At 43.6% G+C, this 72,089-nt stretch overlaps 1 protein-coding gene, 3 long non-coding RNA genes and 2 pseudogenes across 4 annotated transcripts; 1 reads left to right on the top strand and 5 right to left on the bottom strand.

Moving 5' to 3' along the window:
* Window positions 1-15,426: 15,426 nt before the first annotated feature.
* LOC123108389 (uncharacterized) lies at window positions 15,427-16,428 on the bottom strand. The gene is made up of 3 exons (XR_006451891.1): window positions 16,298-16,428; window positions 15,963-16,136; window positions 15,427-15,866 (listed from the first exon to the last, which is right to left on the bottom strand). It is a non-coding gene; the product is annotated as an uncharacterized lncRNA (long non-coding RNA).
* Window positions 16,429-25,257: 8,829 nt separating this feature from the next.
* Window positions 25,258-25,824, bottom strand: LOC123108386 (uncharacterized). Its single transcript, XR_006451890.1, has 2 exons — window positions 25,754-25,824; window positions 25,258-25,381 (listed from the first exon to the last, which is right to left on the bottom strand). It is a non-coding gene; the product is annotated as an uncharacterized lncRNA (long non-coding RNA).
* A 2,898-nt stretch (window positions 25,825-28,722) lies between these two features.
* Window positions 28,723-29,537, bottom strand: LOC123105962 (uncharacterized). The gene is made up of 3 exons (XR_006451118.1): window positions 29,478-29,537; window positions 28,890-28,970; window positions 28,723-28,737 (listed from the first exon to the last, which is right to left on the bottom strand). It is a non-coding gene; the product is annotated as an uncharacterized lncRNA (long non-coding RNA).
* A 289-nt stretch (window positions 29,538-29,826) lies between these two features.
* Window positions 29,827-32,700, bottom strand: LOC123101793 (uncharacterized; annotated as a pseudogene).
* A 12,654-nt stretch (window positions 32,701-45,354) lies between these two features.
* Window positions 45,355-45,840, bottom strand: LOC123108385 (uncharacterized). Its single transcript, XM_044530186.1, has one exon. The coding sequence runs from the start codon at window positions 45,790-45,792 to the stop codon at window positions 45,355-45,357; it is 438 nt and encodes a 145-aa protein (XP_044386121.1). The 5' UTR covers window positions 45,793-45,840.
* Window positions 45,841-48,479: 2,639 nt separating this feature from the next.
* LOC123108384 (GDSL esterase/lipase At5g55050-like) lies at window positions 48,480-55,575 on the top strand (annotated as a pseudogene).
* Window positions 55,576-72,089: the final 16,514 nt, after the last annotated feature.

Raw genomic sequence — 72,089 nt, 5'->3', positions numbered from 1 at the left:
CTCAATTGGTGCGATCATGTCGCCCAGCTGTGGGATCGCCGGCGCCACCACCGGTGCATGGTCATTGTCAGGCACCACCACCATCGCGAGGCCACCTTCAGGCACGGCCATCGCTAGGTCATCCTCAGCCACCCCCATCTCTTGCCTATGGTCAGCCACCACCATCTCTTTCCCATGGTCAGCCACCACCATCTCTTGCCCTTGGTCAGCCACCACCAGCGCTAGGTCATCCTTAGCCTGATGCCCATCGTCATCCTGCAGCTCCTCATCCCCACTCTACTCCTCTTCTCCCGCACTCCAGTCCGGATCATCCTTCTTGTTGTCTATGCTGCTGCCAGAATCGCTGCTGCTTTCGCTACAGCCAGAATCGCTGCTGCTTTCGCTACAGCCATAGTCGCTGCTGCTTTGGCTGTAGCCATTGTTGCTGCTGCTGCTCCCATTACCTGTCCAAATGCAACAATGACCGTTAACAATCGATGTGAGACAAAGCCAAATGTAGAGGAATAAGAAGAGGCAGAACGTACCGGCATCATAATCTTCAGCGTAGCGCATGCGACACATAGTCGCGTTGAACACCTTCACGATGAGCATGGTGGCGTCGTCGTCATACCTGAAGAGAAGGAAGTACCCCCAGCCGTAGGTCGTAGGCATGGTAGAACTTATCCCACCCACGAGACAAGTACATGTGGCCCTCCTTGATCGGCAACTCAACATCCCACAGCCTGCGAAACCCGCTGCCGGCCTGTCGCAGCTTCACATTATTTGGCGGATCTTCACTCATCAGCATGTTCATAAAACTGTCAGGCAGCCTCTGCAGTTTGAGACAATGAGTGATGTAGCAAACAACATATATCATAATGAGATGGGTGAAGGGGAGATCTCTCGTTTTATATACCTGCGTCATGGATGATACTGAAGTCCCAAGTATGATAGTGAAGAACTCGGAAGCATCCAACTCGTACTGCGGTGTCACAGAGCGGCGGTGGCTGCTTCCCGCCATCTCTGATAAGCAGCAGAAGAGACCAATTAGTACCCTTACAACAGATTATAAAACATATGGAGTACCCGGATTTGCCGGAACGGAAGTTAATCGACATTCCGGCAAACTCAAGGGCCTCTCGGGGTACATGCAAAATCATTATCCCCGCGTAATGAAGTCGCCAATGGGTCATTTCAGAAGATCACAACTATAAACAAAACTGACTTGTTGTTAATGAACAGTGGCTAAAGATATATATAAAACTCCATTGCAAATGTGCCATGTCAATAAAACAACTCATGGAAGTAAACTACTAGCAGGCTCAAAAGTCAAGTAAACTGAAGATTATGACAGCTTGCAAACACAGGACCATGTCATTATCATGGCAGTCCACTATATATTTTTATGACAAAATACATCATTATCAGGGCACATTAATAGCAAGGTGAGACTAGGCACTGATGCAGCAGACTAAGTAGACTATGAAATATGCAATGTTAGAAGTAAAATGAGTCAATCATCACATCATCCTACTGTGACTACTGAAATAACACAACCATCAACCGGAAAAATCTGGTAACATGAAAACATACTTGCAACAATCAGTGCATGCTTTCAGTTTGGTCACTGAATGTAGTCTGTTTTGTTCACTAAACACAACTACCCCAAAATAAACAAATACACTACAAGCCTATTGTTGACAATTCTTCAGATCAAACAACCCCATTATTTGGTTTTGATGGCTTGGACAATGGTAAGTTGCTAGAATATGACTATAAACTGGTAATGTTGTGCCTTGGATATATTATACTAAACTAGTAATGGAATAAAGATGCTTAAAACAAAACTTTTGCCTAACTATTTGGTCTGAAAGTGTTTCCTTCTGGTAGCCACTTCACAACTGCACATTACAAACAGTGACCAATACCATATTAAATTCTCACTATTGACAATTTGGATTCAATCACCTTCATTTGATCAAAGATGTTCAGCAACACTACAGTTGTCATAACTAAACAAGAAAAAGAACAGAAGCCTCACACTGTCCTCAAATTAGCAAGCATATTGTTAAGACAATTTTTCAAACCAAACAACCTCAAAAAAATTGATCTGGAAAGAACAGCGGAGGCTGTTCCGAATGAATTATTATATGAAAAAAACTAGGCACAGTGATTCAGAAGAAAGAAAAGCTCAGCTGATAATTTGCAGAGTGACAATATTAATGTTCTGTGTTGTGAGGACCAGCAGGAATCAAGAGGAATTTGTTCGATTAATCCACACTAATTATGCATCAGTCAATAATACTAAACTGTACAGAGAGAAGTAATTAGACTTGTAAGCCGTTGCTAGCGAGTACAAGCATGCAGGAGAGAAATTATAACATGCCTCCATGGCCCTAGGGTTTGCAGGGGAGGGGGTGGAGGAGAAGGGAGGAATCACCTGGGGAGGGGATGGAGGAATGGAGGAAGACGCCGGCGTTGAAGCTCCGGCAGCGGCTGGGCGTTGAAGCTCCGGTGACACGCGGCGGGCTCCTCCACTCGCCTGTCTCTGCGTCTCGGCTTGGGTGGGAGGACGTCGAGGGCGCGGGCGCGGGCGGAGGGGGGACGGCGAGGGAGGCGGCGCTCGGCTCGGCGTCGCGTGGCCTGGCTGAGCTGAGGTAGAGGCGGTCGTCGTCTCCTCCTCCTCCTCCTCGTCCTCCTCCTGGTCGGGGCGGCGACGGCAGGGGACGGAGGAGGCGTGGGGACGCGGGGGCGGGGGTCGGGGCGGCGGCGGCAGGGGACGGAGGGGGCGTGGGGGCGCGGGGGTGGGGGTCGGGGCGGCGGCGGCAGGGGACGGAGGGACGGAGGGGGCGGAGGGGGCGTGCAGGCGCGGCGGCGGCGTACGATTGGGGCGGAGGGGGCGTACTGAGTAGGGAGGAAGGGAGGGAGGGGAATAGGTGGAGTGGGGGAAGCGTACTAATGGCGCACCGAGCGGCGGTGCGCCATTAGAAAGTTTTTTTGCCAAAAAGTAAAAAAAAATTACTGGCGCACTCTGTCGCCAGTGCGCCATTAGTAGTTCTAACTATTAATGGCGCACTTTGCACGGATGCGCCATTAGAATGTTTGAAAAAATGAAAAAAAAATTGTTTTACTAGTGGCGCACCTTCTGCCTGATGCGCCATTAGTGTATTCCACACTAATGGCGTATCTCCACCAGGTGCGCCATTAGTATATAGTAGTGGCGCACCACTTCTCTGGTGCGCCATTAGTGTCAATCCTATCTTTAGCCCTTTTCCTAGTAGTGTGTTTACAACTCTCGTTTTGATACATTTGGTTCTTTGAGTCATAACACTTAAACTCGATGGTCGTCTGCTGCTTATTTGCTACTTTGTGATGCGATGATAAATTTCGCATGTGCGACGATAAATTCCGCACTTAGATCATTTTGCAGACGTCCATTTTTCATTATGCATGTCATTATCTTCACATACCTTCACATGCATAATGAATTGTCATCATAAGTTAAAGAGGATCTCCACAAGTACAACCTGCCATGAGCATTTGCATTCCAAAAGCAAATTACTCATATGCACATCTTCAGGGGGAGCCCTTACAACTTATGAAGACAATTTCTTATCCTTTACAATTTCATATATTATATTCCCCGTTGAAAACTTCAGCTACTTTGTCATCAATCACCAAAAAGGGGGAGATTGTAAGTGCATCTAGTGCCACCCCTAGTTGGTTTTGGAGTATTGACGACAAACCTAGTTGAGGGACTAATGTGTTTGTGAGAATTGCAGGATAACACAGGTAGAAGTCCCTTATTGATTCGTTTTTCCTACCAGAGATGACCCCTAAAAATATATGAAGACATTGAAGTCAAAGGTGGTATGTGAAGATATTCACATTAAAGACTATGACAAGAGAAGACATCGCATGAAGCCTATGGAGCTCGAAGACTTAGATCTTCCGTAGTTCTTTTTCTTCTTTGTTGAGTCATATGAACCACCATACTATTAAGTGGGATCCAAAAGAACCAGTCGGAATGACTAAAGTGATGCTTAACCAAAACCTATGTCTTCGAGTGAAGACTATGAGAGCGAATCTTGTCCAGAGTCGGACAAGTCAGCTTTGCTTGTAGCCCAAGTAAAGTTGCCGTGTGTGTTTGAAATCTGACCATTGGAACACATGTCAGTTCCTTAGTGACCCAGGGTCATTTCAGACAAATCAGGTTGGGTTGCCTAGTGGCTATAAAAAGTCCACCCCCTACAACCATAAACGGTTGGCTGCTCAGAGTTAGAGTACGGCTTTTGTCGTTTGAGAGCAACCCACCTTGAAGCCTTTGAGAGAGAATTCCTTGCGAGGATAAAGCCCTAACCACCCAGAGCCAAAGAGTGTTAGGCATCACTTAAGTCTTCCTGTCTGTGTGATCTGAAGACTTATTACACTTGAGGACTGTGAATCCTCTAGCCGATTAGGCGTCGCGTTCTGAGCATCCAAGAGTCATTGTGGATCGCCGGTGAACGAAGTCTGTGAAGGTTTGGGAGTCTATCCTGAAGACTTACCAGGGTGATTGGGCGAGGTCAGTGTGACCTTAGCTCAAGGGGAATACGGTGAGGACTGGGTGTCCTAAGCTGCGTGTTCAGGACTGGGTGTCCGGGACTGTGTGTCCTCAGGTTTAAATACCTAGCCGCCCTAACCAGACGTACAGTTGTCACAGCAACTAGAACTGGTCTAACAAATCATTGTCTTCAACGAGTCACCGGTTTCATTCTTCCCTTCCCTTTACTTACTGTTGGTCCTTGTGAAGTCATTGTATGATTGCACTATCTTTTGTCTTCACTGAGTGACTGCTTGTTCTGATTGGCTTCATAATATCTTCCTACCCGATCCTTACTACCTAGCTGCTATAGGTCATTGTGCTTTCACTTCATTGAATACTTGACTATGGTTTGCCTAGTGTAGTCTACCTTCCGCTGCATGGTAATAGGTCTATTTCTATCGTTTGTCTTCGAAACTTCCACGTTTTGAAGACTTTCATAAAAATCGCCTATTCACCCCCCTCTAGTCGATATAACGCACTTTCAAGGAGGCCACCCATGATGTCCGCGAGCTGCAGCTCCCATGGCACCAGGAGCTCGAACCCCTGCCTCAAGCCCTCCTCCTCATCGTCCTTCGTCGCCTGGAGTCGCCGGGAGCCCGCACCAAGTTCGCCGTCGCCGCTCCTCTGCTTCCGCTGCATCGAGCAGTAGCAGTTCGGGCAGAGGACGCCGCCTCTGCCCCGACCCCGCCTGGACTCCCCTCCTGCCGGCCTCCAACGCCGTCCGCGCCTCCTCTGCCTCGAATTTTGTCGTCTCCGCCGCTCGTCCATGCCCAGTGCCCCGCCACTTCAAGTCCCCGCGCCGCCTTCCCGTGCCTCGTCAGGATCGCCGTGTCCAGCCCGTCCTGGTCGCGCTCGCGGCGGCACGACAACGCGCCTAGGTCTTCTCGCCAGCGTTGAACGCGACGGAACGGGCGGGGGACAGAGCGGAGGAGGCTGGCCGCGGCGAGCACGTCGGCGGTGGCTGGCTGCCGCTCCCGCTTCACCCATCTCCACGATGTGCTGTGTTCAGTGGAAAAAGAGGAGAGAGGAGAAAGAGAAAGAGGGGAGAGTGGCCGACAAGGAAAAGAATAGTGTCGGTGCCTCCCAGCAGCCCCCCAGGTTCCTGGGTCTCGCCCGCGATCGCCGGCTGTGTTTTTGACTAAATCTGGCGCAAAACGAGATCTTGGGAGTCCGACTGGCTCATTTTTTTAGCGCCGGGGTGAAGAAAGTGGTCCTGGGGGGCTCGGCGGGGGACGGGTGGAGATGCTCTTAGTTTTTGTATCTCTATTAATATTTTGTCGGTCGGTCATATTTAATTGGTTTTGCTAAAACTCATTCAGCTGAGAAATTGTTTGGTCTCATTCACTTTGTCTGCCGTCAGATCTAATCAAGTGAGGAGTCGACCGGGGAGCGAGTTTGTGAGGAGTGGTGAACGCGGTGCTAGGGTAATAGAGACACCCGAAGATCATCATAAGATGGAGCCGCATCGAAGAGGAGCTGATGAGGAGAGTAGTTCTTGTGTTTGTGCATCTTTTTTGTCCAAGAGAATGAAATTTTGCCCGACCGATGTTAATATTTGGTACTTGGCACGCTGCATACGTAGCGGAAATATGTACCGTAAGATGACACAGCGGTCGAGCCAAGGTTTGGCTCACGCATAATATTTTTGCAAGATTCTCAAGAAAAATCCTAAATCATGAACTTCGATATGAATGCATTGCGGCCGTCTCATTACTTATTATGCAAGTTATCTTTGTATGTCTCATTATATCTAGTTTCTATTTATGATTATGCATGATGACCGATGTAATTATGTGGCTTGCTATTAGCCTATTCAGGTTGAAGCAACAGAGCAGGGCAAGGACTAACTGAACTCCCTTCCGAAAATGTATTTAACACATTTTTCTTGAAGAGATATAAAATCCATGGCGCAGTCACATGACAAGTCACAGTATCAATAACCAGAGAAATACCAGTAAAATAATAATGACCAGAGCAATTTTTCAGGTACGGTTGATCGTGACTTACCTCTATATATTACACTTCATATTAATGGTCCCACATCCTGTAAATTGTAATTGTTCCACCTCAAGGCGCTCATAACCAACACCTAAACTGAAGATGAGCTATCAATCAAACAGACAACCTATGTAACAAGTGATGTATGATGCGTGCCCGAGGACATTTAGCACGACATGATGGTGCTTATGAGAGCGTGAGAGAGATCACTAGAAGAACGAAACCAATAGCCGGAACCCGGAGAAAGAAGACGCAAGCTTGCAACAACCATGTAAAGAACGCCAGAGTGACTGAAAGTGTGAACTGACTGCAGTCCAGCCGCGAGTATTCCACGCAGAAGTTCATATCCTTCATGAATAAAATCGTCACGCTGGCAAAGGCACAGAATCCCGAGAACATGAAAATCGTCATGGCCTGCAATGCGTTCACAATCGATGTGATCAGTCACATGCCATTGGTCAACCAAAAGGTAATGCAAAGCATATCAGTTGTTAACATTTTTTGCTCAAATGGACAATTCGTCACCAATGTTCGATCGAGCACCCGTAACAGAAAGTCTATATATTTAAGGCTGTCTTATTCTCATACAGGGAGGCAAAACAAGAGCTTAGCCAATATAGAAGCATGAGTTGCAGTTTTCCTCAATTTCATTTTTCGTAAGAACTAATTAATGTTGATAAAAAAAACTGGGTTCTGTTGTTTCATTGCATGCCTTCAGAGAATTCAGGCGTAGCTGCATGAACAATAGAAGTGACAAAGTGCACGACTCACGCAATCAACTTGATACATCATTGGCGCATGTGAGTAGGTATTGAATGAAGACACGAGGCTTGTTGTGAGTTTCGCATGATAGACTGGTCCGACTGGATTGTTAGCTCTGAAAGTTTTAGGGATAGATCAATTGTTAGGTTTGCCGAACGTGCTGGTTTCTGAACTTGTGTAACTTCTAAAGGACAATGCTTCTTACACATGTGGTTTGAACCATCTCTAACTCATCCCGTAACAGGTGCACATGTCTTGACGGCAACACGGCATTTCGCAGGACAATCACATATCTTGTACCGAAGCACCCTCCCAGTGGCGGAGCTTGAGCATAATCCAAGAGGGGGCCATTTGCTGAAGTGAGTTCTCGCGCTGCTCTCTGCCTGCCTCCCTGTGCGCGCGGCCGCCTTTCCCAATTCTCTCAGGTGTGTTTTCGATATATTGCTTGTTCTTGTTGCATCGGTGTTTATTAAACTGCTCCAAAGTCGGTGCATGCAGCTCAATGGAAGCTGGGGCGGACGCATCCCTCGAGCAGCAGAGGAAGCTTCTTCAAACACGACTACGTCAGTTCTCTGCTGCCGCCCGCGGCTTGACAACCGGCGCCGTAGTCAGCCTCCTTCTCGTGGCTTCTGGAACACCCAACACACGCCGGCTCTTCCTCACCGCACTCGCTGCAGTCATCAACGGCGTGATACAGGTGCTCCTGGGTGTGATAGTAGGGACGAAACGTGTCGAATCATCCATAAACCGCGGCCTCTCATTCCTACTAGAGAAGTAGAGATGGTGATATTCCTCAGTGTCGGCTGCATCATTGTCGGCGTAGCCGTGCTGCCCGCCATTGGCGGCACGGTGGCCGTGCTTGTTGTTGGTTCTCTCCTGATGGGTCTCATCACCACGGGGGCCACGGCCGCGGAAGGTGATGCAACTGCAGGGGTTGCAGTGAGGGTGATGATAGGAATCATGGGCCAGGGGCGAATCCACGTAGAAGGGTGTGGGGGCGAATGCCCCCACTCGTTTTTTTGGCCCACTTATACCCAGCCTAGGATATAGAGCCTTGCCCCCGCTCAGCCCAGGATATTTGCCCCCGCTCACATTTTTATTATTCTGTCATCTAAAGCCCATCTGCCCATGCGTGAGAAAGGCAGCAGCAGAGCAGCCCATCTAGAGAGAATACAGCTAGCCGCTAAAGAAAAAACTTCTCAAATCGCTAGAAACGTACGTGTTCGTGACTTCGTGTGTCCCCTGGCGGCTGCCGTGGCTCCTGACTAATCTGCATCTCGCGCGACTGCCGCCGTGACGACTTGAAGCCGCCGACGCCTGACGCCCAACACGCCGCCCCTCCGATGAACAGCCTCTATCTGCACCGCACACGCCGGCCGGCCGGCCAGGCCGCCGTGCCTAAGGGAAAAAAAGACGCCCGCCACTCATCAAGCCCTAGGTTCAGTTGTCATATTTTCCTTTCTAATTTCTATATTATTAGTCTATTCTGATTCCATGTTTAGAACGTACAAATTGGTAATTGGGTTGACTGAATCTAGCTTCATATAACAACTTCGTATGAATAAGTTTGAGCACGTGGGAGTAGAACAAAATCTCTGGAATGTTCTAATATTCTGCCTTCATGTACGTCTACTGATTTAACATTCAACTACTTCACATTGACAGGAAAGCTAGTTGAGATTTTCTTTGCAAAATCCACAACTGGAAGTATGCTTAAAATAGTCGATCTGAACAAGCTTACTTGGGATCCATCTAAAAGGAAGAGACTTACATGTTTTAATAGCAATCAAAATGAGGAGATTAGCAGAAAGCTTTATCAATCTTGTCCGTCCAACTTTATGCCCTGGTGGATTGGTAAGAGTAAGCGGTATTTCAATCCTAAATGGCATGATCTGCATCGTAATTTGCTAGACTACATCGAGGTAGAGGCCGAGGCATATTGCTCGTGTTGCTATTTGTTAAACTCTTCCATGCGAAAAGTGTCGTGGAATGAAACGGGAATGTGTTCAAGCTTATATTTTTATCTGTCAATGTTTACATTCACTCTATATTTAAACATGATTTTTGTTCTCAGCTTGAAGGCAAGAAATTAGGAGGTGCCAGCTAAAAGGAACGACATATTCATATTTATCAAGTTATTGTGCCTCAAGTGGTTAGTTCACTTTTATCTTGGCAATGAACTTGTCATAGTCATGTGTGATGACATTATCTTGTAAGGAACTATATGATTTTGCTTCTTACACACTATATGTATGATTTGTGTGGTTGGTTTTATAAATGATCTAGCCATTAGTTACGTATACATGTTTGTAGAAAAAATAAATTATATACCTCTTTGCCCCCTCTCATTTTTTATCCTGACTCCACCCCTGATCATGGCATCTGCCGTTGCCGAGTACATGGTGTTTAGCACTCTTGTAGCGTGAAGAGATTCATGTACTCCTACTAGTATGAGTTTGTGTGGTTATTGTTGAGTTGTGACTATATCTGCAAGTGGGTGTGACTATATCTTGTAGCGTGCGTCCATATATGTAAGGGCCTGTTTGGATCGCAGAAATAATATAAATGCAGGCGAGAATGTTTGTCCGGTGTTGATTACTGCGACACATGCCAGATTATGGGCACTCGACTCGCAGCTAGGCAGAGAACAATCTGTATATAAATACACTTATGGTCATTGTATTTGAAGCGAAAGCACATTACGGTCATTGAACTTTGAAATACACTCATTATGGTCACTGTATACGCGAAGCGGTGATTATATGGTCACCGACTCGCCGTATAGCATCGTATTGAAATCTGTTGACCAGTCAAATGGTCTAGCTCTGTTGACCAGTCAAAGACTGATGTGGCTAATATTGTAGTGGGCCCTGTCTGTCAGTGGGTCAAAGAAATAAACTGGAAACAAACAAAACAGTACGTGGAGAGCTGTGAAAGGCAGCGGATTCGAACCTGATCCCTCGAGCATTCGTGCACCAGGCGCGCGCGTGGTAGCCTGTGCACCCGTCGAAACGGTTTATTTTCGCTTAAGCGCTCACCTATCCAAAACAATAAGGTGTGCATCAAAGGGGTCTGCTCGAGCGTGCCACGTGGGCGGAGGCGTACTGTGTAATGCAGCCAATGACGTGAGGGGCGCACTGTATATCCAAGAAAGAAAAGAAAAACAAAACGCAATCTCCTCGAGCACTTGTTCTCCGTTTCCACCCACAGCGTGTTTGGTTCAGGGGAATTAGAGATGGGGAATGGGAGTTGAGGGGTAAGGAAATTAAAAATCCACTGTTTGATTAGAGAGAATGGGAGTTTAAGTGGGAAGGGGACTGGGAGTTGGGGAAGCCAATTCCCACCGATTTCTTTCCAGGGGGTACCCTGTTAATTCGTGAGGAGAGTTTTATCCCACGTCAATTCCCATCATATGCCAAACAAGGGAATGGGAGTAAAAATCTACTTCCCATGCCTAATCCCTTCATAAACACCCTTGTGCAAACTCCCATACCCTTGCCCAAGTGTTTACCAAACAGGCTGCCAGCGCCTCCTCCAGTTAGGGTTGCCGCCGCCGCCCTCCCCCGTGCTCGTGCCCTCCATCTCCCGCCCCGATCTCCATCTCCTCCACCTGCGGCCTGCGCTCCATCCTTCCCTCCTTGTTGGCGCTCAACTTGGCGAACGTGAACCGCCGCAAACCGCAGCAGAGGGAGACGTGGAGAGGACATCAGGCCGAGGTGAGTTCCCAATCATCTCTCTGTATTTCTTGATGCGCGGAACCGGCCCCTCCTCTGCTTTATATTCTTCGCTTCTCATCGTTGTCAAGGTGCGCTTCGTGGTCTGCTCATGCATATCCATGGATGTTTCTGTGTTGATTTTCAATTCCTGTCTGTGTCAGTTTGTTCACGCTCATGAGGTGTTTGATCTTATGTCTCCTCGCTGTGGTACGTTCAATTTTCTTTTCTTATTTTAGAAATCGCGATGATCGGTTCATCGTCAGATTTGGTTCGCTGTTTCATCTGCTCAGTGGGTTGTCTCTGTCTTTAGGTACGATTTGCAGCGGTTTTTGTTGCCACTTCAGTTTATTGTGCTTTTTCTTGTATGCGGTCCCAAGCAAGATTGTTCGGTTGGTTCTTCTTTTTCTTCTTACAGATTTTGAGCAAGATTGTTATATGTGGCAGTATGAAGATGAATTTGAAATAAATTCTGCTGTGCTGTGCACTTTAAAACGAGATGAACTTAACTGAAGTTGTTAGTGCCATTTAAAATACAGTGATCTACAAAGTTGGGCCGTATGGCTTCCGAGCTGCGCCAAGCGATGGAAGAGCTTATGCATCCCTCGCCGCCGCAGCCAACGCAGACAAGCCCTTCGGAGCCGCTGCTGGCTGAGCTAGTGCCCGCGCAAGCCAAGTCTCCCACGGGCCTGGCTACGATTCCGGCATCGAGCAAGGCGATCCGGTTTCCCCTCTTGCTGGGCAATGGCAGCTTCGGCACTAGGTGCCTGGTGAAGGCCAACCATTTCATCACCCAGCTGCCGGACAAGGAACTTCCACCACTACGATGTGTGTTTCTTGTTCTTCTATTTTCTCCATAATTAATCAGCAACGCGGGGCTAGCTTCTACTAAAAATAGGTGTTCACAGTCACATAATTTTTCATAGATTCACTACAAAACTGTAAGTTTTGAACTTATGCTCGCTCATACAAATCTGTGCAAGTATGCATGCATGTCCTCTGGATTAACTATTATAAGCTAGCAGCTGACATGCGTGTACATGCATGTTGTTATCAGCAATCCAGCATCAATTTGTCTGAATAATGAGCTTGAATATAATTTCAGAATAAGAACACAGTGAGTTTATTAAATGCATGGTTTGGTTTGCTGAGAGATTAGCACACAGTTAACTTGATCCACACAGAACAGCAAATTCGATGACCATGCATGTTTGACAAGAAGACGATCAACACCACTCTCCCTAAACAGATCATAAGATCATACTAAAAGGTAGAAGACCCCATGCTAGAAAAACATGCTGTACATACAGTTTCAGTTCTTTCTTAGGAAGGAACAATCAGCAACATACTAATTAACTAGCTGCTGGTAGATCCGGTTCTCCAAAGTACTCAAAGGAAAGAAGTTGTAATTTGATGGACTAATTAACTAAGTTCTCTTTTATTTCTCATCTTTGGAGTGAGATAGATGGACCGTAATAGCACTTGTATTTACTCAATTTTGTTGTTTTTTCATACAAGTCCTTCTTTTCCATGTTGAGTCAAATGTCTCTGATATTTTTTTCTTTTACTTTCCAGGTTTCCTGGAACTAATAGATGGAGGGGTGTTAGGGCTGAGATTGGGATCGGATGAATTGCTCTGTCGATTTTGTTCACTGCTGTGTAGTAGTATGTACAGCAACAACATTACTGTAACGGTGCCTTTTTGTTTCATGAATAGATGTAGTTTTCCATGCATTTCTCTCTGGTTGAATAGATCGATTAAGTTTCTCCTTTAATTTTTATGTGGAAGAACACAGGGGTTCTCCCACATTTATCCATATATTACTGCTCGTTTGCATTGGGCTAATTGTTTTTAACGGCTTGTAGGCAATGCATGGCAAGAACAACCAAAGCTGCTCCATCTGAGAAACAAGAGTCAGAATATGTAGCTGCTGTTGCAGAAGAAGGTGTATGTACTGAAGTAGCAGACGAGTAAGTAGGCTGTACACCTCCTGATAGGATGTACTGGCGCTTATTGTTTTTAATTAATAGTTTGTCCTATTTTATTGGTATGACAGTGATTATTCTATGTAAATATAGCAATTTTATAAGCTACTCAGCTTGTTTGTTGAAACTGGAGTCTATAGAAACTAGAAAGGACGATGCCATGTCCCTGTCTAACTATCTTTTTTTCTGAATGTTTTGTTTAGAACTTGTTCCTAGCATATTTGAAAATTCTGGGGATGAGATAGATTGCAGCAGTACACCCTATCACCTGATGGAGAAAAGGAGCCTAGAGAAGAACGTTTAGCTTAAACTGGAACTGAGGTATATGCTTTTTCAGTACTAGTAAGCTTGCATGTGCAATGCACGTTTTGATAGAAATTCATTAGAAAATAATATTTAAATATATGAAACTTACATTTTTAGTTTACATATAGCAATATCTTACATGAGCAATGGTTTACCATACATCCCACATACGCTATGAATTTAAATCTTGATGTAATATGTACTTAACTGATTTTCCTAAAGTATATTGAAATTAAATCCGCCATCGCAGTTCACCAATCAAGAATAATCTTAATGAACACCCGAAACATTCTTCCTTCTTAACCCAGAAAAATGCCTATTACAATCCAGACACCTATATGGGGCCTATCAGATCATCGCAATGAAAAAATCGGATAGGTAAGTAAAAATTAATCATAATATATTTCTCAGAATATTACGACAGCTACAGTTCACCATCATATAGCTGCTGAGACCATCGCCGGTGTTGCCTGAAAAAACACCCTCATAGCTCAATGTTCTCCTTGATAACAATCTGCTGGCCTAATCCTCTCTTTCTGCATCTTTTAGCTCATATCGTTCCTTCTTTCCAGGCCACATGTTATTTCTAATCATAATCAGCAATTATAAAACAAATAATGTAAGCTCACATACATGCTATAGCATACATATTTCAATTGCAGCTTCATACACAAGGAATATAGTAAGCGTGCACAAGCAATGCACGCCTCGACTGATGTTACAACCAGATATGCAAATTCTAAAGATATTATGATTACACTAAAAATTATGACAACCAACCTATAATTTAAATGATTTTCAAGCAACTCTACAATTTAGCATCATATGCATGGAGTGAAGACACCTGATTACCTTAGTATGTCTTAATACACTAACCAATTCGTGTACAACATAAGGGGTGCATGTTGTATGCGGCTTCATTCTCAGTGTAGTTGATTAGATGCACCAAAATTCTTATCTCACAACTATACTTTAGGAGAACCACAGGTCATTATCTTTAGAGTTTTCATGAGGTAGAATAAAAAAATGAAATATTAAATATTCACCCTGCAAATTGGTTGGTTCAATTCTTTCTCGTTCCATGAGTGCACAAACCAAAAAGGAAAATAACCAGATAGACATGCTACATACATTGGAAACCAATTGAAATCATGCAGTGTTGATTGCATGCTTGTTTGTCTATGGAACATCCGCCTTGAAAGCAATTCAGTGACAATTGTTCTCTGCAAAATCAACAGTTTGCTCGCTCCTTGTCTCAAAAGACAAAAATGAAATCAAATATATCTTGAGATAAGTAAATATAGAAATTTCATCTAAAAATATAATATAAAACCGATATCAGCCACATGAGAGTTCCATTTTGATTCCTACGACCTCATTTGAAATCTCAACAAATTAAAGTACATTATGCATATTCATCAATGACAAAATAATTAAGTCCGTGTATGCTATAAAGGAACGAATCCGATCTATCTAAATATCATGAATAGAGAATCACAAACTGCACACCCACAAATATAGTATTTACAACAATAATTCCAAGGGAAAACAAGCTTTAATAAAAAAAAGGCTCCATCATATTTATCCTTCAAGTTCAAACAGAATCACTATATCAACACATGAACAAATAATCACTTCCTTTCAGATTTGCCATTCTGATTCATCACCACAGAACAAGCATATATTTCCAACATACATGACCAAAACTACATTCATGAAATGAGGCAAAGTAGCATACGAATATTTTGCCAGGGTGTTTTTTGTGAAGGAGTATAAAGTCCTAATGTATAAGATTGTGCAAAACAAGCACCGGCGTGGTGGATATATGAATTCCTCTAAGGTTAGCTGATGGATGCAACTCCAAAAACCAAGCATGCTTTATTTTGAACAAATGGTACATGCCAACTTTATTATAGACAGGCATCAAGACAAGTGAATGATATGCAGACATTCATTGGAAAATAACTGCCAGTATGACAAGGCTTTTGTCACTGGAATTTAATCTTTCAACTTTATAAAGATTGGCATATAATTGGCTGCTGCTAACAAATGGCCCAGTACAGCTGTATAAATAATAATGTTGTCATCAAGTGTAGGTCCTAGATTGTTTAAAATGGCAGTACTGTTCATGAAACAGGCAACCCGCGGTTCAGTAAATCACCTAATTTACATTAAATCGAAGATCGGATGTGATTGATCTCTCTATATCTTACGGCTGAGCTGATCATAATTACTGAAAACAACATGAAATAATTTTTTAGTCTGGATCGAACACCACCAAATGATCTTCTGCAACGATAGCTAGAATGGATTTTATCTCCAGTAATATTGGAACAATGACTGCAAACAGAGGAGATGGAGCGGGACTTGCATTACCAGAATAATGCCGGTGTTGAGCTGCTGCCCCAGTGAGACGATGCCAATGTCATTCAACACGTCGTGCTGGTGACGGTTGGGATGTTGACGGCAGCTGCCACATCCAGGCCGTTCGTGACGAGATGAGAGGACGTGTGCGGCATCACTGAACACGCAGATTGCTACCACAAAATAGTTCATCAATCTAAATTATCCTGTCTAGAGCTAGCTCCGAATGTCCAGTCAATTGCATCTAAGGCGAGCAGTCTTACACCAACCTGAATATCATGGAAGAGGCGTCCACTACTACATCTCAAACTGCCTTCCGTTGCAGTCTGTTCTCTTCTCCTGCGTGCATCCTTTCCACCATCTCATATCTGGCCTTCTTGTACCCACAGCCAGTCCCTGCCCACAACGCCTTACTTCTCCTCCTCTCCCTGCCAGCACAAGCACTGCAAGGATTTTAATAAAAAATTGATTGGTTCAGCATAAAAACATTTTTTGTAATTCATCATAGTCAGAATATCCTCACTACTTCAATCAACCACTGAAACGGTACCATAAACATCACAAATTTGCAAATAAAAATTGGAAGGAAGGATAAGTGGAATACCAGTTGTGTGGCAGTGGAATAATTGAAAGTTATGGACCAAGAATAATCCAAATCGACCTTCTATCGTTCGTCATGTTCATCTCTGAATCCATACACCATCTAGTTTTCCAGACCGGGATCCTGAATAGAAAGACCAAACACACTGAAGCAAATCAACTGAAGGCGCAAAAATAAGTATGAGTCGGCTACTCAGAGTCAGAATTCAGAAAGTAACTTGTCTAGGGAATTTCAACGAACCTATAGACATGTTGTTTGAATTAGCACCTAAATAATTCTCTCAATTAGAAAAAGACTTGCCACCAGGATTTGGGCGTCACACTGACCGGCGGCATCCAAAATTTGCAGAGAACAAGAAGTTCGCAAAATATTGTTTAATGGAAATCAACGTCCATGGAAGCCTGATTAACAAACAACTTCAAAGTATGAATTAGTTCTACTATTTGAAATCAACATACATGGTTTAGAAGGAGGGCTTGCCTCGCTGCCGGCCACAACAGATGTAGCCGCCGTCAATTGTCGAGCTAGATTGGGGCACCGGTTGCAGGTGCGGCTGACAGATAGGAAACAGGAGAAGAATGGAATGATGATGGAGGGAGGCACCTTGTTGCAGTACACCGCCTAATATAAAGCCTCTCACTGCCTTATTATTTGAATATGTGTTTGATTCGCGCAATTGTCTCTTTGCATGCTTGCGCTGCAATTTGTTTTTCTGGTTTTGTACAATCAGTGACTTTCTGCAGTATCAGTTTGTTTGCATGACACAGCTGCATGCTTGCTGCTACTTGGCCTCTCCTCTCCATGTCGTAAGATCAGTAAGAGGCAACATAAAAAAATCAGAAAATACCCTGATAAGTAGTTACAGATTGAACATGCCAATTGTTAAGGATGATTACATGGGAAAGCATGTATATGAGTAAGAAGACATAGATATAGATGTAAGGGGGACATAAAATGCACCACGGGAGTAATTCAGAGCATAGAGTAATTTAGGATTGAATAAATGATGTGTACAACTATCTCTAGGCTTAGAAGGGAATTATTATAGATCATTGTTGTGCAGGCAAATGTTCAAGAGCTCATAATACAGAACAATATTAGAACTCAAAAGCTTGGAGAAATGAAATATTAGGACTCAAGCATTAAAATGAAAGAGGCCCAGCTCGCATAAAATTCACAAATCTATGGTTTGAAGGCTGCATATTATAGGGAGAGGAGTTTATACTTCACTACATCATATAGTTACCTTGATTCACCTCACATGCAGCCTGCTTGGATACATGATACATAAAAGGTCTTCAGAATTAACATGAGAGATGGAAATGGTTAAGTTAGCAAATGGTAATAATAAGGGTAAAGCAAGAATCAATGTCCAAAATCATTGTAGATGAACCGCAGCAGCAGTAATCGCTTAGCCAAGTCTGTACCTATCCTGTGAAGAGGACCAGCACTTTTTATCCTCATTCTCTCCCTACAAGAAAAAATATCACCATGATGTAATCAGAATTTTCAATTTTGTGCCATATTTAAAAAAAACTTATTTGGAGTTAACTTATAGCCATAAGCATCAGAAAAATGAAAATAACTAAATATTAGGAAGGCCATCACCCAGGGTGATCTTTGTGGATACCGAGGATAGTTTTGTGTCAGTCGCATCACGGGGAATTAACTCGAGTGAAGTCATGGAGGGGTGGAGCATAATCCATATCAGCCATCTACAAGATGTGGTCTACACATCTGTCTGCACAAGAACAAACCGACCCGTGGCAAGACGACTCAAGGGAAAGGAAACATGCTGAGAATGCATGAAGCATCAACCCGATGAAGCAGATGTAGCTTGCTGAATTGTTTATGTAGTCATCGTATCAACGATACAAAATTGGCTACCCCAATCCCATAGGTTCAAACGTTCAGGAAGATTTCATAGGTTGTAACTACCCTGATCTGACAGGTTATAAATTCAGCAATATATCAGAGGTTGAAATAGTAGGCCATTCATCAGCAGGATTAAAATATCAAGTCTTATCAATCAGAGTTGGATTCAAATTTTATACTCGACATCTGTCTATTAGATAGAAGACCAAATAATTAAGCTACCAACAACCAAAGTCACAAGTTTGTTCACCCAGGGATATTGAATGACACAACCAAACAGAATTTGAAATCTTTGGAATTTCTTAACAAACCCCAGCAAATAAATCGTTAAAGAATGCATCCTACCGAGATATAAGAGGGAGAGGACTTTACCAGCAAATATGTCGCTGAGGTTCAGATTTGTTTTGTTGTGTGTCCTGAACCAGCGATGTAATGGGCTTGGCGAACATTAAGATGCAGGCACGAATCCTCCTCGAAGGCAGCGACGGTGGTAGAGGTGTCAACCGTACAGGCACGACGACTCCGCACATCTTAGAGCGTGGTGGCAGCATCCTCCCTGGCACACGCGTGTCCGATCCTCCCTTAACACACACCTGGTGACGGCTGAACCAGAAGGAAGGGACGATCAGTGGCGATTTTTTCTCCTTCTTACGGAATGAATGGAGCAATCTGGAGTGGGTTTGTGGAGAAAGGGTTGGATGCCTGGATCTTGTATGGGCGGCGGGCGGCGAACGGCGCGACGGCGACCTGCGGCGGCTCCCGCGGGGCGCGACGGGCGGTGAATGGCGGCGGCGAACGGCGCGCCGGCGGGGCGGCGACCTGCGGCGGGCGGCTCCCGCGGCTGGGGAGGCTCCCGGCGACCCGCGGCGGCTTCCCGTGGCTCCGGCGGCGCGAGGCGGCGGTGACGGGCGCGGCTTCCTGTGGCTCGGCGCGAGGCTGCTGCGAAGGGCGCGGCTGCGGGAGGAGGTCGTGCGGGAGGAGAAGGAGGAGGTTGTGCGGACGGTTTTCTCTTTTTTTTTACCGCGAGGCAGATTAGCCATCGATCGATTGTGGCTTAACCTGTGGTTGGTAGCGTTAAACATAGAAAAATTAAGAGCCATTAGATTTTGACGATGAATGAATGTGATTGTTTGGATCTGCCTCTTTTTTTTTATAATGGTAGTAGATGAGGATTGTAACCCAATGACATTGGTGGGTAATTAAAGTATAAAACGTGTTTGATGTTTTGAAGAAATGTAAGCCTTCAGATTGCAGGTTTGGATGGATAGGATGACTTGGTTCTTCGCCCTTTCTTTCTTTTATAGGGGTAATAGATACACGTTTCTTTTTACTCTTTTCAGCTAATGATAGTTCAGTTGTGACAAGTAAATAATAATTTGTTATCATGTGACCAGGTACTTCACACCTTATTAGGGATGTCTTCTACCAAATGGGCTTTTGACCGATGAGGACATAGTAGCACTCTCGGGTGACCAGGTGTGTCTTCGGCTGTATCCTTAAAATATTTCACTATTTATGTTGGATGGAGGATTAATCTCATATTTGCAAGGGATATTTACTAACGAACTACCAAAAATATATAGCTCTTTATTGTCACAAGTTTTTATATCAAAGGCACACACGAGCATGTCTGTTAGTAGCATTCTGTTCGAAGTCAGTAAGAAAGTAAATATAAGATTGTTCTTTTCCTGCGGAAGTTTTCATTGTGCAGGTTTGCCTACTTAATTCAAGTAGCACTGGTGGACTAACATCATACATCCAGAATGCCAAAAGGCTTTTGGTTGATCCAAGGCAACTTTAAAATATGTAGTCTGGCTGATTATGAAATATACCAGAAAGTGAGTACAGCTTATGTTAAGTTATAGTCCGGAGTCTTCATGTTGATTTATTTGAAATTTTGAAATGATTATAATTGGAAGTGTCACCTCAATTTCTGAGAGTAGTTGCATCCTAATGATTTACATCCTCTTGATGTTTTCTCTGAAATTTTCACATCCTATAGATGAACTTTTTCTACTGAATTTTTTACCCTGTTGGTAGTTGATGTTCTGAAGTTGAAGCAGCTATGGTCTATAAGTGCCCCACGTACTGAAGAAGTAGATGTTTCAATGGATGGATCGGGTCTTTTTGTATCTGAACTGATGCCGACTTGCCGCTACCAAGGAAAATGTGATTTCCCGTCTATTTTGCAGCCTGCATTAGTAGTTCAAGTTTATACCCTTGAATATTTTTCTTCGTGAGCAAGTGGTGACTCTTGGTTCATCTACTTTGTAGTTATCACCTTTCAGGTGTCTCTTTATTTTAGATTGTGGAGTAATCACATGATCTGTCAAAATATTTGTTTGGCAGAAAAGAGTAGTTGCTGAAGAGATCAATTGGATTTTGCTGGTCTGGACTCCTAATAATTTTTACCATTTGCTAATTGCGGAACTATATGTTGACTAGAAAAGTTAAGCTAATATGACGTTTGTCATTTAATACACATCAATATCATACGAGAAAACAATTATATTCATCTTCCTACATATGCTTGTCGGGAGTGGACCAGTGCTTTAGATAGTGGACCAGTGCATTGACATTTAGGTGGGAATACTTCTGATGATCGAGATATTCATCAAGTGGGCATGCCTCATATTCATATTTATCTTTCTCGATTTGAATACACGCTGTATAAATATGTTGAATTAAATTCACATAAGGGAGTATTAATTTTTTAAGATATCTGTAATAAGGACTGTGATAACTGGCAACCGTGTGCCAGATTGTAAAAGCCACCATACCCCCTCATTCCGCACCAAACCCATCCCCTTCTCCCGATTTTCTAGGCCATCCCGATCCCCCCGCACGAACCCCTCGCTTCTCCCAATTTTGTGGGCCATCCGGATCCCCCGCTGGAGCGGGCCCGTCCTGATCCAACAACCTCCAACAATTAATTTAGCAACAACAACTGCCTGGGCTGCGCCACGTTATTGATTTCTTTCAGCTTGCAGACTACTTGTACATTCCTGAGATCAGATCGAATGAAATTGAAAATTCAAACCGACGGACTCACTTGTCTGGGATTTGGAACTAATTCCTGGACGTTTTACACAGGTTCAGATAGTTCGCAAACTCGGGCGTCCCCTTCCGTCCTTTTTTAGATGCAAACCACCATAATATTTGCACTTAAGTTATCAGATATGAGGTTCGTATATTACCATATTATTTACATAGTAGTTGTCGAGTATGAATTTCAACAATTTTTTCCCTCTTGTGGTATATAAGTTACCACGTATGTGGTATGCAAGTTATCCTGGTATTTCCACATAAGTTACCGGGGTTATGTTTTTCAATAACGTTTTCTCCTCTTGGTCAAAAATTATCGTAGTGTTTGTACATAAGTTATCAGCTATGCAGTTACCGTGTTATTTTCACATAAGTTATCGAGGTTATGTATTTTAACAACATTTTTTTATTGGTCAAAGTTATCATGGTATTTGTACATAAATTATCGTGTATGTGGTTCGTATATTATCGTGCTATTTTTCACATAAGTTAACGGCGGTATGTTTTTCACACATTTTTCCCTACTTATTCAAAGGTATCGCGGTGTTTGTATGTAAGTTATCGGGTATGCGTTTTGTATACTATCGTGCTATTTTCACATAAGTTACTAGTGGTTATGTATTTCAACAACCTTTTCCCCTTTGGTCTTAGTCGCCGTGGTGTTTGTATGTAAATTATCGAATATGCGGTTTGTAAATTGCCATGTTATTTTCAGATAATATAAGGTGTTGGGGGTATGTTTTTCAACAAGTTTTTTCCCACTCACAAAAAAAAGGTTTTTTCCTTTTGTCAAACTCACAGCGGTGTTTGTACGTAAGTTACTGAGTACGAGGTTCGTATATTATCATGCTATTTTCACATAAGTTATCGGGGTATATTTTTCAACAACTTTTTTCCTTTGGTCAAAGTTATCACGGTGTTTGTATGCAAGTTATCGGGTATGAGGTTCGTATATTATCGTGCTATTTTCATATAAGTTATTGGAGTATATTTTTCAATATTTTTTCCTTAGGTCAAAGTCATCACGGTGTTTGTACGCAAAATATCGGGTATGTGGTTCATACATTACCGTATTATTTTCAGATAACTTATTGGGGTATATTTTTCAACATTTTTTCCTTTGCTCAAAGTTACCGTAGATGTTTGTGTGTAAGTTATCGGATATGTGATTTGTGTATTATCGTGTTATTTTCACATGAGTTACCAGGTGTGTTTTTTAACTACTTTTCCTCCTTTGTCAAAGTTATCGTGATGTTTATACGTAAGTTATTGGGTAGTTTTGATGAACCACGTATTACGCTCATGTCTGTATTGCCATCCTAGCTCTAAACTAATCTTCAGGCCACTTAGCATCTGAATCAAGGTAAAAGTGCAGAAGACCGGCTCTCGGTTTATATGCTCTAGATACTGAACTTTGCACCGCCCAACACACAAAGTTGCTTCCTTTTCTAAACAAAAAAAAGCACAAAGTTCTTCCAATCCCAAATGCCATGGCACCATCCAACAATTCTTGCAACAAACAACAATCTCGTGTTGTAGTACTATCAGAGCAGAGCAAACTGTAAACTCGAAAAAGAGGCCTGGAATCACATGATTATACAAAAAAGTGGCAACAAAATCTACGGAGAGTAGCACAGCAAGGTTGCCAGCAGTAGTAAACAACATCGAAACTGTACAACTACCCTGCTGTCAGGCTCATGCGCATCTGCTCGTAGGAGGCACAGCAAGCTCCGGCCATGGATGGGAATGGAGCCGAAGACGGGGACGTTACCTCGGCCGATTGGCAACCAACAACGTAGGTGGAGGAGATGTAGACGGGAGGGATGGAGCTCCTTGCTGAGCGGCCGGACGTGTAGCTGATGCGTGGTGGCATCGTCTGCCACGACATCTCTGCGATGACGGCCGCTGAGGTTGCAGCAGGATCCATCTACGACAAGAAGCAGGGTTGGGGCCATCCACAACAAGCAGCGGGGGTAGCGGATCTCGGCTCCCTTCTCCTTTTGACCAGGAAGCAAGGCAACGACTGATGGCTTTAGGTGGCTGCGGATCTCGCCGGAATCCGGAACCTGGAGGCCCTTGCGGCTGGGAGAGGAGGTGGAGGTGCCAGGGGCTAGCCGGCTAGGTGAGAAGGGAAGGGAAGGCGTGCTGCGCCGGAGCCGGGGGTGTGAGGCGAGCGGCGGGGTCGAGGTTTGAGGCGTGTGGCGGGGAGGCGCGTTGGCCACTGGAGAAGAAGGTGGGGAAGGGAACGCCTCATTGGATTTGGATTGAACGCCTCTCGATGCGTGTTGCCAGATACATATTTCGTTGTAATAAATATGAGCTGGCTAGCTACTAAGATGTCCTATTGTCGGATATCTGGATTACCATCACTCGATGAAATCTTATTTGGTTCTGTTTAATGCAATGCAGGTGGAGAACATGTCCTTCTTTTATGCTGAGCTCATGTTGGTTCATTACACAATGCTTATCTACTCGCCATCTATCATTGCAGCAATATCCCAAAGTACCATATCGGCTTGGCTGAGTTACAAATTGATGTACGTCTTCCTACTCACTTTTCTGAAATCTGATTATTACATCAAATCGGAACCTGAGTTTGAGTTATAATGATCCTCTTGCAATATTTAATAAGAATGGTATATAGTACTGGAATGTTTTTCTTATAACAATGATGATATAAGGCACTACTTACAATCATTGGATCATTTTCGCCATATCATTACAATTTTTTAACCCAAACAACATTTTTAAATGCTCTTAGGCTAGGGCGACGAGATGCAGAGGAGCCCTGGGTACAGAACTACAGGTGAAGGGAGGTGGGTGGCAGGTCGAGCAACTATGGTCAGGGTGGCTGTGTGAAGAATAAAGAGGTGGGCAAGGAAGTGTTGAACTAACTGATGCTATGGAGATGAATCAGGGAGATTAGAGTAGAGAAGTTGAGATAATTTTAGGCGATGTTCAGTAGAAGAGGATTTTTTTTCTAGCTATGTAAGCCCAAGATGTGTGATGCTCAACAAGGTATGTGTCTGATTTGGAGGTCACCCGCCTTTTGGAGCATATTAGACTTTGATTTCAATCGATGCTGTGCTCTGGCATCAACCTTGTAAGATGTCACCTCTCAGTTAATATAGATATATTAGCATGCTATATGCTTTGACGACTGAACACTTTGCTTCTGCACTTCCGTTAAGTATACTCTTTTTAAACAACTGGCTTTTTTTCTGGACTGCATACACACGTTCACAAATGCATTAGCTAGATTGGTGTGCACAAGACCGCAGAGGAGGCGCGCCACGGGCGCGCCTCTGCCACTAGTATATAAAAAAGCATGCACGCACCCTAGCGCAGCTTCGTCACCGTGCATTTCTTTCTGTCCTGTGGGTCCGACCTGACGCGGGTGGAGGTTCGAAACCAACTCCTCGCTCAAAAATCCGATGCACGCCAGCCAGCTGAGCCACGCCCTATTATGATAACACTAGATCGGGTCCGCGCCCTGGCGCGAGGGTGCTGGTCCCAACGTTTTCAAAACAGGTAATGCTAAGTCAGTATTAACCCAAGTTTAATACTGTCTGCAATCATAATGGATAACATGCAGTGAAGAATATGATAGGAGCGGGACATAGATGTGCGGACACTTCTAAAAGTGAACGAACATTTTTGAAACATGTGAACAAATTTCAAAATTATAGTAATATTTTAAAAATATGTTAACACTTGTTAAGTTACACAGAAAAAGCTATAATAGTCAACAATGCAAGTCTCTTCAAACAAGAAACCCAACCCGTCCGACACTTATCCATCACCACCAAGTGCTTTGTAGTAGAAATATCAGCCAAAATATGCACTACTGATTATCTGAACTGGAGCATCACATTTTGAAGAAGAAACAAGAATATATTTAATAGACAACGTACTGAACTTGGTTTACAGTACACGACATTCCTTACGATATGAGCCTTGTAAAAAGAAAAGATGTATTTACTATATCAGCGAGTACAGCCTTAAGATAAAGAGACCATTCACAATGGAGTTGACATATGCCATGAGGACGATCAAGAGTACATAATCAGTTGGGCTACAAAGCAGCAGAGCAAGTCTGTGAATAGATTGTACAAGCCGCTTTCACATTTACAAAGGGAAGAATCCTGGCACAAAGACTTTGTGACCCTGACTAAATGGAAATCCTAATCAGTATGTAAAAGCGGAGATAAAGCCATAACTAAATGGAAATCAAAAGCTACTACATCTACAAAAAGTACAGTCCTGTGCCATGGAGTTAATAACTACTTAATATTGGATATAAACAGAAAATATAAAAAAATTGCTACCTGTCCATCATTTCCACATTCTTACAACTGAGACATACTTTTAAAACCGCAAGCTCCTCAACTCACAACAGAAAATAAGAAATGTGACTCGATCGTCCGTTTTCAGGGAAACAACATGACACACATAATTAAGGATCCATTCGTGACGAAGAATCAAGTTTATAACGAATGGATGGCAAGAAATAAATGATCTCTAGCAAAGCAATCTTACATGGCTAATAGAGTGCAGGTTGAGAAATCTCACCGTCTGACATCAGCAGGAGGAGCTCAAGTGGGCCTTGGAATCGCCCGTGCTGCCATGGAAGTTCTATGCACCGCGAATAGTCCCAACGGCGCTTTCACTTCATATGGTGTGATAACCTGAACTCTGTACATCAAGCAGTAATCTTATTGTTACCACTCTTTTCACCTTATTATATGCCTAATTATTTAACACTGACAGAGGTTTCCAAATTGGCGATTTTGTTTTGGCATATAAAGAAACTGAAGTTCATAATATATAAAAGCAAATTAATAGAAATTAAATATTGCAACCATGAATCCAACCCTCTAGTGATTACTCTCATTCTAAAGTTAAAACATACCATTATGTAGCTACTAAGTAATCAATTAGGTTAGCTTGCACGAACAAGGAGTTAACTGACAGGTATCCCTAATCACAATAGCTAGTTAGTAGTTTGCATGCTACTAACCTCACGCTTGACCAGCCTGCACTATATGGACTCCTTCAGGCTTCTGCATTCAATGGATTCTCTCTCCGGCACTCCTCTGTTGTCTGTACAACAGGTAAGAAGTGCGGCTTGCCGCACCCCTGCGGGTGCGGTCATTCTCAACCCGGTAATAAAGCGATCAGAAAATAATGTAAGAACATCAGCAAGCAACAATGCAATGAACAAGAGAGATAAAGGCAAATACATAAGAAACATAGATCAACTTCTTACATGGAACATAACATGAAAACCCATGCATTTATTAGTTTGGACCAGACCAGTTGCCCTAGGAAACATCACAAAGTTCAAGGACACTGCAAATTTGCTATAGAGCAATCCCTGTCATTTCACTATTCTGCTGGCAATATTGGGATCACAAATTCAGTAAATTTAGTAACTGAATATATCACCACACTTTTCAGCATATAGTTTCCTGTTTATTTGTACTTGAGAGAGCTCTCAGGTATAGGTGTGAGACCAAGTTGTATTTAAGACCGCACATGGAAAAGTTGTGTATGGAAAGAACAACATGGACATGTGATAGGTTGTACATGTGTCCGAGGTTACATAAAGTACACATGAAGCGACTTTACATCACTGATATGTTAGCCAGTTTATCCTAACATAGACTAATGCAACCTGACCTTACATACCATACTGGCCAAAAGGGTGCAGCAACCATCTTGGATATAGAACTATAGACTACCTGTATATGATATGATTGGGGAAGAGCTAATACTAAGTACTACTCCCTCCGTTCCAAATTACTCGTCGCAGAAATGGATGTATCTAGAACTAAAATACATCTAGATACAACCATATCTGCGACAAGTAATTCGGAACGGAGGGAGTATTAGGTAACTACTTGGATAACCATCAAATCTTACCATCAGTCTTAGTCTATCCAGATTCCTGAAAGTAAATACCACGTAGCCATGTGAGTGGCTAGGAACAGGGCCGGTCCTGAGATTTTGGGGGCCCGGGGCGAAACTAGAACTAGGGGCCCTTAGTATGTAGAGTATGGCATCCGTGAAGAGTTATCAACCAAGATTAGAGTTTTAAATAACCAGTTATAGCTTTGCTATAGCGGTTTGAGAAGGGTGCTGTCAAATGGTGTTCATGTAATTGTTGTTCGGTGTAGTTACTAAATAGCCGGTTATAGCCTCGCTCTAGCTGATTTGGAGAACCCGGCACTATTTGGCATAGTCTGCTATTTAAAACTATGATGGTGATATCAATGGTTTTGAAGTGCTCCTGTTATAAATGGTAATCGGGAGTACTCTAACTGAATGGGCAAACTGTAAAAAAATCATAAATACTTGATAGAGCCTTTCCAAATAATATCTATGAGGTATAGATCTCACAATGCAACCAGATCAACCATGTAGCCTCACCGATGGTATTAGATAACGATAGTAGCCAGTGATAAAAATTCATGTAAAAAAACATGTTGTGCTATCTTACGTGTTTTCTAGTTCGTATATAGTCCCTATTGAAATACCTAAAAAGACTTAATTATATTTAAAACGGAGAGAGTATTTTTTTTCCAAACCTACGTGCAATCTGCAGAGAATGCCGATGACCAAGCAGATAAGCATTGTAAATTTGTATACCTTTTTTTTGAAGCTATAAATTTGTATACCTGGTTGTCACAAAACCCTAGTTTGCTTCGTGGTCGATCACGAACGTCGCTGTTGTTGCTTATGCCACGCATAGAAAGCGGAGCTAGATCGTAGGCTTGGCATTGCCGCTGCTACCGTTGTCACACGTTCAGAGAGGATTTCGAGGTAGCGGCGACCAGACCGATCACCGATCAGCCAAGGCGCTGCCACGATAGAGGAGCAAAGAAAGATGAAAAGAAGCCTGATCTGATGCATCATGCGTTGCACCTACATTTTCTGAGGGAATGCGTTGCACCTGCCTGGCTGCCTAGAGTCCTATCAAACCAAAAGATCGCTAAATTTTCAGAAACAGAATCATCATTTTTTTTTGGAAACAGAATCATCGCTAGTTACTCGGCTTCTTCGTTACGATGATAGTTGCTCGTATTACCACTTGGGCCAGTCCCAACAGCATCATCTTTTTTCTAGCGCGCGTGCAGGTTAAGCTTCTACATAGCAGTACGTATCGGGGGCCCCTTCGTAGTCGGGGGCCCGGGGTGGCCGCCCCTCTCGCCCCCCCTCAGGGCCGGCCCTGGCTAGGAAGCATATTTTTAAGACATTACAGTTTAGCATCATTTACCGGAGCTAAATTACATAAATTTCTATAGCTCTTTATCCCTGTAGTTGAAAACTATGTGAAACAATACAAATAAGAGAAAAATGAGGTATCATTTGGAAACACAAACTTTGGGAGCCCTCAACTACACCGAATGGAAATACATGATGATGCTAAGCACCATAGCATGATAGGGAACATGGCTTTGGTGTCGATGCACATTGTAGCAGAAGTTTCCACTGCAGAGGTAGTATGGCGCAGGGAGTCTCTGGCAAGAAAACCACAAGATCCAGTCAAGCCCACTGCATGAAGTTGGAGACATGGCAGCAGGGGTTCGCACAATAAACTCCATTCAAATCCTTTAAAGCATCTAGTTGATGAAACAGATAGAGGAATGGTCAAATTAGCTCGCCTGCTCACCAAAAAGAATAAATGAAGAAATAAAAACCAGCCTTGCATTATAGTATGGTGGAACCGGGCTTGCAATAAACTCCCGAGGGCCTGGTTTATGGAAAAGGATTAAAAGACACCAGGTTTACATCATCAAGTGACATGAACGACAAGATGGGTACGGCGGCGAAAGGGGCCAACCACCAACACGTCACCGCTGGATAGAGTTGCATAAAGAAGTGGTGAAGTGAATCGCAAACGAACTCTGAACATGCTTCCGTGATGAGTTGAGGCTTATGGGGAATTAGAAGAATACTTTTGATTGCAAAAACATAAATTTAGTATCTGGCAAACTGAATGATGGGATGTTACACAACCATTGTAGACTGACTTACTAATGTTTAATATAATACTTATTTTGCTATTTCTCACAATGTAAGATGTGGCAAAGTTCGGTGAGGTTAGGCCTGAATATCAGCAACAGAAAAAGCAAGCAAGAACAAATACGTCTTAGCTCGAGCTCAAGCTATTTAGGTAAGATAATAAGAACCAGTTCATCGACATATTTTGGATAGCTATAAAACACATTAAACTTCACATTAAGATTGTGAGATATACCTCAGTTGAGTAGATCCTCTGATCGGCCCCCTTGGAAAAATCACCAAACTTTTGCAGAAGTGGAGGAGTTTAAGAATAATTGAATCTTCTGACCACCTCCTCCATCGATAAAAGAGAAGAAATTACATGGTAAAATTATACAGTCATCTGCCATAAAATGGAAAAATACAAACCATTAGCAAGTCTGGATTACACGATTGTGGAAATTCAACACATGACACCAGCAAGATAACTAATACAGGAAAGTTACAAATGAGACTGTAAAATACAAAGAATGTAGGATAACATGCATTCTTTCTTCTTGCAAGAACCCTTCACTTTGGCAGCATGCTCTCCAACTGCCTTCTTCTCTTCTTTGGTTCCAAAAAGGTCAACATTGTTGTCATCGTCATTATCAGCGGCAGTAGCCTGCAAAATACAGGATTCATGATGTTATACTTGTGATACTGAAATATTTAAATAAACCACACAAGTTCCGAATAACAACCAGGACATGAATCAGTTAAGCAGTTGACACACTTATGCAATAGAACACAAATGCCGTTTGATCCTGTGATGGACAGATCCGAGCCGTCGGATCAAAAATGATTCATGCGCTTGTGAGAGGATATATATATATATATATATATATATATATATATATATATATATATATATATATATATATATTGTGTTTTTGCCTGCATATTTTAGATGGTATGCGCGGAAGAATTAATATAGTGTAAGCCTAAAGGCATGAGCAGGCTAGAAGAAATAATTGGAACCTAGATGATTAAAATGAGAAAGACAAGGATCCATGTATACTTTTAAGTGGCCAACAAATTGAATAGGCAGAAGCAGAAAGGGGTTATAATACCCTGATTCTCTATTTATTACATGAAAATTCGTTAAAGCACTGCAGGTGAGAAAAAAACTTGATCAACATATGAGTTTGCTGCATATTAGTGAATGAAATACAACAAAGTATTTCTAAAAGGTTACCATTCTTTTCCCAGGGTTTGCAAAGGTCTCCGCCATGTGGAAGACATAATAATAGTTGGGTGTTTTCTTGTTTTTGATTATCTTCCGTAGGTTATGGGTATTGTGATTATATAACTTGACTTTATTCCACCACACACAATAGCCACTAAACTCATTGATGTAGCAGACACAAGGTTCGCCTCTGCGAATTTACATGAAAACATACCATTAGTATTTTTTCTAATATAGAACTTGAGGCAGAGGGTTACCATCAACATCGTTGCTGGCATCAACTTGAGTTATATAGTTAGCGTCAACTTGAGTTATGTAGTTAACATTAACATCAACACCAGCATCTAATTCCTCTTGTTTAACTGCAAGTCTCTGAAAAAACAGTAGAAGCATCACACTGATTTAATTGTTGGTGGTTTTAGCTAGGAGGGCTAATTGAAAAATATGACTGTGTTCATTAATACAACTATCTAAAACTAATCACATAGATCTGTAATAGAACACAACTTCATAGTCTTTGTGGCTTCGTATAAAGTGGGTGTTCACATGGTCATTTTACAGAATGAGTAAAAATTGTAGGTTGGTATAATCATAACTTGTGACAATACTCACACAGTCACATGGTGATAACTCTAAATTCCACACATATAATTAGCATGCTGATAGTGTTATTATCATGTGAAAAAGATCATAAATTGACATATACATTTGCTGCTAGCCATGGCCTATCTACTTTTGTGTGAGTATTAATATATTCGAGTGTGGATTATTAGTAAGCAAGTTAAATACTTTCAGAGCATTAATCTGAAGCACATACTTACACATGGAGTGTGTAGGTTTCTTTCCTAACACTTAGAATGTTGACAATTTGCCCTTTTAAACTATAATAAAAACGCAGAGAAGCAAGTTTCCTTCCCCTTCTATTTATTAATCCACATGCTAATATGCTTCATGACGAGCAGGCATTTGCCATCCCTCATATTCTTTCATGTTTGTGAGTACCTAAAAAATATGTGTATGTCCCTGTGTGTGTGTGTGTGTGCAGAACCGTATGTGCTCATGTGTGCCGCTCATCATGCTCATGTGTGCCGCTCATCAATTACTCCGCTATCTGAAACCTAACGCTAAATTGGATACCAAACAATGCAGAGAAATTGAGAGCAAGACCAGACTAAACTTCATTTGATCTCAATAAAAGGGATTATAAAACAGCTAGACTATCAACCTATGCCATCTTCTTTTTCACGCCTCGGATAGTATATCTTTAAATAGAACTGTTCGTGCCAACTTAATGTATTGCAGCAATTCAAAGACAAATCTGATTCAGGTTCAGTATGACAAAGAACACATCACCAAGTGAAATGTGATTAAGGTTCAGTATGGCAAAGAACACGCCACCATGAGAAATGTGGTTTTTAGTGTCTAGTGAGCAAGTATGGTGTGTATTCATCTGTAACTTGATTACATGAATTCAGTTTCAGCATGTCAAGAAAGAGCAGTAGTGCAACGTATTAATGTGATTGGATGACCATGACCAGTATGTCAAAAGCTTCATCTTACCAGTACACTTCAGATAGTAGTATAAACACTGTCCTTGTAGGACAACAAAGCGAGGAAGCCAGTCATCGACATCGGCGTCGTCTATGATAGGTGGCTCCCCAGGAAGTTGAGTCCATCTCTGCAACGCACAAGAGATCATTTAGAGTCACCAGTCTGTTGAACAGCTGTCACACAAATGAAGCTGTTTTGGGGGCAAGCAAACAAAAGTGCACTGGTTTCTTACGTACACTTCTGATATGGAGGTACCCGGAAAGGAGTGCATATCTCAAGGCTTCGTCAATATTTTCTAACCTGCAATGCTAAACTATATGAATCACATCTGACGAAGAACAAAACACTGAATATAAATAGACACTTAGGTTTAGGTGAAAATCCACACAAACGTTGAGGCTGAATATTGAAGGGGTACTTCATCATACTGGGCTTTTAGCTAGGACACCCTTTCATCGGCATCGGCAATTTCGCTTCGTAATGATTCTACTTCAGCTCTTGTCAATTCGGTCTGATAACAATGAAAACTGTCGGTGTACTTGTAAGACAGGATTCGTGATACATGACAGAAACAGAGGTCCGCTATAGTTAGAAAACATTGTAACCTTGTCATCATCCTTGTTGCTGGAAGACCACCTAATGCAAGGAATAGACAACAGTTGCAGAAGAGATAAACTCCCTTGACTCGTTTCGGGGTCCAAGAATGCCTACATGGACTGTTTATTACAGGACAGGAACAACAAGCTAAGCGTGTCACTACACCCAGAATTAAAGGAAGAGGTTGAAAATTAAACAAGCCTTTGACAGCCATTGTTCGTTCTGCCATGAGTATCATCACCTTGGTGACGGATCCATGTTGCTCTTACTTGTGGACAGACCATCAGCACCGTCCATGGGCTCTTTCTCGGGCGTGAAGTGCTGCGGGAAGACCTTTATTCTTCCGTAAACACCATCCATCCAACGGCGCAGGTGCTAGAAGAAATTGCATAGTCTGCTTAACAATGATACAATGTAGCGTAGAATTAAGAAGTGTAAGACAATATCGATAGCGAAGTGGTACGCCACATATTAGACTATCTAGTGCAGGTATTATCTGTTGAATGCATAGTTTCAGCAAAGGTATTCTACGCAAATAGGAAGGCTCGTAATATGGTCCAAGCATCGGCTGAAAGCCTCAGATTGCTTCCACGAGCATGTTTGGGTGTTCTTACAATGCTGAAATTCTATTATTAAGACCAGTGCAATAAGCCATTAACCGACAGTTTTATTTATTATTCTATCATAATGGCTATACTATCCAAGAGCTATCACTCCCCCTAATTTTCTGTCTCGGAGAAGATGCACATTGGTCCATCAAAATAAAACACTAAAGCCTGGAGCACATTAGTTGGCAGTGATATATATAAATGTAGGTTTTTGGAACCTAGCTAAATCTGAGAATTGGCTAGATAAGATAGATGTGCAGGGTAAGAAGAGGGGGTGGAGCTCACCAGGTTCAGGGGGGTAGGAGGAGGGAGGAGCCATGAGGGCTCGTGCCTCGTCCACCTGCAGCAGTTGCTAAGAGGAGCAGGGACGCGTCCGTGCACCTGCGTGACCAAAAGCAGCAACAACGTGAGGGGAGGGGAGGGGATTAGGGTTGGAGCAGGGGGTGGCATCCCGAGCAGGCCATTGCGTGGGCGCGGAGCAGGCAGAGCATAAGCACTCGGAGGCCAAGGTCGGACGACATCGCCGACGAATCTGCGAGCACCTTGGCCGCCGCCTGACCTGCTCACTCTCCCTCTTCTATTCCCTTCCCTTCCCTTCTGATGACGAGAGGGCGAGGCTGCGGGCTGCTACGCCGCCTTGGCCTGCTACTGCTGCTCCCCGCCGCCGCCGCCGTCATGCTCCTCGTCCTCCCTCCTCTGCTGCTCGTCGTCGTTGGGAGGGCAGCAGCAGCACACATGTGCGCGTGCACCCACACACGCAACAGCACACACGCGCGCACACACATACCGCATGGGGGGCAAAATCGTCTTTTCAGGTGTCATTTAGGCTCAAAATGGACGGAAGTGTCGTATAGGGAATAAAATTTAGGACTAATGTCAAATAGGGAAGAAAAACTTTTCCAGTGTCAAATAAGGAACCAGATTTTAAGACAGTGTCAAATAAGGAATTTTCTCGGGAGGATATTACATGCGTGGTCTGCTGTCCAGACTGAAGCTGATGCCTGCATGCAGGCGCTTGTTGCTGCATCTAATGCAGGGATGTGCAATATCTGCATTGAATTCTCCAACCTGATCATTGGGATGAAGAGCTCTGCATGGGATCTCGCTCCGAAAGGCGTCCTTTTCAGGGACTTGCGTCAATTCATTAGTTCAAACTTTAGTACTTTTGCTTACTCTCTAGTTCCTCGTACTTGTAATAAAGTTTTTTTTAAATATTGGTAGTCGGTAATTGTAATAAAGTAGCCCACGAACTTGCCGGCAAGGGAAGTCGTGACTCTGTGGTTAGCTGAGTGTGGACTGACGAGGTACCGGTTGATGTAAGCCATTTGGTGGCCAGCGATCTTGCTGTGTCGGAGTAAGATGTGGAATCCCAGTGTTCCAAGATAAAAAAAAATGACTTGCCCATGCAATTTGGTAGCTGTTTGGATCGACACCATAAGATTGGCTCGCCCGGCGTGCCCAGCGCTCTCCCGTGTAATTCTCGCTAAGGCGTGGGCGAGACGAGGGCGTGGAAAAGCCGCGCCAAAATTTTGGCATCGTGACTCTGGTCGTTATAATGGGCCCTGCCGCGTGCATGCAGTTGAGATAAGTCGATTTTTTGGCTGTAACAAACCAACATCGCTTTTAACTCAAACTTATGCGGGCCTGCGCATGATTAGCGATGGCATGCAAACAATACCAAAACGAACTACATGCAGCATGCCATGACTTTTCTTCACATTGCCCACATCTAAATTTTGGAGAAAAAACATAAGAGTATCCAAGTATTGATATATCTTTACCTAATCTTTATCTTTATTACCTAATAATAATAAAAGGGCTATTGCTTCTTGCTCCCTAATTTTCGTCCGTATTTATGATCCTAATTTTTGTCCGTCGTCGTACGTCGTTAGAAGCAGAAAAATCCTTCCGCTACTGTGCCAACCAAGCCCCGTACGCCCCAACGGTGTGCCATCAAACAGTAGAAAAGATCGAACTCGCGACGTGTTGTTCAGTTCAGAACGAGGCGTCCAACTGAGCTACACCATGTTTTTGTATGAAGGAGAGGCTTTGATTCCCTATTACATAATCCCACATCGCTTTCTTGTACACACATAAACCAATTTAAATACGGCTGCATGTTCAAATCAATAAGCCAACTGGGATGTGGGATCAATAGGCAAGGGTGGCAAAAGGAATTAGAACCGAGGCGAAAGATGGATGGATGATGATAACGAGGAAAAAGATGCACCGTTGGTGGATGATGACCCTGAGGAAAAAGATATGGAGCGAGAAGGGGTGTTGCTGTGTGTGTGGTGAGCATGAGTTGGTTGGGCTGTGACGCCATGGCCGCCGAGCGTGTGTGTGCTACCATGGTGCGGGGGCTGACCATGGCGGAGTCAGCGCGCTACCCCCGATGGCCCGATTGAAGAGAAACCAAGAGAGGTTCGAGTTCGTACAGCTAGCGTGATAAACCAACAGAGATGGCCCGATTGAAGAGAAACCAATAGAGATTCGAGTTCGTACAGTTGATCAATTTTACATCAGTTGATCCCTTATATTCATTATTTATCATAACGCTTTTCCATAGAATATTTGATCTGTTTATTGGTTCAGTATAATCCTTACTATCTTTTTTTGCGAGTATAATCCTTACTATCTTGCATAATACTAGATATATATTTCTAAATATGTACTACGAAATAACACCAAGTTATATAATTCAGTTACTATATTTTTTTTATAAACTTTCAAAATTTAGTGTCCCATCCTAGAGATGGCCCTAGCAACATACATATTCGTGGTGCAAAATAAGTCAAGTGGGAGGCCGATGGTTTGGAGCCCACATACCCACCTGAATTTGGTTCGATCCCTCTCTTTGTCGGACATACTTCTGTGGCTGCGACCCCAACCATGACTGCAATGGTGGCTGCAGGCGCGACCCCCTCAAATGTTCATAGAAGCTTCCAAAGATCAAAGTGGCAGAGAAAGTTAAGGCACATGGCAGGACCACAAGTCAGGATGATGACTTTCTTAATATCAATTTCAAAGAAGAAAGTGAATTGTGTATTTCATTGATGATGATTCGACGGGACACGGGACAGGATGATAATTTTTTTCTTTGAAATTGCAATGTATATTTAACTTTTGGTTTTGCATAGATTTACACAATTATTTGCTCCCATTGAGCATCATATGCGGAGCTAATTCTTCTTGGAAGCAAGTTTGTTTATTTTTGAGAAACCAAGGAAGCTTATTTCGATCCAAAATCAACAATAAAATTTTGACCACACTTTGTGTATCTATGGAGTGCCATATCGATAATCGGGTGAAAACTTGATAAGACAAATGTTGCATATTTAAATAGTAACATTTTCTGTTTTCTCGGATTAACGTCGCAACCCATCAATTTCACACCAAGTGGAAGATAAGGGATTTAGAAGCAAACTGGGAGCTCAGATTAACTCTCGAATACCACACAAACTCAAATTTATTTTATAATGTTAATTGCAACACTCGGTCCTATCTTGCACTTAGAATTTTCATAAACTACGAATGTATTTTGTAATATTGGATACACATCAAAGTTTCCCCTATTGCAACGTGTCAAGCATTGATGGTTGTTGGCTACATATGACATGAGACCAGAAAGGAGCAATGTTGAAGTTGGGGAGATAGGGTTTGGAGTTCACGCAATTCGCGACGAGTGGAAGGGGAGGTGTTGATAAGGTAACATTCATGTTCTCGCCTAACACAAACAAGTGGAAGGGGAGGCGTTGATAATGTTTTGCTTGCTACTACAACGCCTTACTTTAAAAAAAATCGCAATACTATTTCTTTTCATTTATTCTAAATTTAGCTCATGGCATTTGGTCCAATTTTTTTAATTTCAAAATGACCTAATAAGTTGAACTAAGTTGTCTCGGACCACATTTGATGTTTAAAATAGCAGCCTGAAAACCCTGAAAACACCTACTGTCAATCGATTCATTGTACGCCATATTAAAACAGTGGGCGTGCACATAAGAAGATCTTGAAATGCTTATCATTTTAGAGACATGTGCTATTTTTCATCTCCTGTTGTATGAAAGTCTTGAAATGCTTATCATTTTAGAGACTTGTGCTATTTTTTCATCTCCCATTGCAACGCATGGATATTTTTTCTAGTAATAATAAGGCAAATTGGATTTCTTTCGTCCGTCATGGTATTTTTTAGAAAAGTCCATCTATTTTAAAGAATTCAACCCGCGGTCCTGTTTTAAGTTAAAATGAATCATTATTTTCGTATTTTACACAAAAGTCCCTGTCTTTTTTTGAAATCAACCCGCCGTCCAGATTTAAGTCACACCCGAACTGTTATTTTACATTTTTCATAACCCCCCTAATGTTTTAGGTAATTCATCCGCGGATCATATTTAAGTCAAACAAATGCTTTTTAAAATCATCCATATCTTTCAAACCGTAACTCCGATTTGAACATGTTATATATGAAATTTGATTAAAAAATATGTAGAATATGAATATGAGATTATTTTTACCTGTTAAGTATTTTTAAATATTATTTTGGAATATATTTGAGTCAAACCAAATGATTTTCTAAATTATCTGTATCTTTTAAACCGTAACTTCGATTTTAACATATTATATATGAAATTTTATTAGAAAGTTGTGTGGAATCTAAATATGATGTTAATTTTACCTGTTTAATATTTTTAAAATATTATTATGGAAGCAAACTTATAATTTATAGCGCAAGATCCGTTTTTTTCACACCGGCGGCGATCCAGATTGCGAATAAACACCCCACTATAACCATATAGGGAAAAGAAAACATTGATAACTACACATGCATACCTCTGAAAAATGTTTTGGTATACCTCAAGACTGATCTCCGGATCATCCTCTAGATATACTCCACCATCGTCGGCCGCCTTGCTGACGTCGTCATCTCGGACTACGGCACCGCCCTCGCCACCTGGACCCGCATCCGTGACTACTTCCTCGCCAACAACGCTGCCCGGGGTGTCCACCTCACCCGCAAGTATCACAACCTCTGCCAAGGTAACATATCCATTGCCGACTACAGTCGTGAGCTCAAGATGGTCACCGATGCACTGGCGGACGTCGGCATGGGCATCTCCGACAAAGATCTCACCATCCAGATGCTTCAAGGCCCCCATGAGGACTTCGAGACCATCGGTACTGTCCTCGATGACCTAGTGCCTCTCCCATCCTTCGATGTGGTGCTCTCCCGCCTCGACCTCAAGGAGAAAGATCTCAAGACCCGGCGCGAGGAGAAGCGTCACGCTGTGCTGCTTGCGCAAGGCGGCAGCTCCTCTGGAGGTGATCCCCGCGGTGACCGCGCCCAGCAGGGTGGCGGCTATGGCGGTGATCGCGGCGACCGCACACAATAGGGCGGCTATGGTGGTGACCGTGGCTTCCAGCAGGGTGGTCGCGCTGGCGGCCGTGGCGGCTGACAGCAGGCTGGCGGCAGCGGCGGCTACAACAACTCTCGCTGCCGTGGCCGTGGGCGCGGCCGCAGCGATGGTGGACGCAGCCAGCAGCAGCAACAACACGCCCCCTGGATTGGCTACTTCGCCCCCCTACGGGATGGCGTCGCCCCGTCCGTCCTGGGTGCCGCCCAACGCGGCCGGGGTGCTCGGTCCACGGCCTGGTGTCACGACGCAGGCCTACCCGATAGTGGCGGAGCTAGCAAGAATCAACTGGGGGGGCAAATGGTAAAATATGAGTGTTTGGGGGTGCCAAAAGCTAAAAAATCTCTCATCTAAGCCCTCACAATATTTTTCTCTTCACAAGTTGCATGAATGTTGGGGGGCCACAGCCACCCCAGGAGCCTACATAGCTCCGCCACTGCTACCCGGTGCTGCACTCTTCTCCGGCCATGTACGCCCCTCCACCGCCTCTGCCAGGCCCCAAGTCACATCTAATTAAAAAGTATCTGTGTGTGTTGCTGATTCAAATGGCACAAATTTACCCAGCGGCAGGGGGCAAAATCCACAGGAGTATGTATGGCCACGCCAATCAATTGGAAACGGATTACCGTTTTCTACATGGCACAAAATCAGTCCGGCTCGATGGCCATGGGCAGAGAGAAAGAGAGAGGGGAAGAGAGGGAGGGAGGGGCTTACCTAGGTCGGAGAGGAAGAAAGAGTGCAGGGGAGGTGCGGAGCCGCACGAGGAGGGAGAGCAGCGCCAGCTACCCGCTGCAGCTAGGGTTCATGGCCGTAGATCCTGGGTGCTCGCGGTAGATGGGCCGTAGAGCAGTGGCGGAGCTAGCAAGAATCAACTGGGGGGGGGGAGGGGGGGGCAAATGGTAAAATATGAGTGTTTGGGGGTGCCAAAAGCTAAAAAATCTCTCATCTAAGCCCTCACAATATTTTTTCTTCACAAGTTGCATGAATGTTGGGGGGGGGGGGGGGCACAGCCACCCCAGGAGCCTACATAGCTCCGCCACTGCCGTAGAGGCTTGCGATCCGTCGCCGTCCAAGTCGTGCGGCCGGGGAGGAGGAAGCCCTTGACGACGAGTGCCTTGGCCACCGTTTGGTTTCCTTAGTTGGTGAGGGGAGGTCGCAGGCGGCGGCGGCAGCGGCGAGGAAGGAAAAGGCGAAACGGGGAGGAGACGGAGGAGGATTGGGGTAGAGATGGTGGGCTTGCCTCTCGTCTCGTCTCCTGTCGTGCGGCCCGAAAACACACTAATTTCGGAATTGGAAGGGCGCCAACTCAAATTTTTGGAAAAAAAGTACTAATAATAATCTTAATGTTGACCTAATGAGACCAGACCGAGGAGATGGTTTTGGTTTGGTTTGACCACATGTTCACATTTAAAGATTATTCTAATTGTGACTAAATTACGATCAAATCCAACTTATAACACTATAAAAACCAAAATTAACTTGGGTGCTAACCAATATAACGCTACAATTAACCATGGCATAGGAATACACAAGAAGCGCTGTTAGATAATAACGAGAATAAACGAGACAAAGAGACACGGATTTTTATGTGGAAATCCTTGCGGGAGAAAACCACGGACGCACGAAGGCGCAATCACTATGAGGAGGAGTATTACAAGCACGAGACGACAGACCGTCTGAGGTGCGACTACATGGGGTATATATGAGAGCAATACATGAGAGTCCTTGGAGGACAAGTAAACGAGTTGTACTCGTACGCGTCGGTATCAACGCAAAAGCCCACACCGGTTGTACTATGTCTAGTCCAACACGGTATAATTTGGATCACAATTTAACAATCTCCACCTTGATCCAAATTTCCTCCAGTAGTCGAAGAAAGTGAATAACTCCATCCAAATCAGCATAAACACCTTGTGCGTCAAAGTCCATAGGACTAGTGAGAAATATCAACTAAGCCTGAGCAAAGCTCAAACTTATTGGTCGAAATTGACTTTGTTATCATATCAGCAGGATTATCATCAGTACTTATCTTGCATACCTTCAAATCACCTTCAGCAACAACATCTCAAATATAGTGATATCTGACATAAATGTGCTTTGTTCTCTCATGATACATTGGATTCTTTGTAAGATATATAGCACTTTGACTATCACTAAATACGGTAGGGCAAGATGAGTCTCCACAAAGCTCAGTGTACAAACCTCTCAACCAGATAACTTCTTTGCATGCCTCAGAAATAGCCATATACTCGGCATCAGTAGTGGAACAAGCCACAATAGACTGCAAAGTTGCTCTCCAACTCACAACACAACCACCAATGGTGAAAACATAACCTGTGAGTGATCTTCTCTTATCCAAATCACCGGCAAAATCAGAATCAACAAAACCAACAAGTCCATCTCTAGTTTTCCCAAACTGTAAATACGTATTAGAAGTACCTCGCAGGTATCTGAAAATCCACTGAACTTCTTTCCAATGTTCCTTTCCAGGATTAGCCATGTATCTACTGACAACACTCAATGCATATGATAAATCCGGACGAGAACAAACCATGGCATACATAAGTGAACCAGCTGCACTTGAATAGGGAACTCTAGACATGTACTCAATATCAGCATCTGACTTAGGACATAAAGCTGGTGATAATTTGAAGTGTGCAGCTAACGGAGTACTTACTGGCTTGGCATTATGCATATTAAAACGACGAAGAACTTTATCAATATATCCCTTCTGGCTTAGATACACTTTTTCAGACGGTCTATCTCTGGATATTTCCATGCCAAGTATTTTCTTTGCTGCACCCAAATCCTTCATCTCAAATTCATTACTCAATTGCTTCTTTAGTTCATCAATATCTGACATACTCTTTGCAGCAATTAGCATATCATCAACATAAAGGAGCAAATAAATAGTTGAACCTTTGACAGTTTTCAAATAAACACAACTATCATAATTAGACCTTTTGAAACCTTAAGAGATTATAAAGGTGTCAAATCTCTTGTACCACTGTCTAGGGGATTGCTTCAATCCATAAAGAGATTTCTTTAACTTGCAGACAAGCTTTTTTTTTCCAGGAATAACAAAACCTTCAGGTTGTTCCATATAAATATCCTCTTCTAATTCTCCATGTAAGAATGCAGTTTTAACATCCAATTGCTCAAGCTCAAGATCATGCATGGCAACAATACTAAGTAAAGTGCGAATAGAGCTATGCTTCACAACAGGAGAAAAGACTTCGTTATAGGCAATACCTGAAATCTGACTGTAACCTTTAGCAACTAACCTTGCTTTATATCTTGTCTCGTCATTAGGAAAAACACCTTCTTTCCTCTTGAAAACCCACTTGCAACGAATAGGTTTTTTCTCTCTAGGCAATTTTACTAAATCCCAAGTGCCATTCTTTTCAAGTGATTCCATCTCATCATGCATAGCGGTCATCCAATTATTACTATCACCAGAAATAATAGCCTCGAAATATGAAGAAGGCTCAGAATTACCTTCAATTTCTTCTGCAACAGATAAAGCAAAAGAAACAATATTGCACTCTTCAATTAACCTGTCTGGTTTATTAATACCCCGTCTAACTCTGTCACGTGCAAGATTTCAACTGGGCGGAACAATAGGCTGATTTGGAGTGGGAGTGACATGATCATCATTAACGACGGGTTCATCATGTGCATCAACAATTTCATTACTAGATGTATCACCTGAGTCAATAACATGCTCCACCTGAACAGTAGGCTGCTGAATAGGAGGCTGCTGTTCACTCTTAACAGGAACATTAGTAGATGAAACATCATGTAACATAGCAGATTCATTAAAGATAACATTTTTGCTAATAATAATCTTCTGGATTTCAGGATTCCATAATTTAAAACCTTTAACACCAGACTTATAACCAAGAAAGATGCACTTAACAGCCCTAGGCTCCAACTTTCCATTATCAACATGAGCATAAGCAGTGCAACCAAAAACTCTCAACTATGAATAATCAGCAGGTGAACCAGACCATACCTCAATTGGAGTTTTCTTATTAAGAGCAATAGATGGTGAACGGTTAATGAGATAACAAGCAGTGGAAGCGGTCTCAGCCCAAAAACGCCTATGCAAACCTGCATTGGACAACATGCAACGGGCTCTGGAAATAATGGTCCTGTTCATACGCTCAGCAACACCGTTTTGTTGAGGAGTATAAGGAACAGTGTAATGTATGACAATGTCTTCAGACTTGCAATAATTCTTAAATTGTTTAGAACAGAATTCCATACCATTATCAGTGCGAAGTATCTTTACCTTCTTTTCAGTTTGTCTTTCAATCATAATCTTCCACTCCTTAAATGCTGAGAATGCTTCATATTTATGCTTCAAGAAATAAGGCCAAACTTTTCTCGAATAATCATCAATTATAGTCAGCATGTAACTAGCACCACCTAGTGACTTTCTGCGAGATGGTCCCCATAAATCAGAATGCACATAATCAAGAATACCTTCAGTTGTATGAGTCGAAGTGTTGAACTTCACCCTCTTGTGTTTGTCAAAGATACAATGCTCACAAAATTTCAATTTACCAGGTTCATATCCATCAAGAAGAGCTCTCTTATTTAACTCTGCCAAACCAAATTCACTCATATGTCCAAGACGCATATGCCAAAGATTAGCAGCATCACAATCAGAATTCTTTGAAATAACTGGAGTAGCGTTACCTGAAACGGTAGAACCTTGAAGGTAATAAAAACCATTGGTCGAACTTAAGTCACCTTTCATCACAATAAGGGAACCTTTGGTGACCTTCAAAACACTATCTCCACCTGAATATTTGTACCCCTTTGCATCAAGGGCACTCATAGAAATAAGATTTCTCTTCATCTTCGGAATATACCGAACATCTGTCAAAGTTCTGATTATGCCATCGAACATCTTGATTCGAACAGAACCTATGCCTTCAATCTTGCATGGTGAATTATCAAAACCCAAAACGGAACCAGCAGAAGTAGTGGAATCAAAAGTATTAAACCAATCTCTATGTGGACACATATGAAAAGTGCATGCAGTGTCAAGTACCCACTCATCATTGGTCTCAACACATCCAGCAATAATGACAAGAGCATCATCGGAACTATCATCACGAGCAACGTTAGCAGAATTTTCACCTTGTTTGTTACCTTTCCTATTTTCCTTGTTCTGCAACTTGAAACACTCAGAGATGTCATGCCCGTCTCTCTTGCAATACATACAATATTTCTTGTCTCTGGATTGCGATCGGCCCCTGTAGCCGTTCTTACTTTTGCCTCTGTTTCCATTATTGGAGTTCTTTTCCTTTGCCCTGCCACGAACAGATAATCCCTCGGCTTGGGATGAACTCGAACAATTATGAGGCACCATTAATTTCATCTTCTTCTTAGAGTTCAAAGCTTCATAAACTCCCTCGGGTAACCTGTGCAGGAATAAATTTTGCTTCAGATGCATCTTGCTGGTGAGGTCTCTAGTCCAACATGATATAGTTTGGATCACAATTTAACAAGCCCAATCCCTAGTATTTCATCAACACCACAACCAAGCTAGAGCATGAACATGAAATCACCACTGAACCAAATCATGGAAAATATGAACTTCTGCTCGATGGCCAACACACAACAGCCATAGCTCCTAGAGCATGGTAGAGAGGCGAAATAGAGGAGGGCGGAGATACCAGGTACTCACCTAAGTAGTTAGAGACGAAGAGGCGGTCCTGGGGAGCCTAGATCATCACACCGTGTACCGACTGCTGGATGATATTGATGTCAAGCCACTTCAGCTTGATAACCAATTCCCTTCAGTGTGTGAGTTCCCTCTGCATTAATATTCAAACAACAATCAGGTCTCTCTAATGGACACAACACAAATTGATGGCATGACAATATTTGAGATAAATCGATATTCAAACAACAGATTCAGGCATGAGACGCCAGAGGGACAAGGATGGGTCACTGCTATTTACCTATCTACTACATCACGACCACTCTCCCGGAAACCCCTTGCGCGCGTGGAGAACAAGCGCTAGTTATCTCTTCGCCTAGACTACAATCCTCTCAGCAACCTGCATCACCAACACACCAGTTTGGAGCTTGCTTGTCGATGGCGACGGCGACGGCGACACGGTAGTGTCGGCTGCGACGGCCATTCGTGTACTGTACTCCTAGCTGAGTTGCATGCATGCGTTCGAAGATGTGTCCGTCCGTGTTTCAATCTCAATCAGAAAGAAAAGGACGAAAGAAAAGGATGAAGTGATCGACCGCCGCCGGCATGTCCGCACGGGGGCGCCGTGCGTACGAATTCCTTCCCTTCCCGGGAAGCCGCTGAAGAAAGAAAAAAGAAAAAGAAATTCATTCCTGTCCTGTCCTGTCCTGTCCTGGGATGGGAGGCGAGAGAATGAATGAATTAATTCCGCAGCTAACGCACCGGCCAGCTTGAGCACGCGCGCGTTTCCTTTCTTTCCTTTGTTCATTTGATTCCACGCGTTTCTTCTTCTATATATGAAAGTAAAAGTATGATGACGACGTGAGCGAGCGAGCGCTACGAGGTTTGGTCTCGCGCGGGAGGCAGGATCGATCGAGCGGCACTCTCTTTCTATTCATTCATCCAGGCATGCATATGCATGGAACAAGGACACCTGCTCACAAGCATCGCAACGGTTTATAAGTATTGTATCTGGCACAAACAAACTTGTGCAACTATATATAGCACAGCACAACCACTCATTCCCCAAGCGCAAAAGCAGCTGCATCAAAGGTATCGGACAGACCAGTGCCGGTCTTGAAGGTGACCTTACCAGGGGCCGTCACGCTCTCAACAACAGACACCTCCACCACGCTGAGCCACAGGAACAGCTCCTTGGTCTTCACGCCGGTGATCTTCCTCAGCTTCCCCGGGTCGACGAAGGCCGTCACCTCCCCGGCGTATGACACGGTCTGCTTCACCTTCTTGAAGGTGTGCTCCGTCTTCTTCCTCTGCACCAGCCACATGAAGCCGGCCACGCGGTTGTACCCGAACTCCTCCATATCCTCCAGGGGCAGCAGGCCCGTCGGGAGGCCCAGCTCCGCCAGCACCTCCACCGACTTCTTCCTGCACACGGCGTCGTCGCCGCGGAATACCTCCGCGCCAACACGGTGGATCTCGACGGTTTTGGATGCCATGTCAGGCGAGGCTATATATCTCCTGCAATGTGGTGTTGATGATCTTGCGGGATGGGAGAGCTGGCTAACCGTGAATGATGGAGTCTGATATGGCAATTGCCAAGCCAAGGTATATATAGATAGTTATGTAGTAGTAGATGTGAGAAAGCTTCAATATTGATCACCGTGTATCAGAGTAAGTATTTTCTGTGTGTCAGCTTTGAGAGCTACGGGTTGCTAATTTCTAGAGTGGGATGTCAATACGTTTGGACCTACGTACTTTTCTGTCTTTTGATTGAATTCGTCAACAGATGTGAGCTTTATTTGAGCACTTAAGTGGCGAAGAACGAAGATACGGTGATACTCACACAGCCTTCTCTGACTAAGTCCAGAAAGGGTCGCGACGGCATAGCACAGCCCGCCAGCCGCTGAATTGAATGGGTATGCAATGTAGCACAATTGAAAATGTATGCTGGATTCATCGCAGAAAATAGGGGAATTTACACTATATCTCTATTTGGAACATCATTGTTGGCGCAATTATGTCGTCTTTACTTTTACTTTTGATGTTTCAACTTGTCCTGCACGGCCAGTTTGGTGTCTAAAGTTGTAAAATACATAAAACTGTTGCTCGAACTTGTCCGGTCATGCAAATACAATGCCTCTTCCGTATCCGAATATACGTCCAGCCCGCGTGGCATGCTAGCGTGGTGGTGACCCACTTGTAAGTGGCTGAGAGGGGAAAAGTGCTGCGTACTCTGTGCGTGAGTTTTTTTTTTACCGGAAAATCCTTATATTTATTTAATCACATAGGAAAGACCTCAAATACGAGAAATAACATGGAAAAAATCATCATGGATGGATTTAAAACCTGGCACCTCCTGGTCTACCACGGCTTGATCATGTCCACTCAGCCAAAATATGCATTGCGTTCACCTCTTAGCTAGAAAACTATGTAAACACTTTTCACGTATCGCTCTATAATTTTCCTAATGCGTTATATATCTTTTTTTTCAAGTTCCTGTTAATTTTCATGGGACGTAAATTTATCGCTCTATAATTTTCCTAATGCGTTATATATCTTTTTTTTCAAGTTCCTGTTAATTTTCATGGGACGTAAATTTTCCCATATAAAAAATACAAAATGCAATTATTTTTTATTTTAAGTATTTTCCTATTTTCATTATTGTGTACTTTTAAGAGGTAGACATGAACTTTTTCAAAATTTTATGGGGATTGAAAGAGGTCAACCTATATTAGAAATTGTTGTATAAATTTATGTATGATCAGTCGAGACCACACGCACACACTATTATTCTTTATATTCATTGTATTTCTAAAATACCTAATTATTAATAAATTGACAATGTTGTATTTTGTAACCTATTCAACCTGCATTAAAAAGTATTGTGTTGAGATTTTTAATACATTTATTCAAAATGGTACAGAATAATTTTTTAGTCCACATTGATTTTTTTAAAATACACATTGCCAATTTGTTTAATTCAATACAAACATTTTTAAAATACATGTTATAATTTGTTAATACACGTGAAACATTTTCTTTATGTTTATGGAAGTTGTAATTTTTTCTTGCATTTCTAGTTTTCAACGGTAAAAATAATATGAAAAATAGAAATAGCAAAAATGAAAAAATGAAAATAAAACTTAAAAGTTTGAGGTTTTCCTGCATGACTAAATAAAATATGAGGGGGGTTTTGTACAAAAAGTTCCTCACGCTCGAGCCACCCAGCGCCTTCCCTGCTCTTAGCCACGGACAGGTGTCCCACCGCCACGCGGGCTGGACGTACGTCTGGATATGGATGGAGGCACCGTATTTGCATGCCTGAACAAGTTCGAGCACTAGTTTCATGCATTTTACAACTTTGGGCACCAAGGTGAGCAAGGATGACAAGTTGAGGCAACATCCAGTTCGTTAGTTATGTATCACCGATCCTTCTTTCCATTTGGCTCAAATATTTAAACTGGTTTTGTTTAAAAATAATAATGTTTAAATTGGTTTACCAAAAATCGGATAAAAACTTGTTTTCTACCTACTCAACGGTAAGATTTGCTATCAAAACAAGCACGTTGGGCTGACCACTACTCCATCCGTTTTGAATTACTTGTCTTAGATTTATCTAGATACGGATGTATCTAGCACTAAATTACTTGTCTTAGACAAATTCAAGACAAGTAATTCGAAACGGAGGGAGTACTAGTTTGGGAATATAAGCAGTTTCCCCTTGCCATTACCTACCTTAATTGCAATCAATGTTGAGTAGTGGTTGAATAGCAAAATACGGCCGTGGCACCTAGCTAGCTGTACACTCGCAAGGCAGGCATGGAGGCCACATGGGCATGAGATGAATGTATCACACGCCGACGCCGGACGCACAAGAAATGGGAGAAGCGCATGGCCCATATTGCAGCAGCGAAGAGAGCAGAGGAGGCTGAAGCAGAACATGGCCAAAGACGCTCCACGCACGCGCAGAAGCCGGTTGGACCCGTCTGTAAGTGTGCGTGCGTGCTTGATTTTAAAGAGCTGTTGTGCTGGGGATAGGCGTGCTATCCCTCTTCTTCCTCCTTGCTTCCTCTACTTGATCTTGAGCTCTGTGTTGGATCATTCTAATCCGAGTAATCCACCATGGATGTGTGAGATCATCCCGCTTCCCGCAATCGTAGTCTGGGCTAGCTTGCTTGTTACAATGAAGGGTGTTGTTGCTGGCCTTGTCATGGTGCTCAGTGCTCTTGCCGGGTTCGGGCCTGGCAAGACGGCGAGAGCTGTGCCGGCGGTCTACGTGCTCGGGGACTCGTCACTGGACGTGGGCAACAACAACTACTTACCAGGAGAAAGTGTCCCAAGGGCCAACAAGCCCTTCCATGGCGTCGACTTCCCTGGACCCGGAGGACCTAAGCCCACCGGAAGGTTCAGCAATGGCTACAATGTGGCCGACTTCATTGGTACGTCGATCGATCCATCATATCAATTGTTGGTAGAAGTCTAGAAGATGATGATATATTGATTCAGCAATGTTACTGTTAGAATAAATTCGAGGCGCTTCGTCGATCTATCAAGGACTAAGCAATCATATAAACACGACACCGAAATTTGTTAACGAGATTCACCGATATGGCTACATCCCCGGACATAACTACGGACGCTCCTCCTCACGACACCGTCACAATACCGCATCCCGGCCGCCCGGGTGCCGGCACACGCTGCCGGCTCCCCCGCGTGCCCGTGCTATTATGTTGGCATGGGTTACATCGTGTGTCTACCCCCGATATATATGAGAGGCCTAGGATACAGGTGTCCTATTAAGACACAACTCTTACCCCGTCTACACACAGTTCAAAACCAAGTCCAACTGTAACCTACCTTGTACAATAATATTCGACACAATTCTAACAAACTCCACCTTGGCGAATATTCTCCACCACCTTCGATTCATCCATGCGTCGAACCTTCATGTACATTGGACTTGAGATACGCCATGAGCACCGCTGCTACTTCCAGACTCCATGTGACTCCACCTGCAACTGTAGTCCCTTCTTGTCTTCGTCACAGTCAACACTCGAGCAAAAATTAAGTTCCTCGTTACTCTACTTTGTGCTTCCAACTTCCGGAGTATCCGTTCAACGACATCACACACCGACCACTGTCTGCGTGAAAAATGAACAACTCACATATTGAACGCCACATATAAGAGTTACCTGAACTCAACGTCACCGCTCTCTCTTGACTGCTTGTCTGAAACTTGAAGGAATTTTACCGTCGCCCTGTGTCACTTTGAGTCAAATTCACAGTTGTCTCACCCTTTTCCCTGGATAGTCTCTAACATGTCCCACAGCTATAGCACTCCACCTCCTTCTGTACTTGTCACCCGCACTTTGCCATGTGCACCGAACACCACGGAATATACGGCCATGTACTCTCTCTGTTTTTGACAATTTCAGACTTTCCGTCACTTTCTCAGATTCTTCATGGTCAACTTATGTCCATCAACCGGCACCGATAGACCCAGTCACCAACTTGAATCCGGTATTCGTCAACACTGCGTCAGCACCCCCTGCTCAATTTGTCTGACCACATGTCTGACCACCAATGCCTTGGCCTGTCGCTGTGTCCCGTGCTTACCGCATGCCTCGCCGCTATCACCGCGTCGAGCCTCTGCTGTCCTGGTCGAGTCTCCCGGGTAGCTAGCCCACACTGCCTCAACCCTCACTCCAGAGAACCACCGATCATCACCGACCGATGCCGAGTATCACGTCTCCATCAAACCATTGGTACCAAGTCCGATCCACGTGTCTCTCGCTATCCCGCTGAAATAGGCTTCGATTCTCCGATATCTTACACCGTAGCCCCTCCATCAGCACAGAGTGAAGTCTTCCGTCAAACTCCAGCTCCACCTTCAACATGACTCCATGTAGCTGCGCCATGCTACCCCGCGCCCTGTTGACTTCAATCTCTCATGTGTACACTGCCTTGAATCAACCCCGCGCCATAGTCTTGTCGAAGCCGCACAAGCCCTCAGGCCTGCACCACGTGTTTGCACGCCTCAGAAGTCGGCCACCATCAGCATCACGCTCCTATGTCGTCGTCGCTGAAATCACCACCGTCTTCTGCTTTGACCAACATCCACGTCGATCCGCCAGACTGTCTAGTCCGACCCAGCCGAAATTATCTGACTGCAACTATGCTCCACCCCGCGTCGTGTCCGCCCGCACATCTGTGCATTGCCTTGACGCCCTATGTATGCATGATCCTGCCACGACACACTCCAGACTCCTCCGAGCCTTATACGCTTGTCGCCGTCTTCGGTTCCCTTTTGACTTAGCTGAACAACATCACTACTGCCATGCCGTCTCCAATCCATGTACAAAGCAAAGAATCCCAAAAAGTAGTCCCTCATAGCCTTGTGCCCGTGTAACAACTAGCTCAAACTCTCAGCTCAACAGTAAACAATACACGTGCTTGACCACCTTTGCAATCTTCCTTGTTCTTTCCTTTCTCATGATCTAAACTCGATATGGGCAGCTATTTTCATGTTCTGACACACTGCAAAGCCTCCCGGAACCAGACTTTTTCCTTAAACAAATCTCTTCACGTAGCTTCACGTTCCAGTGTTCTCACGTACCTCCAACCTGCACTGAAACCAGCCCTGTAGCTCTCCACGGATTCATGTGTGCTCCGCTGCGCATCGATCCATTGCCCGCCGCCTAGCGCACCACGTCCAGACTCGGCGTTCCGCTCAGCCGAACAGCTAGGATAGTGGGACTGGCTACTGGTCAATCGACTGATTTTTTCTTGGGTCAGTCGATTGACCTCAAACTGTTTCAGTCGAGCCTAATTAATTAGGCAGTCCAGTTACGGTAGTTGCAGCAACAGAAGCCCAACGCACAGGTGCAAGCTGCAGTCCAGTACTGCCAAGCGAGTCTACTTTTTTGTACAATGATTACGGCTGCTCTAGTATATTGTTGGACAAGCCTTTGTAGATGATCGATGAATAGCACTCTCACACATATTGGCTTTGCTCAATAAAAGAAAAATCTCACATGTCGGCAAACAATATGTATATTTATTTTATACATATAAAAACATATACATACGTGTATATATAAAATGTATTATTACTATGCAAAAATGAGCATATAATAGTGATATCTCCAAAAACAAGTGTTTCCTAAGAAGTAATGGATTAGGGACATCGATGTTATCCTTACAAAAGAAAAGAAAATCAAAACTAAAACAAAGTAAAAAAAGAAATAAAAACTAAAAAAATAAAAAGGAAGTTTTCTATGAAAGAAAGAATTCGTGGCATTGGTATTACCCTTCCAGATGAAAGAAAAAATGAAATAAAATAATTAAGTTTTCTAAAAATAAGTGAAACCCTTTCAGAATAAACTAAAACAAAACTCAAAACAATAAAGTTTTCTAAGAAAGAATGAAACCCTTTAAGAAGAAAGAAAATGAAAAGGGAAGAACTTTCAAAACTTGCACACAATTTGCACTGAAATTGCACTTTTTGAAATATGCGAATAATAAGCATATAATAGTGCAATTTTTGCATTCTACTATAATTTACACATAGTGTAACAGAAATAATGTATTTCCTTTAAGAGGAAAGAAAATTAAAAAGAACTTGCGCATAACTTTGCACTGAAATTGCACTTTCTCGTAATATGCAAAAATAATCATATAATCATGAAATTTTGGCACATATTTTATAGTATTTGTTTTTATATAATTACAGTGAGCCAAAAATGCACAAAAAACAAAAAAGTAACCAATAAATGAAAGAAAAAAGGTAAAATAAAACTCATAGAAATAGAAAACAGAAATAAAAAATAAAGTAAAAATGAGCATATTATAGTGAGATTTCCACAAAAAAAGTGTTTTCTCAAAAGTAATGGATTAGTGACATCGGTATTACCCTTACAAAAGGAAAATAAAACAAAATAATAAAAATGTTATAAAAACTGAAACAAAATAAAAAAATGTTTTCTACGACGATTGAATTCGTGGCATTGGTATTGCCCTTTTAAGCAGAAATAATGTAGTTTTCTAAGAAAGAACGGAACAGTTTAAGCAGAAAGAAAATAAAAAAGAAAAACCTTTCAAAACATGCACACAATTTGCACTGAAATTGCACTTTTTGAAATATGAAAAGAATAAGCGTATAACAGTGCATTTTCTGCATTATACTATAATTTACATATAGTGTAATTGAAATAATGTATTTTTCTTGAAGAAGAAAGAAAAATAAAAAAAACTTGCGCACAACTTTTCATCAAAATTGCATTATTGTAATATGCAAAAATAATCATATAATCATGAAATTTTGGTACATATTATATAGTATGTGTTTGTATATAATTACACTCGGCCAAAAACCCACAAAAACAAAAAATATAATCAATAAAAGAAATAAAGAAAAAATGCATAGAAACAGAAAACAGAAATATAAAAAAAGCAAAAATACCCACAAACGAAAGAATTAAATTTCCTAGCAAAGAATGATTTAGTGGCATTGGTATTACCATTTAAGAACAAAGAAAATGGGAAAAAGAATCTAAAACAAACACTGACAAAATTTACATGAAATATACATAAAATTGCGCTTCAAAAAATATGCAAGAATATGCATATAAAAGTTGAACTTTTGCAAAAACAAAATCTGAGAAAAAAATGAATAGTGGAATTGGTATTAACCTTAAAGTAGAATAAAAATAAGTAAAGAGTAAAACATTATCGAAATAATGATTTTTCCTGAAAAAATGAATTAGTGGTGTTGGTATTTCTTTAAGAAGAAGAGAGAATTAAAAAAACGTGCACACAACTTTGCACCAAATTTGCATTTTATCATAATGTGCCAAAATAATCACATAATCATGAAATTTTGGCACATATTTGTATGTATATAATTACACTCAGCCAAAAACCCACAAAAACAAAAAAAATAACCAAGAAAGGAAAAAAGAAAAAGAAAAACGGATCCCAGAAAAACAAAAACAAGCCCATGAAGCAATTCAACTGACCCAAAATAGGGGTCAATCAATTCCACAGAGCTAAATTCATCACCAAAATGACACAGAAAAAAATAGAAAACAGCACACATCTTAAAGCAAAATCAAAGGGTCACAAAATCGACTGACCAGAAAAGGAATTTTCAGCTGACTGACATATAGCTAATTCGTAGGATAGTAGCCTCCGCTGCACGCCTCACACGCCAGCCTGTAGATGCCTCAGGCCGACCGGATGCCATCCGCCTGCGCTGCTGCTGCCTCGGCCGCTACTGGGATTGCAGCCGCCATCACACCATGGCCTTGGACTTCTCTCGCACGCTGCCCTGGTTTTGATCGGATCGAATGATCCGATTTGACCTGCTGCTTGCGCTATACGCCGCGCCGCCGCTGAGAACTCCGCCTGCTTCCAAACTCGTCGAGATGTCAAACCCAAGGACGCTGCCTGCCATACACGAGTTCGCCGCCGCCTTTGATCTGAGGCTCGATCTTGCTGATGCCGCCTGCTGCTACATACGCTGTCTCGCTTGATTCAATTGCTTCCCAAGTACCGATGTATCCCGGTCGATCGCTCGTCTGCAATCCTGGGATCACCTCGCTATCTCGACTCTATCCAATCTCCTGCTGAACTCTCCCGAGCGATCAACTTTTCGAAACCATCTTCTAGATCAACAATCCACAGCCTCCGAACAACCTAGCTTATGATACCATTTGTTAGAATAAATTCGAGGCGCTTCGTCGATCTACCGAGGATCAAGCAATCACACAAGCACGACACCGAGATTTGTTAACGAGGTTCATCGATATGGCTATATCCCCGGGGCATGACTACGGGCGCTCCTCCCCATGACACCGTCACAATACCGCACCCCGGCCGTCCGGGTGCCGGCACACGCCGCCGGCTCCCCCGCGTGCCCGTGCTATTATGTTGGCATGGGTTACATCGTGTGTCTACCCCTGATATATATGAGAGGCCTAGGATACAGATGTCCTATTAGAACACAACTCCTACCATGTTTATATACAGTCCAAAATCAAGTCTAACTCTACCCCTGATATATATGAGAGGCCTAGGATACAGATGTCCTATTAGAACACAACTCCTACCATGTCTATACACAGTCCAAAATCAAGTCTAACTGTAACCTACCTTGTATAATAATATTCAACACAATTCTAACAGTTACTCATGCATGCAGCAAAGAATCTGGGGTTCGAGACGAGCCCTCCGGCTTATCTGTCGCTGAAAGCTCATCGTCGTCTGATCGGCACTGCTCTGCTTAGAGGTGTAAGCTATGCATCTGCAGGAGCTGGGATTCTCGATTCAACGGTAAGTACTAGTAAAGTTGAGCCAGATCGAGAGTTTTTTTTCGAAGATCTAGATCGAGAGATACATTTTTCTTTTGGAAACTGTCAGTGTTTTATATCATTTGACTTGATTGATCCGTGCCCGTGCGTGTGGCCGGGCCGGATGCAGAGCACCGGAAACAACATCCCGTTGTCGAAGCAGGTCCAATACTTCCATTCGACATGAGCAAGCTGCTAGTACAGTTATTTACCTCGTTGAACATCCATCCATCCTGCATTATTCCTCCAGCTCACGTGGAAACACAAGCCAACCAAGTTGTTTCGTCGCCGACATCACGTTAGGTACCACCGTACCAGTACATGCTTCATCGTGGGCACCAACCATTTCTGTTTTCTAATACTATGCAGGATCTGTACATGATGGGCGCGAGGAAGATCGGCATCATCAACGTTGGCCTGTCCGGGTGTATCCCAATGGTCCGCGCGCACGACGCGACCGGCACATGCAACGACGGCACAAACGAGCTAGCGGCCGGGTTCAATGGCGCCCTCGAGTCCTTCCTCGCCGACCTAGCGGCCAGGCTGCCGGGCCTCGCCTGCTCCCTCGCCGACGGCTTTGCCCACAGGCAAGCCCTCATCGCTGACCCGCAGGCTCAAGGCTTCGTGAACGCGACCAGCGCGTGCTGCGGGAGCGGGAGGCTCGGCGGGGAGGCCCGTTGCCTGCCCACCTCGAACCTCTGCGGCGACCGTGATGGCTACGTGTACTGGGACTGGGTGCACGCCACCCAGCGGGCTGCTGAGATGGCCGCCGAGGCGTTCTTCCATGGCCCGGCGCAGTTTACCATGCCTCTTACTTTCAAGCAGCTGGCAGAGAAGAAAGGGGCGGACCTAATGGAACAATAAACACCCGGTGTCCTCGTAAAATTTGTCATTATCATGTGATTATGTATGCCTTGAATCATACCCAAAAGCCAGAAAGTAGTAGGCAAGTAATTGTTACGTTTGTGCTTAAATGGGTTTGTAATACAGTATTTAGGGTGGTCATGTTCACCAAGAGCATCTCCAACTGGTGATGTAAAAACCCATGTAGGGTAGGAGAGAGAAAACTTTAACATGATTCATTCACATTTTAAGTGAATCTCGTTCAACATTAAACATTTCAAACAACATAATTCTACAACACTGGGATAGATCGGCTCATACGCGCGTGGCGAGCCCGGGCGTCTCAAAGGTGCCGAGCCACATACGCCGTCCTTCGCATGTGAATGTGATTGCGACGCGTAGCGTAGGCGGCCATGGGTCCCAGCAGCTCCACCAGGACACACACCGGCAACGCGTACGAGCCGGCGAGGAGGCCGCTCAGTGCTACCTCTTGAGCACTGTGTTGGTTTTCCCCGAAGAGGAAGGGATGATGCAGTAAAGTAGCGTAAGTATTTCCCTCAGTTTTTGAGAACTGAGGTATCAATCCAGTAGGAGGCTACGCGCGAGTCCCTCGCACCTGCACAAAACAAATAAATCCTCGCAACCAACGCAAATAGGGGTTGTTAGTCCCTATAAGGCCACTTGCGAGAGTGAGATCTGATAGATATGATAAGATAATATTTCTGGTATTTTTATGATGAAGATGCAAAGTAAAATAAAGACAAAGTAAATAGCAAAGGAAATAACTAAGTAGTAGGAGATTAATATGACAGAGATAGACCCGGGGGCCATAGGTTTCACTTGTGGCTTCTCTCAAGAGCATAAGTATTCTACGGTGGGTGAACAAATTATTGTTGAGCAATTGACAGAATTTAGTATAGTTTTGAGAATATCTAGGTATGATCATATATATAGGCATCACATCGGAGACAAATAGACCGACTCCTGCCTGCATCTACTATTATTACTCCACTCATCGACCGCTATCCAGTATGCATCTAGAGTATTAAGTTAAAAACAGAGTAACGCCTTAAGCAAGATGACATGATGTAGAGGGATAGACTCATGCAATATGAAAAAAAACCATCTTGTTATCTTCGATGGCAACAATACAATACGTGTCTTGCTGCCCTTACTGTCACCGGGAATGGACACCGCAAGATTGGACCCAAAGCTAACCACTTCTCCCATTGCAAGAAAGATCAATCTAGTAGGCCAAATCAAACTGATAATTCGAAGCGACGTGCAAAGATAACCAATCATACATAAAAGAATTCAGAGAAGATTCAAATATTGTTCATAGATATAGTTGATCATAAACCCACAATTCATCGATCTCAACAAACACACCGCAAAAAGAAGATTACGTCGAATGGTTCTCCACAAGAGAGGGGGAGAACTTTGTATTGAGATCCAAAAAAGAGAAGAAGTCATCAAGCTACTAACTATGGACCCGTAGGTCTGAAGTAAACTACTCACACTTCATCGGAGGGGCTATGGTGTTGATGTAGAAGCCCTCCGTGATAGATGCCCCCTCCGACGGAGCTCCGGAATAGGCCCCAAGATGGAATCTCGTGGATACAGAAAGTTACGGCGGTGGAATTAGGTTTTTTGCTCCGTATCTGATCGTTTGGGGGTACGTGGATATATATAGGAGGAAGGAGTACGTCGGTGGAGCAACAGGGGCCCCAAGAGGGTGGAGGGTGCGCCTAGGGTAGGTAGGCGCGCCCCTCTACCTCGTGGCCTCCTCTTTTCTTTTCTTGACATAGGGTCCAAGTCTCCCGGGTCTTGTTCGTTGAGAAAATCACGTCCCCGAAGGTTTCATTCCATTTGGACTCCGTTTGATATTCCTTTTTTTCGAAACCCTAAAACAGGCAAAAAACAACAATTCTGGGCCGGGCCTCCGGTTAATAGGTTAGTCCCAAAAATAATATAAACATGGATAATAAAGCCCAATAATATCCAAAACAGTAGATAATATAGTATGGAGCAATCAAAAATTATAGATACGTTGAAGACGTATCACTCAGTGTCCTGCTCATGAGCAGCATGATGGTGGCGAGGGAGGAGTTGGCCTTGGCGTAGAAGGACGCGTGGTAGCGGATCTTGCATGTAGGGGCTGTCATGCAGCAGCGGGGCGCCGGTGCCATGCACCGGCCTGGTCTCGCTCCAGAAGCCTCCCGACGGCGCTAGCCCCGTGATGTTCGAAAGCAGCGCCGCGAAGGTGGCGAGCAGCAGCAGGAACTTGCGCCGCTCCTTGAGGCGCTTCTCCTCGCTGGGGCTCCTCCAAGCACACGAGTCCACCAGTACTTCCTTTCGGCGTGTTTCCACGTAGACATGGACGGCGACGTAGGTTAAGCCCAGGCCAAAGAGCGCGGACACGTAGATGCAGGCAACCACGTTATAGCATCGACTGAGACTTTGTTAAGTCTTAGTAAACTAAGACTTAACAAGACTGATATATATACCCACGAGGCCACGATCTGTCCAGTCGGGCCGCCGTGTGTTGTGCTCGTTCCGGCCAGGAATCATGGCAATGGAGATATTGCCCGTAGGTGTCGTCTTTTGGAAACGAATCACACACGTTGCTTACACATCGTAGCTTCCCATAATATATAGAGGGCGGTACTAGGCGCCGATGCGCCGGCCTAAAGTTTTGGGCAGTTGCACCGCGGCCGCGGCTACACGATGTGTGCGTCCCAGACTACGCAATTCAGCCCCCTCCCCCCATCCTCACCGCGTCGTCCCCTCCTTCTTTCTCGTGTCAGTTCTCCCGCACCCCTATCCTCCCCCGCAGTGAGCTGCCCTACGCCACCACCCCCGCTCGTCGTGCTCGCAGTGGTGGCCGTCGTGCTCGCCGCGGTCATACGTTCCAGCCAAACAAAGTCGAGGATGCAGCTCCCCGGGTCTAGGTTGTAGCACTGCATGGTCACCGTCTCGGTCGCCGTGAGCCCGTTGCAGCTCGCCGGTGACCCGTTGCGGTATTTGCCCCTGGCCCTCCATGCCGGATCTCCTCTACCTGGCTCGCCTCGCCATCAAGGCTTGCTGTCGTCACCACCGTCCCATGGTCTAGCGTGGGTGGTTTCTTGGTCACCATGGCTCCAGCATCTTCCGATACGGTTCCAGCATATAGCAACAACAGTTGCAGCATTTTGAGGGCATGGTTACCGCGGTCATCGTAGCAAAAATTAGTGTCGGTTGTAGCACTTGGGATCACTAGTCGTAGCATGTTTGGATGCAAGTTGTAGCACCGCCTAGTCGCTGAGCGGCCAACACCTCACCACGCCTGTTGTAGCATCTCGGCATGCCGGTGGTAGCATCATAGATCGCGAGTTGCAACACGTTCGTCGGTCGCCAGGACTATGCCTTTAGCCCAAGGTAGCACTGTGGTTGTTTGGTTCCAGCATGCAGTGAAGCTAGTTCCAGCATTTCCGATTGTCGGTTGCAGCACCGCGTCAGGCCAGTTCCAGCACCGCCGCCCTGGCTAGTTCTAGCAAAAAATGATTGCTGCTTGGAGTACCGCGCCAGGCAGGTTCCAGCTGAAGGAAATGTGCCCTAGAGGCAATAATAAAGTTATTATTTATTTCCTTATACCATGATAAATGTTTATTATTCATGCTAGAATTGTATTAACCGGAAACATAATACATGTGTGAATACATAGACAAACAGTATGTCACTAGTATGCCTCTACTTGACTAGCTCGTTGAATCAAAGATGGTTAAGTTTCCTAGCCATAGACATGAGTTGTCATTTGATTAACAGGGTCACATCATTAGAGAATGATGTGATTGACTAGACCCATTCCGTTAGCATAGCACCCGATCGTTTAGTATGTTGCTATTGCTTTCTTCATGACTTATACATGTTCCTATGACTATGAGATTATGCAACTCTCGTTTACCGGAGGAACACTTTGTGTGCTACCAAACGTCACAACGTAACTGGGTGATTATAAAGGTGCTCTACAGGTGTCTCCAAAGGTACTTGTTGGGTTGGCGTATTTCGAGATTATGATTTGTCACTCCGATTGTCGGAGAGGTATCTCTGGGCCCTCTCGGTAATGCACATCACTTAAAGCCTTGCAAGCATTGCAACTAATGAGTTAGTTGCGGAATGATGTGTTACGGAATGAGTAAAGAGACTTGCCGGTAATGAGATTGAACTAGGTATTGAGATACCGACGATCGAATCTCGGGCAAGTAACATACCGATGACAAAGGAAACAACGTATGTTGTTATGCGGTTTGACCGATAAAGATCTTCGTAGAATATGTGGGAGCCAATATGAGCATCCACGTTCCCCTATTGGTTATTGACCGGAGATGTGTCTTGGTCATGTCTACATTGTTCTCGAACCCGTAGGGTCCGCATGCTTAAGGTTTCGATGACAGTTATATTATGAGTTTATGAGTTTTGATGTACTGAAGGAGTTCGGAGTCCCGGATGAGATCGGGTACATGACGAGGAGTCTCGAAATGGTCGAGACGTAAAGATCGATATATTGGATGACTATATTCGGACATCGGAAAGGTTCCGAATGATTCGAGCATTTTTCGGAGTACCGGAGAGTTACGAGAATTCGCCGGGGAGTATATGGGCCTTATTGGGTCATACGGGAATAGAGGAGAGAGGCCAAAAGGAAGGGGGGCGCGCGCCCCCCCTCTGGTCCGAATTGGACAAGGGGTGCAGCCCCCTTTTCCTTGCTCCTCTCCCCCTCTTTCCTTCTCTCCTACTCCAACAAGGGAAGGAGGAGTCCTACTGCCGGTGGGAGTAGGACTCCCCCCTTGGCGCGCCCTCCTCCCAGGCCGGCCGCCTCCCCCCTTGCTCCTTTATATACGAGGGCAGGGGGGCACCCCATAGAGACAACAATTGATCCCTTGGATCTCTTAGCCGTGTGGGGTGCCCCCCTCCACCATAGTCCACCTCGATAATACTGTAGCGATGCTTAGGCGAAGCCCTGCGTCGGTAGAACATCAACATCGTCACCACACCGTCGTGCTGACAAAACTCTCCCTCAAAACTAGGCTGGATCGGAGTTCGAGGGACGTCATTGGGTTGAACGTGTGCTGAACTAGGAGGTACCGTTCGTTCGGTACTTGATCGGTCGGATCGTGAAAACGTACGACTACATCAACCGCATTATGCTAACGCTTCCGCTTTCGGTCTACGATGGTACGTGGACAACACTCTCCCCTCTCGTTGCTATGCATCACCATGATCTTGCGTGTGCGTAGGAATTTTTTTAAAATTACTACGTTCCCCAACAGTGGCGTCCGAGCCCAGGTTTTATACGTTGATGTTATATGCACGAGTAGAACACAAGTAAGTTGTGGGCGATATAAGTCATACTGCTTACCAGCATGTCATACTTTGGTTCGGCGGTATTGTTGGATGAAGCGGCCCAGACCGACATTACACGTACGCTTACGCGAGACAGGTTTTACCGCCGTGCTATGTGAAGGAAATATGCCCTAGAGGCAATAATAAAGTTATTATTTATTTCCTTATATCATGATAAATGTTTATTATTCATGCTAGAATTGTATTAACCGGAAACATAATACATGTGTGATTACATAGACAAACAGAGTGTCACTAGTATGCCTCTACTTGACTAGCTCGTTAATCAAAGATGGTTATGTTTCCTAACCATGAACAAGGAGTTGTTATTTGATTAACGGGATCATATCATTAGGTGAATGATCTGATTGACATGACCCATTCCATTAGCTTAGCACCCGGTCGTTTAGTATGTTGCTATTGCTTTCTTCATGACTTATACATGTTCCTATGACTATGAAATTATGCAACTCCCGTTTGCCGGAGGAACACTTTGTGTGCTACCAAACGTCACAACGTAAATGGGTGATTATAAAGGTGCTCTATAGGTGTCTCCAAAGGTACATGTTGGGTTGGCGTATTTCGAGATTAGGATTTGTCACTCCGATTGTCGGAGAGGTATCTTTGGGCCCTCTCGGTAATGCACATCACATAAGCCTTGCAAGCATGGCAACTAATGAGTTAGTTGCGAGATGATGTATTACGGAACGAGTAAAGAGACTTGCCGGTAACGAGATTGAACTAGGTATTGAGATACCGACGATCGAATCTCGGGCAAGTAACATACCGATGACAAAGGGAACAACGTATGTTGTTATGCGGTCTGACCGATAAAGATCTTCGTAGAATATGTAGGAGCCAATATGAGCTTCCAGGTTCCGCTATTGGTTATTGACCGGAGACGTGTCTCGGTCATGTCTACATTGTTCTCGAACCCGTAGGGTCCGCACGCTTAAGGTTTCGATGACAGTTATATTATGAGTTTATGATTTTTGATGTACCGAAGTTAGTTCGGAGTCCCGGATGTGATCACGGACATGACGAGGAGTCTCGAAATGGTCGAGACATAAAGATTGATATATTGGACGGCTATATTCGGACACCGGAAGTGTTCTGGGTGATTTCGGAGAAAACCAGAGAGCCGGAGGGTTACCGGAACCCCCCGGGAGAAGTAATGGGTCATATGGGCCTTAATGGAGAGAGAGAGGGGAAGCCAAAGGTGGGCCGTGCACCTCCTCTCCCCCTGGTCCGAATTGGACTAGGAGAGGGGGGGGGGGCGGCGCCCCCCTTTCCCTCTCCCTCCCCACTTCCTTCCCACTCCTAGTAGGAGTCCTACTCCTACTAGGAGGAGGACTCCTCCTTGGCGCGCCATAGAGGGCCGGCCGGCCTCCTCCCCTTGATCCTTTATATACGGGGGCAGGAGGCACCCCTTGACACACAAGTTGATCCACGTGATCATATTCTTAGCCGTGTGCGGTGCCCCCTTCCACCATAGTCCTCGATAATATTGTAGCCGTGCTTAGGCGAAGCCCTGCGACGGTAGTACATCAAGATCGTCACCATGCCGTCGTGCTGACGGAACTCTTCCCCGACACTTTGCTGGATCGGAGTCCGGGGATCGTCATCGAGCTGAACGTGTGCTAGAACTCGGAGGTGCCATAGTTTCGGTGCTTGATTGGTCGGGCCGTGGAGACGTACGACTACATCAACCAAGTTAACGCTTCCGTTGTCGATCTACAAGGGTACGTAGATCACACTCTCCCCTCTCGTTGCTATGCATCACCATGATCTTGCGTGTGCGTAGGAATTTTTTTGAAATTACTACGTTCCCCAACAGTGGCATCCGAGCCTAGGTTTTATATGTTGATGTTATATGCACGAGTAGAACACAAGTGAGTTGTGGGCGATATAAGTCATACTGCTTACCAGCATGTCATACGTTGGTTCGGCGGTATTGTTGGACGAAGCGGCCCGGACCGACATTACGCGTACGCTTACGTGAGACCAGTTCTCCCGACGTGCTTTGCACATAGGTGGCTTGCGGGTGACAGTTTCTCCAACTTTAGTTGAACCGAGTGTGGCTACGCCCGGTCCTTGCGAAGGTTAAAACAGCACCAACTTGACAAACTATCGTTGTGGTTTTGATGCGTAGGTAAGATTGGTTCTTGCTTAAGCCCGTAGCAGCCACGTAGAACTTGCAACAACAAAGTAGAGGACGTCTAACTTGTTTTTGCAAGGCATGTTGTGATGTGATATGGTCAAGACATGATGCTAAATTTTATTGTATGAGATGATCATGTTTTGTAACCGAGTTATCGGCAACTGGCAGGAGCCATATGGTTGTCGCTTTATTGTATGCAATGCAATCGCGCTGTAATGCTTTACTTTATCACTAAGCGGTAGCGATAGTCGTGGAAGCATAAGATTGGCGAGACGACAACGATGCTATGATGGAGATCAAGGTGTCGCGCCGGTGACGATGGTGATCACGACGGTGCTTCGAAGATGGATATCACAAGCACAAGATGATGATGGCCATATCATATCACTTATTGCATGTGATGTTTATCTTTTATGCATCTTATCTTGCTTTGATTGACGGTAGCATTATAAGATGATCTCTCACTAATTATCAAGAAGTGCTCTCCCTGAGTATGCACCGTTGCGAAAGTTCTTCGTGCTGAGACACCACGTGATGATCGGGTGTGATAGGCTCTACGTTCAAATACAACGGGTGCAAAACAGTTGCACACGCAGAATACTCAGGTTATACTTGACGAGCCAAGCATATACAGATATGGCCTTGGAACACGGAGACCGAAAGGTCGAGCGTGAATCATATGGTAGATATGATCAACAAAGTGATGTTCACCAATGAAACTACTCCATCTCACGTGATGATCGGACATGGTTTAGTTGATTTGGATCACGTAATCACCTAGAGGATTAGAGGGATGTCTATCTAAGTGGGAGTTCTTTAAGTAAATTAATTGAACCTAAATTTATCATGAAACTTAGTACCTGAAAGTATCTTGCTTGTTTATGCTTGATTGTAGATAGATGGCTCGTGCTGTTGTTTCGTTGAATTTTAATGCGTTCCTTGAGAAAGCAAAGTTGAAAGATGATGGTAGCAATTACACAGACTGGGTCCGTAACTTGAGGATTATCCTCATTGCTGCACAGAAGAATTACGTCCTGGAAGCACCGCTAGGTGCCAGGCCTGCTGCTGGAGCAACACCAGATGTTATGAACATCTGGCAGAGCAAAGCTGATGACTACTCGATAGTTCAGTGTGCCATGCTTTACGGCTTAGAATCGGGACTTCAACGACGTTTTGAACGTCATGGAGCATATGAGATGTTCCAGGAGTTGAAGTTAATATTTCAAGCAAATGCCCGGATTGAGAGATATGAAGTCTCCAATAAGTTCTATAGCTGCAAGATGGAGGAGAACAGTTCTGTCAGTGAGCATATACTCAAAATGTCTGGGTATAATAATCACTTGATTCAATTGGGAGTTAATCTTCTAGATGATTGCGTCATTAACAGAATTCTCCAATCACTGCCACCAAGCTACAAGAGCTTCGTGATGAACTATAATATGCAAGGGATGAATAAGACTATTCCCGAGCTCTTCACAATGCTGAAAGCTGCGGAGGTAGAAATCAAAAAAGAGCATCAAGTGTTGATGGTCAATAAGACCACTAGTTTCAAGAGAAAGGGCAAAGGGAAGAAGAAGGGGAACTTCAAAAAGAACGGCAAGCAAGTTGCTACTCAAGAGAAGAAACCCAAACCTGGACCTAAACCTGAAACTGAGTGCTTCTACTGCAAGCAGACTGGTCACTAGAAGCGGAACTGCCCCAAGTATTTGGCGGATAAGAAGGATGGCAAGGTGAACAAAGGTATATGTGATATACATGTTATTGATGTGTACCTTACTAATGCTCGCAGTAGCACCTGGGTATTTGATACTGGTTCTGTTGCTAATATTTGCAACTCGAAACAGGGACTACGGATAAAGCGAAGATTGGCTAAGGACGAGGTGACAATGCGCGTGGGAAACGATTCCAAAGTCGATGTGATCGTAGTCGGCACACTACCTCTACATCTACCTTCGGGATTAATATTATACCTAAATAATTGTTATTTGGTGCCAGCGTTAAGCATGACCATTATATCTGGATCTTGTTTGATGCGAGACGGTTATTCATTTAAATCTGAGAATAATGGTTGTTCTATTTATATGAGTAATATCTTTTATGGTCATGCACCCTTAAAGAGTGGTCTATTTTTGTTGAGTCTCGATAGTAGTGACACACATATTCATAGTGTTGAAACCAAAAGATGCAGAGTTGATAATGATAGTGCAACTTATTTGTGGCACTGTCGTTTAGGTCATATCGGTGTAAAGCGCATGAAGAAACTCCATACTGATGGACTTTTGGAACCACTTGATTATGAATCACTTGGTACTTGCGAACCGTGCCTCATGGGCAAGATGACTAAAACACCGTTCTCCGGTACTATGGAGAGAGCAACAGATTTGTTGGAAATCATACATACAGATGTATGTGGTCCGATGAATATTGAGGCTCGTGGCGGATATCGTTATTTTCTCACCTTCACAGATGACTTAAGCAGATATGGGTATATCTACTTAATGAAACATAAGTCTGAAACGTTTGAAAAGTTCAAAGAATTTCAGAGTGAAGTTGAAAATCATCGTAACAAGAAAATAAAGTTTCTATGATCTGATCGTGGAGGAGAATATTTGAGTTACAAGTTTGGTGTACATTTGAAAAATTGTGGAATAGTTTCGCAACTCACGCCACCCGGAACACCACAGCATAATGGTGTGTCTGAACGTCGTAATCGTACTTTACTAGATATGGTGCGATCTATGATGTCTCTTACTGATTTACCGCTATCGTTTTGGGGATACGCTCTAGAGACGGCCACATTCACGTTAAATAGGGCACCATCAAAATCCGTTGAGATGACGCCTTATGAACTGTGGTTTGGCAAGAAACCAAAGTTGTCGTTTCTGAAAGTTTGGGGCTGCGATGCTTATGTGAAAAAGCTTCAACCTGATAAGCTCGAACCCAAATCGGAGAAATGTGTATTCATAGGATATCCAAAGGAAACTATTGGATACACCTTCTATCATAGATCCGAAGGCAAGACTTTTGTTGCTAAATTCGGAAACTTTCTGGAGGAGGAGTTTCTCTCGAAAGAAGTGAGTGGGAGGAAAGTAGAACTTGACGAGGTAACTGTACCTGCTCCCTTATTGGAAAGTAGTGCATCACAGAAAACTATTTCAGTGACACCTACACCAGTTAGTGTGGAAGCTAATGATAATGATCATGAAACTTCAGAACAAGATACTACTGAACCTCGTAGATCAACCAGAGTGAGATCCGCGCCAGAGTGGTACGGTAATCCTGTTCTGGAAGTCATGCTACTAGATCATGATGAACCTACGAACTATGAAGAAGCGATGGTGAGCCCAGATTCCACAAAATGGCTTGAAGCCATGAAATCTGAGATGGGATCCATGTATGAGAACAAAGTATGGACTTTGGTTGACTTGCCCGATGATCGGCAAGCAATTGAGAATAAATGGATCTTCAAGAAGAAGACTGACGCTGACGGAAATATTACTGTCTACAAAGCTCGACTTGTCGCAAAAGGTTTTCGGCAAGTTCAAGGGATTGACTACGATGAGACCTTCTCACCCGTAGCGATGCTTAAGTCTGTCCGAATCATGTTAGCAATTGCCGCATTTTATGATTATGAAATTTGGCAGATGGATGTCAAAACTGCATTCCTGAATGGATTTCTGGAAGAAGAGTTGTATATGATGCAACCAGAAGGTTTTGTCGATCCAAAGGGAGCTAACAAAGTGTGCAAGCTCCAGCGATCCATTTATGGACTGGTGCAAGCCTCTTGGAGTTGGAATAAACGTTTTGGTAGTGTGATCAAAGCATTTAGTTTTATACAGACTTTTGGAGAAGCCTGTATTTACAAGAAAGTGAGTGGGAGCTTTGTAGCATTTCTGATATTATATGTGGATGACATATTACTAATTGGAAATGATATAGAATTTCTGGATAGCATAAAGGGATACTTGAATAAGAGTTTTTCAATGAAAGACCTCGGTGAAGCTGCTTACATATTAGGCATTAAGATCTATAGAGATAGATCAAGACGCTTAATTGGACTTTCACAGAGCACATACCTTGACAAAGTTTTGAAGAAGTTCAAAATGGATCAAGCAAAGAAAGGGTTCTTGCCTATGTTACAAGGTGTGAAGTTGATTAAGACTCAATGCCCGACCACTGCAGAAGATAGAGAGAAAATGAAAGATGTTCCCTATGCTTCAGCCATAGGCTCTATCATGTATGCAATGCTGTGTACCAGACCTGATGTGTGCCTTGCTATAAGTCTAGCAGGGAGGTACCAAAGTGATCCAGGAGTGGATCACTGGACAGCGGTCAAGAACATCCTGAAATACCTGAACAGGACTAAGGATATGTTTCTCATATATGGAGGTGACAAAGAGCTCATCGTAAAAGGTTACGTTGATGCAAGCTTTGACACTGATCCGGACGATTCTAAATCGCAAACCGGATACGTGTTTACATTAAACGGTGGAGCTGTCAGTTGGTGCAGTTCTAAACAAAGCGTTGTAGCGGGATCTACATGTGAAGCGGAGTACATAGCTGCTTCGGAAGCAGCAAATGAAGGAGTCTGGATGAAGGAGTTCATATCCGATCTAGGTGTCATACCTAGTGCATCAGGTCCAATGAAAATCTTTTGTGACAATACTGGTGCAATTGCCTTGGCAAAGGAATCCAGATTTCACAAGAGAACCAAGCACATCAAGAGACGCTTCAATTCCATCCGGGATCTAGTCCAGGTGGGAGACATAGAGATTTGCAAGATACATATGGATCTGAATGTTGCAGACCCGTTGACTAAGCCTCTTCCACGAGCAAAACATGATCAGCACCAAGGCTCCATGGGTGTTAGAATCATTACTATGTAATCTAGATTATTGACTCTAGTGCAAGTGGGAGACTGAAGGAAATATTCCCTAGAGGCAATAATAAAGTTATTATTTTTTTCCTTATATCATGATAAATGTTTATTATTCATGCTAGAATTGTATTAACCGGAAACATAATACATGTGTGAATACATAGACAAACAGAGTGTCACTAGTATGCCTCTACTTGACTAGCTCGTTAATCAAAGATGGTTATGTTTCCTAACCATGAACAAGGAGTTGTTATTTGATTAACGGGATCACATCATTAGGTGAATGATCTGATTGACATGACCCATTCCATTAGCTTAGCACCCGATCGTTTAGTATGTTGCTATTGCTTTCTTCATGACTTATACATGTTCCTATGACTATGAGATTATGCAACTCCCATTTGCTGGAGGAACACTTTGTGTGCTACCAAACGTCACAACGTAAATGGGTGATTATAAAGGTGCTCTACAGGTGTCTCCAAAGGTACATGTTGGGTTGGCGTATTTCGAGATTAGGATTTGTCACTCCGATTGTCGGAGAGGTATCTCTAGGCCCTCTCGGTAATGCACATCACATAAGCCTTGCAAGCATGGCAACTAATGAGTTAGTTGCGAGATGATGTATTACGGAATGAGTAAAGAGACTTGCCACTAACGAGATTGAACTAGGTATTGAGATACCGACGATTGAATCTCGGGCAAGTAACATACCGATGACAAAGGGAACAACGTATGTTGTTATGCGGTTTGACCGATAAAGATCTTCGTAGAATATGTAGGAGCCAATATGAGCATCCAGGTTCCGCTATTGGCTATTGACCGGAGACGTGTCTCGGTCATGTCTACATTGTTCTCGAACCCGTAGGGTCCGCACGCTTAAGGTTTCGATGACAGTTATATTATGAGTTTATGAGTTTTGATGTACCGAAGTTAGTTCGGAGTCCCGGATGTGATCACGGACATGACAAGGAGTCTCGAAATTGTCGAGACATAAAGATTGATATATTGGACGGCTATATTCGGACACCGGAAGTGTTCCGGGTGATTTCGGAGAAAACCGGAGAGCCGGAGGGTTACCGGAACCCCCCCGGGAGAAGTAATGGGCCATATGGGCCTTAGTGGAGAGAGAGAGGGGCAGCCAAAGGTGGGCCGCGCGCCTCCTCCCCCTGGTCCGAATTGGACTAGGAGAGGGGGGGGGGGGCGGCGCCCCCCCTTTCCCTCTCCCTCCCAACTTCTTTCCCCCTCCTAGTAGGAGTCCTACTCCTACTAGGAGGAGGACTCCTCCTTGGCGCGCCATAGAGGGCCGTCCGGCCTCCTCCCGTTGATCCTTTATATACGGGGGCAGGGGACACCCCTTGACACACAAGTTGATCCACGTGATCATATTCTTAGCCGTGTGCGGTGCCCCCTTCCACCATAGTCCTCGATAATATTGTAGCGGTGCTTAGGCGAAGCCCTGCGACGGTAGTACATCAAGATCGTCACCACGCCGTCGTGCTGACGGAACTCTTCCCCGACACTTTGCTGGATCGGAGTCCGGCGATCGTCATCGAGCTGAATGTGTGCTAGAACTCGGAGGTGCCGTAGTTTCGGTGCTTGATCGGTCGGGCCGTGGAGACGTACGACTACATCAACCAAGTTAACGCTTCCGTTGTCGTTCTACAATGGTACGTAGATCACACTCTCCCCCTCTCGTTGCTATGCATCACCATGATCTTGCGTGTGCGTTGGAATTTTTTTGAAATTACTACGAAACCCTACACTATGCACACAGGTGACTAGCGGGTGTCAGTTTCTCCAACTTTAGTTGAACCGAGTGTGGCTACGCCCGGTTCTTGTGAAGGTTAAAACAGCACCAACTTGACAAACTATTGTTGTGGTTTTGATGCGTAGGTAAGAACGGTTCTTGCTATGCCCGTAGCAGCCACGTAAAACTTGCAACAACAAAATAGAGGACGTCTAACTTGTTTTTGCAGGGCATGTTGTGATGTGATATGGTCAAGACGTGATGAGATATAAGTTGTTGTATGAGATGATCATGTTTTTTTGAAGTTATCGGCAACTGACAAAAGCCTTATGGTTGTCTCTCTATTGCATAAGATGCAAGCGCCAAATAATTGCTTTACTTTATCGCTATGCGATAGCAATAGTTGCAAGAGCAATAGTTGGCGAGACGACCATGTGACGACACATTGATATAGATCAAGATGATGGAGATCATGGTGTCATGCCGGTGACGATGGAGATCATGACGATGCTTTGGAGATGGAGATCAAAGTCTCAAGATGATGATGGTCATATCATGTCACATATTATGGTTGCATGTGATGTTTATTTTTTATACATCTTATTTTGCTTAGTTCGGCGGTAGCATTATAAGATGACCTCTCACTAAATTTCAAGATAAAAGTGTTCTCCCTGAGTATGCACCGTTGCCAAAGTTCGTCGTGCCCAGACATCACGTGATGATCGAGTGTGATAAGCTCTACGTCCATCTACAACGGGTGCAAGCCAGTTTTGCACACGCAGAATACTCAGGTTAAACTTAACGAGCCTAGCATATGCAGATATGGCCTCGGAACACTGAGAGCGCAAGGTCGAGCGTGAATCATATAGTAGATATGATCAACATAGTGATGTTCACCATTGAAAACTACTCCATTTCATGTGATGATCGGTTATGGTTTAGTTGATTTGGATCATGTGATCACTTAGATGATTGGAGGGATGTCTATCTAAGTGGGAGTTCTTAAGTAATATGATTAATTGAACTTTAATTATCATGAACATAGTCCTGGTAGTATTAGCATATCTATGTTGTAGATCAATAGCTCGCGATGTTGCTCCCCGTTTAATTTTTATATGTTCCTAGAGAAAACTAAGTTGAAAAATGTTAGTATAAATGATGCGGATTGGATCCGTGATCTGAGGATTATCCTCATTGCTGCACAGAAGAATTATGTCCTTGATGCACCACTAGGTGACTAACCTATTGCAGGAGTAGATGCAGACGTTATGAACGTTTGGCTAGCTCAATATGATGACTACTTGATAGTTTAATGCACCATGCTTAACCGCTTAGAATCGGGACTTCAAAGACGTTATGCACGTCATGGATCATATGAGATGTTCCAGAAGTTGAAGTTAATATTTCAAGCAAATACCCGAGTTGAGAGATATGAAGTCTCTAACAAGTTCTATAGCTAAAAGATGGAGGAGAATAGCTCAAGCAGTGAGCATGTGCTCAGATTGTCTGATTACCACAATCGCTTGAATCAAGTGGGAGTTAATCTTCCAGATAAAATAGTGATTGACAGAATTCTCTAGTCACCATCACCAAGTTACTAGAACTTTGTGATGAACTATAATACACAAGGGATAACGGAAACAGTTCCCAAGCTCTTCGTGATACTGAAATCAACGAAGGTAGAAATCAAGAAAAACATCAAGTGTTGATGGTTGACAAGATCACTAGTTTCAAGAAAAGGGGCAAAGGAAAGAAGGGGAACTTCAAGAAGAACGACAAGCAAGTTGTTGCTCAAGTGAAGAAGCCCAAGTCCAGACCTAAGCCTGAGACTAAGTGCTTCTACTACAAAGGGACTGGTCACTAGAAGCGGGACTACCCCAAGTAATTGGCGGATAAGAAGGATGGCAAAGTGAACATAGGTTTATTTTATATACATGTTATTGATGTGTACTTTACTAGTGTTTATAGCAACCCCTCAGTATTTTGATACTAGTTCAGTTGCTAAGAATAGTAACTCGAAACGGGAGTTGCAGAATGAATAGAGACTAGTTAAGGGTAAAGTGACGATGTGTATTGGAAATGGTTCCAAGATTGATATGATCATCATCGCACACTCCCTATACTGTCGGGATTAGTGTTAAACCTAAAATAAATGTTATTTAGTGTTCGCATTGAGCATGAATATGATTGGATCATGTTTATTGCAATACGGTTATTCATGTAAGTTAGAGAATAATTGTTGTTCTGTTTACATGAATAAAACCTTCTATGGTCATACACCCAATGAAAATGGTTTGTTGGATCTCGATCGTGGTGATACACATTTTCATAATATTGAAACCGAAAGATGCAAAGTTAATAATAATAGTGCAACTTATTTGTGGCAATACCGTTTAAGTCATATTGGTATAAAGCGCATGAAGAAAATCCAT

The sequence above is a fragment of the Triticum aestivum genome, chromosome 5A (assembly GCF_018294505.1).
Source record: "Triticum aestivum cultivar Chinese Spring chromosome 5A, IWGSC CS RefSeq v2.1, whole genome shotgun sequence".
Lineage (NCBI taxonomy): Eukaryota > Viridiplantae > Streptophyta > Magnoliopsida > Poales > Poaceae > Triticum > Triticum aestivum.
This window is presented reverse-complemented; position numbering and strand designations above follow the sequence as displayed.

Coding starts and splice junctions, on each gene's coding strand:
- LOC123108385 (XM_044530186.1), bottom strand. CDS start 45,792: ATGGCATCCAAAACCGTCGAGATCCACCGTGTTGGCGCGGAGGTATTC.